General features: G+C 44.7%; 1 protein-coding gene across 6 annotated transcripts; it reads right to left on the bottom strand.

Moving 5' to 3' along the window:
- Positions 1-8433: 8433 nt before the first annotated feature.
- On the bottom strand, positions 8434-27110 carry LOC128699862 (tetraspanin-2A). 6 transcript variants are annotated; one of them, XM_070102337.1, is made up of 5 exons: positions 26997-27110; positions 25604-25761; positions 24110-24307; positions 20134-20313; positions 8434-8604 (listed from the first exon to the last, which is right to left on the bottom strand). In XM_070102337.1, exons 2-5 carry the CDS (start codon positions 25715-25717, stop codon positions 8449-8451), a joined length of 648 nt encoding a protein of 215 aa, XP_069958438.1. In that variant the 5' UTR covers positions 25718-25761; positions 26997-27110; the 3' UTR covers positions 8434-8448. The 6 variants fall into 6 exon arrangements, with proteins under 6 accessions (XP_069958438.1, XP_069958441.1, XP_069958437.1 ...); XM_070102340.1 differs by having other exon boundaries at positions 26967-27095; XM_070102336.1 differs by having other exon boundaries at positions 26934-27094.
- Between the last annotated feature and the right edge of the window lie 35825 nt (positions 27111-62935).

Here is a 62935-nt window from a genome sequence, read left to right as displayed (position 1 = left end):
GCCAGCCACCACAGCAATTCTAGCAATACAAGCTTCGAAGGGGATCAAAGGACGCCTCCTGGCCTGGAAAAAGTCCTACCTTAGGGAGAGGCTACTTTTCCTTTAAAACCCTGGAAAACGGCATGCCAGGAGTTGTGCTCAGTCGTACCCTGTTTAACGTCCTTATGAAGGAACTTGTGAGCCTTCCCTTTCATAGTGGTATGCAGCTCTTCAGCTATGCTAATGATTTTGCACTCATAGTGAATGGGAAAAGCAATTTGGAGCAACAGGCCCAGAGAGCTTTGGACCTAATAACGCAGTCTTGCAAGGAACTAGGCCTCAAGATCTCGGCCGAGAAATCTCTTGCAATGATGTTCAAGGGACCAAATCCTGTGAATAGATTACATATTCAGGATATAGAACTTGAGTGGACAGGCTCCTACCTACACTTGGGAATCTACATTGATAAAAAGCTGACCTTTCAGAAACAGGCCGAGTATGTCAGATCCCGTGCTTTACTCAGACTCAACCCCATGAGAGCCATGACGAGGCACCGTGCAGGGGCGAGCAAAGAAGTACTTCGCTTGTGCCATATACAAGCTGTGCGCTCGCTCACTGACTACGGTGCACCGGCATTGGTTCATCTCTTTTCGCAGAGCAGGCAAAGGGTGGAGGTCGTACAAAATCAGGCGATAAGAGCTATGCTTGGGGCCCCCATCTGGATCAACACAGTATGTCTCAGATCTGAGGCCCGGCTTCCTTCCCTGGCTGACAGAGTAAGATGCATATTATTATTATTATTATTATAATAAAAAAAGAAGCGCTAAGCCACAAGTGCTATACAGCGCTGCAGGGTAGGGAAGGAAGCGAGGGTATCGGGTGGCAGAAGGGGGGAAGGATGATTAGTAGGTTACAGAAAACAGTGGGGCAGGGGATAGTGCAAGAGTAGAGGGTAGCAAGAGATTGAGGAACAAAGGGCTGAAGGTATCAGAGTTTGTGGAGTAAGTCAGTTGTTGTCAAAAAGTCAATGAGAGAGTCCGGATGAAAGGTGGGTTCATCAGCGAGAAGGGAAGTTAAGAAGGTTCAGCTGGCTGTGACAAGTTGCCTTTAGAGAGGTAATGTGTGGTTTCCAGGATAACCTACAGTCAAAAAGAAGGCCTAGAAACCTGATTGTATCACGTTCAGGGATACAGGAGCTATAGAGGTACAAAGGATGATCGGAGATGACAGAGCTTCTAGTGAAAGTAATTTGGCGAGTTTTGGTGAGGCCAAATCATTTATAGCAAGGAGGAAAAGTGTTGTGCTCAGAACACATCCCTGAGGGACACCTTCAGCTTGGACAAAGTCCGGGGAGAGCACATTATTGACTCGAACACGGAAATGTCTGTCAGTTAAAAAGTTCTTAAGGAAAGATGGTAGATTGCCTCGGAGGCCTAAGGAGTGGGCTTGGGCCAAAATATTATACCTCCAAGTTGTGTCATATGCCTTCTCAAGGTCAAAAAATATGGCAATAACTGAGTGGTTATTCGCAAAGGCATTACGAACATACGTATCCAAACGTAGTAAGGGGTCTATGGTAGAACGGCCCTTACGAAAGCCATATTGACGAGTGGAGAGACTGTTGTGTGTCTCTAAATACCACATTAAACGTCTATTTACCAGACGTTCCATCACTTTGCAAACTGCACTGGTAAGAGCGATGGGACGATAGTGGGAGGCTTCATGTCCCGTAGTACCCGGTTTGCGGAAAGGGAGAACAATGGCAGATTTCCACAGCTGTGGAAGAACTCCTTGTGACCAAATAAGATTGAAAAGGCGTAAGAGGACTGCAAGGGCTGACTGATGTAAATGTTGTAACATACGAATATGAATGTCGTCGGGCCCAGCTGTCGATGATCGGCAAGCTGAGAGTGTTGCCTCCAGTTCCTGAAGTGTAAAAGGCACATTATACTGTTCTTCTCTGAGAGAAGAAAAGTCCAAGGGTGCTAACTCTCTGGCAGACTTTGAGGAAAGAAACGAGGGGCAGAGATGGAGCCCCAGAGAAATACGGACCAGATGATTGCCAATTTCAATGGCAACATCTAGAGGGTTTGCTATATCAACACCGGCAACCCGCAGAACAGGAGCCGGGTCAGGAGAATATTTACCATTCAGTTTCCGTACTTTTTTCCAGACTGCACTCATAGAGGAAGCAGAGGTGATGGTGGAGAAAATCTCGCCAGCAAGTGTTTAGCGCCACAGATGACACGGCGAGCGATCGTACGCTTCTGCTTAAAATCAAGAGGTCTCTCAGTGGTTCTATTATACCGGTACCTGCCCCAGCAGCACGTTTGAAACGTACTGCACGAGCACAAGCAGACCACTAAGGCACGCATTTCTGAGAATACCTGACCGAGGTTTGGGGTATAGAATGAGAAGCTGCGGTTAAAACCGAGGACGAGAAGAGGTGTAAAAGCTCATCAATGGAGGATGAAGAAGGAACCTCACTAAAAACAGTTAGTTGTGAGTAAAGGTCCCAATTTGCCTGATCAAATTGCCAGCGTGGGTTACGAAGAGGTGGTGAATATGAAGGGGAAGTAAGAATGATTGGAAAATGATCGCTGTCATGTAAATCCGGGAGAACAGACCAGGTGAAGTCTAGTGCAGCGGAGGAAGAGCAGACTGAGAGATCGATGCAAGAGAGAGTATGAGTACGAGGATCAAAATGGGTGTGAGTACCTGTATTTAAAACATGGAGGGGGTGGGAAGCAAGAAAAGCCTCTAGCTGAATGCCACGGGAATCACAGTGAGACCCCCCAGAGGAAATGATGGGCATTAAAATCGCCAAGTAACAGAAGTGGTGGCGGTAATGACGAAACAAGAAAGGCAATATCCGGAATAGATAATGCTCGAGAAGGAGAGAGATACAAAGAACAGAGTGTATACCACCTATGCAGGTGGATACGGGCTGCTGTGTAATGCAGCGAAGTACGAACAAATAGCTGATGGTACGGAATATCAGTGCGTAGAAGAAGGGCACTTTCGTTAAAGGTCCCATCAGGAAAAGGATCCGAAGAATACAATAAATTATAGCCTGAGATGGGATAGATAACAGCAGAGTGTAATTTTGGTTCTTGTAAGCAAACACCAACAGGGGAAAATTGGGAGAGCAACGTCTGAAGCTCACCCCGATTACCCCTGAGGCCGCGTATATTCCACTGTAAATAGGCCATGATTGGCAACGATAAAGATACTAGAAATCCGCAGGTAAGGGTACTTACGGACTAGAGGGGTTAGAAAAGTCCACATGCGGTGGCAGCGGAAAACGTTCAAGCAGCGAAGGAACGGTGCGCTGTGAAGAAAGGAGTTGCGCAGATGGAGAAGAGGAAAGAGAAGGAACAGAGGGTGGATCAGTGTCCATTGATGGTTTGGTCTCTGCAATATATTCAGAGATTGCTTCAAGTGTTTCGGAGTTCAGAGACGTCGTAAGGGAGACAATATTGGAGATGGAAGGAGGAGGAGTTTGAGTAAAGATCGGAACTGTAATGGACTGTACCAAGGTAGGGAGGGGGGCGAAAGGGTGGAGGGAACTGGAGAAGTGTGGGAGGGGACAGAAGAGGCAGAAACCTGGGAGGTGGCAGAAGAGGAAGAAACTTGGGAGGGGACAGGGGAGGAAGGCACAGTACGAGGAGGAGGATGAACCTCCACACTTGTAACAGAGCCAGTGAAAGGGGAAGACCCAGGTACAGAGACCAGGAAGGTAAAATGTGGAGGTGGATGAAGGGAAGGAGGGGTTAAAGGAGATTTTTTGGACTTCTGAGAAGTAGAGGGACGATTGGGAGGAGGTGTCGTACGAGGTCTTGTCGATACCGGGGTTTGTGAGGGAGAACAAGACGTGAGAACAGACTGAGGTGTTGAAGTAGGGATGTCTGAGCCCAGGACAGCAAAAGAATTAGATACAGGAGTGACTATGGGACTGGCAACTGCAGAGGAGGCTGCAGAAGATGGGACCCCAGAAGTGGGGGGACGTTTTGAAACACGAGAATAAGAAACATGGGGTAGTCTCCCTTGGAGGCGGAGATGAGAAACCACCATAGCATAAGGGAGACCTTCTGCCTCTTTGAGGCAAGGAATTTCCCGCTCATTCAAGTAGACCTGGCAACAGCGAGTACAAAGGGTGAGCCTCATGACAATTAAGGCAAGAGGGAGGTCAACTGCAAGACGCATTAGAATGGTCATTGGCACCACAGACTGGGCATTCGGCTATAGATCTGCAATATTTTGCTGGGTGGCCAAATCGCCAGCAATTTCTACACTGTTGCGGTGTAGGGATCACCTTTCGAACTTGTAACCGATGTCCTGCTACATAAACAGAGGATGGGAGTTCACGGCTGTCAAAAGTTAAACGAGCCACATTGCAAGGGTATCGTCTCCGCCCGCGGGCAGGAAGAACATAAGTGTCTACCTTGAGAATTGGGAGATCTTGGAGTTCCAGCTGTTCGAGAATGTCATTGCCACATGTCTGGAAATTCTGTTGGACTATGGTATGGGGCAGAATGACAGTACCACTACAAGAATTGAGGGAATGATGTTTTTCGATAGTGATAGGAATAGTATCGATATGTGAAAGAAGAGAAAGATCATGAGCTTGGGTAGCATTCTGGACTGTGATGATGCACGTACCACTCTTAAGAGCATGAAAGGAAATATCTTTACCAACATGGCGTAGGAGCGCTTTGCCAATACTATGGTCGGTAAGATAGGCAGTAGAAGAAGTCAGTCTTAAAGTAAAGAATTTAGTCCATTGTGTTGTCCAAAACTGAGTGTGGCAAGGGAGTGCATGACTTGTTGGTCTTTTCCAAGTAGAATGGGAAGGTAACGAAATAACATGATCAGGAGATGTCGTTGGCGTTTAGAAGTGGGACCAGAGTTGGTTCGACGTGGGACGGGCTGGCGATTCGAAAATTGTCGCATGGTAGAGGAAGAGGCCTGAAGTATAGTCAAAGGAGAGCAGAGGTCAGACAAATCAAAGGAGTCAGTTGAAACCCCGGCACCTGAAGCGGGTGACAAAACAGCACTAGGTAGAGGTACAGGCCCCTTAGGAGTGTCAGAAGAATGGACAAAAGACAAGGCGAGGTCAGAACAGGGTGCCGCAACAGTAAGGGGCCTGGGGGTAACGGGGTCATGGATTGGGGACTCCATGGTTAGGTTCTTTCGTTTTGTTTTTAAGAAAAAAAATAAAAAAAATAAAAAAAGGGGGGACCGGGGAGGGATAGTTCCTAGGAGGAATGAAAGGGCCAGAAATCTCCCTCCGCGCCCAAGAGGACCTCAGCACCGCAAGTAGCGCAGATGCAGCATGGAACCCGTGCCATACCCTACCCTTCATGCCAGTAAACCAGCAATCCGGGATAGCAACCTCACATCTGCCGAGCTACCTCGGTGGACAAAAGAGAGGGCGGCCGGATATCTGCCACAAAGCATACCTCCTTCGGCCACCACCCCCGGAATCCGAAAGGTGGCTTCCAGAGATACACCCATCACCAGAAAGACGCCTGAAGCCACCCTCCTGGATACTGGAGAAGGATCGGGACATCCCCAGGCGATCCAGATTCCACGGCAAACTACGCTACTGCCAAGAACCTCAACGCAATGGGATGGACTCCAGTACCCTTTCCCCTACCTAGGAACTAGCGCGCCTGTGGGAAAAATCCCAAAGGCCAAAAAGAGGAAGGGCAAAAGGGAGGGGTGGGGAGGAGGAGGAGGAAAGGAAAAAGGGGAGGATGGGGAGGATGGGATAGGGAAGGGGGGATTGGGGGGTAATTAGGTTCGGTCTGAGGAAGGAGACCGACAGGTCTAATTCCTCAGACCAAGAGCCTCTTCACCACGCCAAGGAGCCCCCCTTGAAGAGGAAGTTGAGCTGGTGGCGATTCAGCAAGCATTGTCACATGCCCTATGACATTGACTCCGACCTGTCATACATGTTGATTCCACCTCTGCAATCAATGCCCTCTCCCATCCTCAACCACAAGAATATGTTCACCTCATCACATCGATCCTGAGCATAATGACAGCCTTAGAAGTTCAGGGTAACATATCGACATTGAACTGGATCCCCAGCCATGACGGCATCCTGGGAAATGAGGCGGCAGATGATGCAGCCAAGGCAGTCACAGATTATCCACATGTTGGGATTACTGTTCCCATCAGCCTACTCCAGACGAAACTGGTGGCCGCCAGAGCAATGAAACTTACGGGGGAGGTCCTAGGTGATACCCCATCTCAGCAGTGGTGCCGAGCAGCGACTCAGGGAGAACCCCCTCCATATGATAGAAGCTGGTCCAGAGCGCAGTGTACCGCCATCCCTCTGCTTCGTTTGAGCTTTCTCACAGCCAAGATGATGGTAGACAAGGCAGAGGAGATGTGCCAACACGTTGTCCAGCGCCCCCTAACACACTATCTCCTGCAGTGCCAAGCTACTGAGACATTCCGCAGGCAACTACCACTGATGTCCCCTCCCGAAGAAGACCCAGAGAGGACTTCGGCTACACTAGTGTACCATGGAGTCAACGAACCAGACAAGCTGTTGCCCGTGATAACGACATATTCTCCTCCTCGCTAGTGTCCAGAGTTAGGAGTACATATGGTGTTGTCGCTTATGAGACGCACCAGATGAACTGACCAGGACAGTGCTTGAGCAGCATACGTTGCAACATTGCAGAAACCTTTCTCCTTCGCGAGCCAGAGACGGGTCATCGCAAGATGACCAGTCTCTAGCTCCTGTACCAGGACTCCAGTCTTAGCGAACATTATACATACATACATACATCCTTTCTGTTAGTGTGACTTTGTAAATGGTACAAGTCTGACCGAAACATCGTCGTAAGCTCCTCTCTTCTATATGCGGGTTATTTGTGTACTGGTGAAATTTGAATCGATGGCAAGTGAGTTGTAAAACTCCAGGCCAGTGCGTAAGCCACTGGGCCAGCTGGCTACAATAAAATACATCTAAGTATATTTATACACCATAGGAAGGTTAGCATGAGCCACCACAGACCATAAAGGCAAATTTGTACAGATGACTCTCCCGTCAGCGTGGCTGTGGTGATCTCTAGCTACCTGGCGTCACAAGAGAAGTTCCTTGACGCTGGTGAGGGGCTCTTGATCTAGGGAATTGGATCTGTGCTCCAATTCCCTGAATTAAGCCAGAATGCCCGGTGGCCTGGTGGCTAAAGCTCCCGCTTTACACACGGAGGGCCCGGGTTCGATTCCCGGCGGGTGGAAACATTTCGACAAGTTTCCTTACACCTGTTGTCCTGTTCACCTAGCAGCAAATAGGTACCTGGGTGTTAGTCGACTGGTGTGGGTCGCATCCTGGGGGACAAGATTAAGGACCCCAATGGAAATAAGTTACACAGTCCTCGATGACGCACTGACTTTCTTGGGTTATCCTGGGTGGCTAACCCTCCGGGGTTAAAAATCCGAACGAAATCTTATCTTATCTTATCATTCCCTCCCTCCCACAGGCGCTGTATAATCCCTATGGGTTTAGCTCTCTTCCACGAAAATAATCTAACCAGCTGGCCCAGTGGCTTATGCACTGGCCTGGAGTTTAACGACTCACTTGCCATGAGTTCAATCCCCACCCGTTCCATGGTTAATTTGCAATCATATTACGATTTTGTGAGACATGATGATCAGCAGTGTCGAGAATTTCACCTAGACACAGTTTAATATCTTATTATGCACCCCATGCCCATCCTGTGAGTGGTGGTCACAAGACTGCAGAGGTACATAATGAGTCCAGGGACTGGACTCCAAAGTTATGATAGATGAACAAGTTACAAAGATAATGAACTCCAGGTAGATCTGGACACAATCATGACCAAGTTACAAAGCAAGATACACACACAGTATTAATACATTTACTGAGCAGATATTTCGGTCACTAGTTGCTTCGTCAATCCAATCCAGCACTGGTTTTTAAAAAGCCTTGATACACAATACATCAGTAACTGAACTAAATGAAGAAGATTGAGACACTTATGCAACATATGGGAATCTTTATTGAAGAAACGTTTCGCCACACAGTGGCTTCATCAGTCTAATACAAAGCAGAAAGGGGTAAGGAGAGGAGGAGTTTGAGGTAATTAGTCCCTCAGACTGGAGTCGATGTGTTTCTTTCAATAAAGATTCCCATATGTTGCATAAGTGTCTCAATCTTCAACTTGTCGGTTTTCAAAACCGTTTATCACAACTGTACTAAATACCGCTCGTGTGTTTCACTTATCAGTCACAGTGGTAAAGTCCCACTGTGACAAACGTTGTGCACGTTTATCCAGGTATAGGTACACACAAATACAGCTACATAGGTTATCATACATAGCAGCATATGTGTAGATTACCTAACATAATCCAAAAAGAAGTCAAAGTGACTTATTTGCACCGAGATCCTTGTGTCTGCATTACCAGTAGTACTCATGACGCATGAAATCATTCCTCATCGGTCTGACTCTCTGATCGCGGGTTCAAGCCCCGCCCGTGGTACACTTTTCTTTCAGTAGTACTCACCTGGTCACGACAGGTATCCGGGATGGGCATGTGTATGTTGATGTAATCGTCAGCAGAATATCCGCCGCAGCATCCGATCTGTGAAGCAAATGTGGCTATCATTGTTACACCCTCCAAGGACCTTGATGCTAAGAGTAGAAGCTACCTTCATCATCATTGAAATTGAAATGCTTATTTCTCTTTGAAGATCACAATAGCTTAGAAAGACACGTAAGCAACGTTTCGGTCCTGGAACCTTGATCAAGTGATCAAGGTCCCAGGACCGAAACGTTTTCTAATAAATATGTTATATTATTATTATAATCAAGGGGGAAGCGCTAAACCCGGAGGATTATACAGCGCCTGGGGGGGGATGTGGAAGGCATTCAGGCTTAATTCGGGGAACTGGAACACAGATCCAATTCCCTAAATCAAGAGCCCCTCACCAACATCAAGGAACCTTCCTTGAGGGGATAAATATGTTATAGTGTTTGCTTACGTGTCTTTCTAAACCAACTTGTCGGTATTTATTACCAAGGTTTATACCAAAGATCACAGTAACTGGTTTATATATAAAACAGTTGCAAAGGTCACTAGCATGCCTAGCAAGCCTAGGCATTTCGGGCAGACTAATAATTCTTATTCTATATTGTAAATTACAAATGATTAAATGGAATTACGTACAATAGTGAGGCAGTTCAGAATATTTAAGAATATAACAATTTGCAAAATTAGTAATGAGAATGGTTTTGTCTCGGCATGATACACAGGTAAACTTATGACCACCTTGAGTTATTAGGCAATTTCATGTTTATAGTCGATAAATTAGACACGTGTGCAACACTTGGGTATCTTTATTGAGGAAACGTTTCGCCACACAGTGGCTTCATCAGTCCATACTAAGGAGAATGGTGAAGAACAGCCTTGAGTCGATTTAATCAGTCCATCAATCTTGAAAAGAATACAGCAGGGGGGTGAAGAAGTAGCTTATGTACTGTAGGCAGGAGAGGTGCAGCAGTCTTAGGTGGTGTCACATTTGACGAATGTGGAAGTAGGTCATGCCCAAGGGTTAGGCAAGTGAAGAATTCCCTGTATTAAGATCCCAATATGTTGCTGTGTCAGGCAGGAATGTAGATGAATGGTTCAGAGAGCCATTTGGGTCAAGAGGAGGATGTATGTATGTATGTATGTGTGTGTGTGTGTGTGTGTGTGTGTGTGTGTGTGTGTGTGTGTGTGTGAATGGGTGGCTTTCATGTAGTCAGTTGATGGTGGGGTGTTAGGGAGATGAAATTTTTTTTGACGGTAGTTTTGAATATGGTGGCTGAGTGCAGTTCTATAGTTTTCAGGTAGGGAGTGCCAGATTTTAGGTCCTTTAATGTACACTGAACGTTTGTATAGATTTAGCCAGACACGGGGAATGTCATAGATTTTTGCCTGGTATTGTGCCTGCGAGTCCTGTCACAACTATCAAGAAAGTTTTAGTTCAGGGTTAATATTGGAATTTATGATTCTGTAAATGTAGGTTGCACAGTAGTAAGTGTGGATGTTCTGTACAGTAAGTTTAGATCTTTCAAGAGTGGAGGGGGGGTGTTGCCTGGGATTGGATTGCATGATTATTCTTCCTGCGACTTTTTGTTGGGTTATTATTGGCTTTAGGTGTGTTGCTGCATTTGATCCCCAGGCACAAATAGCATAGGTTAGGTAGGGATAGATAAGTGAATAAGTAGGGCTGATTGTGGTACGAAGTAACGTATCTTGGAGAGGATCCCAACCGTTTTGGATACTTTTTTGGTTATGTGTTGGATATGGGAACTGAAATTCAGGTTGCTGTCAGGATTTGCCCTCATTATGTTTAGCATTAAGAGTGTTGTCGATCTTAATGTTAAGTTGTGCAATACTTGCTCTGCTACCAAACATAATATAGAAGGTTTTGTCAGTGTTAAGCATGAGTTTATTGGCTGTCATCCATGTTATTTTTTTTAGCTCTTCGTTAACAGTGGTGTTGAGGGAGGAAAAATTTGGGTGGGAGATGACAAGTCGTGTCGTCAGCAAAGCTAGTTTGATATGTTTATTATGCACCCCATAACCATCCTGTGGGTGGTAGTCAAAAGATTACAGAGGTACATAATGGGTCCAGGGACCGACCCAGAGTTTTGATAGAAGAGCAAGTTACGAAGGTAATGAACTCCAGGTAGATCTGATCACAATGACAAGTTACAAAGGTATTTACAGATTATAGAGGCACATAGTGGGTCCAGGGATTGGACCCCAAAGTTTTGATAACTGAAGAAGCTACAAAGGTAATGAATCGTGTAAGTAAATTTACTTACTTACGTTTATACATGGCTACAATCATGAACAAATTATAGAGTAACGAGCAATTCACACGTCCACATCCGGTCACAACTGTGATGAGTTATTGGTGCAAATATTGATTGTTGAGTCACACACACACACACACACACACACACACACACACACACACACACACACACACACACACACACACACACAGATGGTAATGCTTTATTTACAGGGAGGAAAGTCAGGGTATTTCCCCAGAATGGTTTGTAATATACCACTGTGGATAAAATACTCTGGCATATTTTGAACATTTCTGAGTGAGTTGTCTGTAAATTCGTTAATTTTATCGCACTCCGGTACATAACGACGCAGGGTGTGACGCACTCCAGTACATAATGACGCAAGGTATGACAATAGTCCATCTGGTAAAGTTTACATTTCGTTTGGTCTACATCTGGTGGTGGTGATTTAACCTGCCAAAGATACTTGTAACCCAGCCGGAGCCGGGCGGTAGTGACATCCAAGAGTCTGATTATCTTGTTGGATGTACCATAGACATGTGGCTCCTCCTGCATGATGGAATGATGGTAGATGGACTAACTTGTGTCAGTCTCCCTGATTCTTAAGTCAATAAAATTAAGTTGAAGTTCTTTTCGTATTCTCAAACTGCTAACTGACAAGCCAAGATTGTAATCTACCCCCTTTTAGAAAGCACACAGCTGCATCTGAAGACCAATGTGAGATGGAATCCACAGCATGTGCACTCTGACTCCACTGTCCACAATCCTACCATACTTGTGTCTGGTGTCTAACACAAACATGCCACAATTTATACTTAATGAGTTGAGATCATTTATGGATGACAGAGAATCAGTTACAATTAAAGTGTCAACCTTACATACATGGACGCATTTGAGTGCAAGGAGTATGGCAAACAGTTGTGTCTAAAGGGTAGAGGCCCAGTTATTGATGCGTGCTCCAATTTCTGTAAGAGCCATCACTCTGTACGACAACAGCAGCACTACCAGCTGCACCAATGGCTTAGTATACAGAACCATCAACGTAAATAATTTGCGAGTGTGTACTGTGTGACTAAGTTATCAGTACAGCTTAAGGCATCATGTTTGGCTTCAAGGCGAAGCTTTGGTTGTGATTTAAGAAGTAGTTTGGGGGGAAATGGAGGAATAGTAGTTTGGAATGGGGTAATATCCCATGGAGCGGAGAAGTGCCGCTGTTGCCTTACTTGACATAGATCATGTATCTGATTCTTGCGGAGGTCGGTTCCAGTCTTTTCGATCCATCTGGAGGAGTGTTCACCAGTGCTGAGGAAAGTTTGGAGGGCTTCTGTGCAGGGGTTTGAATGGGCTTGCCTGAGCATATTGACCCCAATTAGGATATTTCTTTCAGTAACACGATCTCTGATGCTTGGAATATCAAGTTCTTTTTGCATATTTAAAATTTTGGCAGTACGAGGGCATCCTTCGTTCTGCAGTTTTTCCAGCCCTCCAAGCTTCCAGTCAGACACAAGAGCAAGTAGTGGCGCAGCATAATCAACAAATGATGTAATATAAACAAGATACATAATTTTCACAATTTTAACATTAGCACCATACCTGGGATGAAAACCTGCCACAACTCTAAGTGCTCTCAGCCTTTCTTTGTATTGGCGACAAAGTCTTGTTACAACAGGTCCAAGTAGTGGAACCTCAAAGCCTAGATACCTGTGTCTGCTTACATATTCTAGAAGAGACCCATCATGCAATTGGATCTGACGAACTGTGCCTCTCTGTCGAGGAGGACGCCTGTTGAGTATCTTTGTTTTATCAGTAGAGATTATCAACCCCAGGTCCTGACACGAGGCTAGTACATGATTAAGAATGTTTTGGGTGTTGGAGAATCCAGTGGTGTGAATCATTATATCATCAGCAAAACTAATCATATAATGATGGGGCTGGCTAGGTAGCATTAAGGCATTAATTAAAATACTGAAGAGTAGGACCGAGCACACCTCCCTGTGGGGTTCTTAATTCAAAGTCTTTAGTTACACTTCTATGTCCCTGGAACAACACAGATGATTTTCTGTTGGACAGGTAGCCTTTAATCCAGCGGAGAAGCCATCCTCCAACATCCATTCTGGCAAGTTCACTAATGATTACATGTCGGTTGGCTACATCCACAGCAGATTTTAGGTCAAGGAAAGTGGTGCATGAGCTGTCAGTGTGCAGAGTGAGAAAGGTGGTAATGCAATGATGCACACTCCTTCCATGCATGAAGCCATGCAACCGGGGAGTCAAAAATTTTTTGATTCTGTACATGAGACGATTAAGAATCATCCTCTCGAATGTTTTACACAAACAGCTAGTAACAGATATTGGGCGAAATGCATTTTGTTGATTGGGCTTAGGAACTGGAATAATGAGGCTGTTGGTCCAAGATTGAGGGAGCTCCCTAGTGACATAACTCATGTTATATAATTCAAGTATTGGATTACCTGGTACTCGACACAGCAATCTGAGTATGTTGTAAGTAATACCATCCTCACCAGGCGACGTGGAGTTGCCCTTAGTGCTGCATCAAGTTCATAATTAGTGAAAGGAATGTTAGTCATCTTCCTTGCTGAGCATAAAACAAGTCTTTCGCTTGCATCATATTTGTCATTTAATTTTGCCTGTGTGGTACTGGGAAGATTGTCACATCTAGATGTAGCAGCCCAGATACTAACTCATTCGCCTTATGTAAGGGATGAGGGTGTGCGATCTGCACAGTTCTGTTACCCTTAATTCTATTTATGTCCCTCCATGCCCGGCTAAGTGGGGTGTGAGCATTGAGACCATTGACAATTGTTCCTAGTCAGCTGCAGCTCTGTCATACGCTCTCTGGCAGCAGCAAGGGCAGTTTGGAAGAGGCTCAGCATTCCAGGGGTACGATGTTTTCTATAGGCTAGGCCTAGTCTGCGAGCAGTACGTTTCAATGTTCGAAGTTTAGAATCATTGTAATAGGTATGGTTTTTAAAGGAGGTATGATTATGGAAGTTAGTTGGATTTAGAGTACCATGAGGTTTCAGAGGCGCTCTAAGTAGTTCCGAATACTGCTCACAAGGTCATTGTTGAAGGTCTCAACAGAGGTGCACTCATAGGAATTATACCAGTCAATAACATGTGCAACAAAGTCATCATGCTGATCAGTGGGAACATTAAAACGTTTCCGTTTGAATATCCCACCAAGAAGGATAGTATTACCAATATCTAGTGAGGTTAGCCTTGGGAAATGATCAGACGCTATATCTGTTACAATGGAAGACTCACAGCTGGCAGAAGTAATGTTGAAGCCAAGACACAGATCAAGGACACCTCCATAGATATATGTGGGTTCAAGGTCACCTACAATTTGCACATTATCATGACTGTTTAAGAGTGACAACAGTTGATTATCATTACGATTGCCAAACTGAGAGTTTCCAATGCTTTTGTCTCGCATTATAATCGCCAATAATAAGAGTAGGTTCAGAATGAGCACAAGTTGGGAGCTCCAAGTAATTAAAACTTATCAGCAGGAGCATACAAGTTAAATATGTTGAGAGCAGAGTTCCCAATATAAATCCTAACATCGTGATATTGTAGCTCCTCTGTTTTCTTATGTGCAAGAATTTGATGGGGAAGTGATTTTTTAATATATAAAACACAAGAGTTAGTAGATTTGAGGTTATATACAACAAATGATGATAATTTAGGGGGTTGGGATTTTTCAGGGACTCTGCACTCTTGTAGACACACAACATCAATGGGTTCGGTGGTTACTTTATGATGAAGTTCAGGAAGCCTTTTTCTAATTGATGCAATGTTCCAGCTTAATATAGAAAGTTTATACGAGTTTTGATCCATTATAGAAGTCTTGGGAACTTGTTGAGTTTCTCAGCATAATGAAAAAATTGCTCATATAAATAGCAGACCTTATCAATGTCAGCAGTGTTACCCTGGTCCATGAGTTTGTTAAGTGCACCTCCAGTTGTAAGGCCTCGTGGGAGTCTTTGTTTACACAGAGCACGACGCTGTTCATGTGTGAATGTATGATAGGTGGCACCACCACTCACATTCCCTCCTCCACTAACATTACACGCAACACTACAACTGTCATCACCAACACCACTACCAACATTGTGTTCATTACATTTATCATCAGTGTTATATTCAACATTAATGTTAAAGTGATTAACCTCATCACACTCGGCAGCACCACTTACATTACACTCACCTAGTTGTGATTGCAGGGGTCGAGTCATAGCTCCTGGCTACACTTCTTCACTGGCCTCTATTGGGTCACTCTCCCCGCACCATGAGCTTTATCATACCTCTGCTTAAAGCTATGTATGGATCCTGCCTCCACTACATCGCTTCCCAAACTATTCCACTTCCTGACTACTCTGTGACTGAAGAAATACTTCCTAACATCCCTGCGATTCATCTGTGGCTTCAATTTCCAACTGTGTCCCCTTGTTGCTGTGTCCCATCTCTGGAGCATTCTGTCTCTGTCCACTTTATCAATTCCTCTTAGTATTTTATGTCGTTATCATGTCCCCCCTATCTCTCCTGTCTTCAGTGTCGTCAGGTCGATTTCCCTTAACCTCTCCTCGTAGGACATATCCTTTAGCTCTGGGACTAGTCTTGTTGCAAACCTTTGCACTTTCTCTAGTATCTTCACGTGCTTGGCTAGATGTGGGTTCCAAACTGGTGCCGCACATTCCAATTCCATCACTAGTGAGGAATTATACCAGTCAGTCACATGTGCAACACTCATCATGTGGATCAGAGGGAACATTAAAACGTTTCCGTTTGAATATCCCACCAGGAAGGATAGTATTACCAGTATCTAGTGACGTTAGCCTTGGGAAATAGACACCATTGCCCTCATCGCACTCTGCACCATCACTTTTATTACACTCATGACTTAGAGAATTGATTTCAGGTGTTGTGATACGTTGGGAAGATCATTGATGTATAAGAGGAAGAGCAGGAGACCAAGGACACTTACCTGTGGTACTCCAGTATCAAGTGGTCGTGTAGATGAGGTTGTATCCTTAATGGTGAAGTATTGATAGCTGTTAGTAAGGTAGGATTTGAAACATGTAAGTGCGTGGCGTCTTATACCGTAATGGTCAAGTTTTTGGAGTAGGATGCCGTGGTCAACTGTATCAAAAGCTTTCCTTTGGTCAATAAAGAGTCCTAATGGATATTCCTTAGTTTCCAGTGCTGTGTAAAGCAGGTCAAGCATTTTTACAATTGCATCGTTTGTGCTTTTTTTTTTCTAAAGCCAAATTGGCAGGGGTTGAGTATGCTTTGTGCTGTAATAAACAAATATAATCTCATGTGCACGAGTTTCTCAAAAATTTTGGATAGCAACGGTAAGTTAGAGACTGGCCTATAGTTGTTTACATCTGTGGGGTCACCATCTTTGTGAATTGGTGCAACTTTTGCTGTCATGAGTGGTGTCGGGAATGTGCTAGTTTCTAGTGACTTGTTAAAAAGTAGTGACACGGCAGGCAAAAGGACATGAGCCGCTGGCTTGTACAATAATGGTGGGATTTGAGACAGATTCCCCGATTTATTTTTTAAGTGACTTGATAATCGTAGTGACTTCAGTGGGTTCGGTAGGTGCAAAATATGAGGAGGTTGGGAAATTCCCACCTAGGTAATCACTTGCTCGGGCGTTGGTACCTGGGATTTCACTGGCGGGATTTAATCCAATGGTTGAGAAGTCATTTAACTTGTTAACACTATCAATAGGCTGTAGGTGTGTTTTATTCGGTTTAGTTAGGACAATTACCTGGAGTTTACCTGGAGAGAGTTTCGGGGGTCAACGCCCCCGCGGCCCGGTCTGTGACCAGGCCTCCTGGTGGATCAGCGCCTGATCAACCAGGCTGTTGCTGCTGGCTGCAATATCCATAGTTTTTTTTCAGTTTGTGGGCGCCCAGAATCTGAGTGTATTCCAAGTCTTTTTATATCTCCTCTTGTTTCGGTGAATCTGCTGGAAGATTAGATTTTGCCACCGAAGTAGCTAGTTTATTGTGCACCCCATATCCATCCTGTGGACGGTGGCGTAAGAGCATATGGATACACAAAAGGCCTAGGAACTAGGCCCCAAAGGGTTAACAGGAATACATATGAATTTATATCTACATATCTATAGTCCACTTATCTGTTACAAGCAAATTTAGGAAATTTGCTTAGTATATCTGGTACCTTATTTTCATTAATAAGTTATCTTGACATGTCACATAGGTTATTATACTGTCTGTCTCTGTATTTCTCATTAGGTGGACAATTAAGTACAAAGTGTTCAAGACAGTGACCATATGCCTGATCACATAATTTACATTTAGTTTGATCATCATCTGTGTGTCTCCCAAACTGCCAGAAGTACTTGTAACCAAGCCTAAACTTGGTCACTACAACATCAGTCAGTGCTTGTAACCAAGCCTAAGCCTGGCCACTACAACATCAGTCAGTACTTGTAACCAAGCCTAACCCTGGCCACTGCAACATCAGTCAGTACTTGTAACCAAGCCTAAGCCTGGCCACTACAACATCAGTCAGTGCTTGTAACCAAGCCTAAGCCTGGCCACTACAACATCAGTCAGTACTTGTAACCAAGCCTAAGCCTGGCCACTACAACATCAGTCAGTGCTTGTAACCAAGCCTAAGCCTGGCCACTACAACATCAGTCAGTACTTGTAACCAAGCCTAACCCTGGTCACTGCAACATCAGTCAGTACTTGTAACCAAGCCTAAGCCTGGCCACTACATCAGTCAGTACTTGTAACCAAGCCTAAGCCTGGCCACTACATCAGTCAGTACTTGTAACCAAGCCTAACCCTGGGCACTACATCAGTTAGTACTTGTAACCAAGCCTAACCCTGGCCACTACATCAGTCAGTACTTGTAACCAAGCCTAAGCCTGGCCACTACATCAGTCAGTACTTGTAACCAAGCCTAACCCTGGGCACTACATCAGTCAGTGTGTTCACCTGCTGGAATAATACAATTTCTTGGCCTTTCTTATTAGTGTTTAATCAATATCATCTTTGTGTATTAAGCCCTGTCTATATTGCTGTTCATATTGATGTTTCTGTCAATGGATCTTATTATGCTGTTAATTAGCCATGGACAACCTAGCTGTTTATTCGTAATCTGCTTCAAACTTTAATTCCCATTCCCCAGGCAAAGTATGGACTTGTGTATATCAATATAATTTATGGGTTATTTAAACTACGGTATTTTATTCATGGTAAATCACTACAACTGACAGAATCATACAAAATAAGGTACACTTTGCAGTTTTTGGTAACTTATCGATCTATGAGAATAGACGAAGTCCATAGTGGACAAAAGTTCTCAATAACCCAAGTAGTCAAAAGATTATGTACCTTTGTAATCTTTTGACTACTTGGGTTATTGAGAAGTTTTGTCCACTATGGACTTCATCTATTCTCATAGATCGATAAGTTACCAAAAACTCCAAAGTGTACCTTATTTTGTATGATTCTGTCAGTTGTAGTGATTTACCATGAATAAAATACCGTAGTTTAAACAGACTGTTTAATGTAAAGCGTTTTTTTGGCAAAATGTGATGAAAGGCAGTGAATACCAACTAAGTTCTGACATGTGTATTGCATGTCCAGTTAAGTATACCTGGAGTTTACCTGGAGAGGGTTTTGGGGGTCGACACCCCCGCGCCTCGGTCTGATCAACCAGGCTGTTACTGCTGACCGCACGCAAACTGACGTAGTTACCACAGCTCCGTTGGTCAGGTACTGACTTTAGGTGCCTGTCCAGTGCCTTCTTGAAGACAGTCAGGGGTCTATTGGTAATCCCCCTTATGTATGCTGGGAGGCAGTTGAACAGTCTTGGGCCTCGGACACTAATTGAATATATTAATATATTAATTAATATATTGAATATGTTAACTTAACAGTGAAGATGTTAGGTTCAATTTAACATCTTTATTAAGAACACCATACCCATGGTGTGGGTGGTAGCCACACCATACCCATGGTGTGGGTGGTAGCCACACCATACCCATGGTGTGGGTGGTAGCCACACCATACCCATGGTGTGGGTGGTAGCCACACCATACCCATGGTGTGGGTGGTAGCCACACCATACCCATGGTGTGGGTGGTAGCCACACCATACCCATGGTGTGGGTGGTAGCCACACCATACCCATGGTGTGGGTGGTAGCCACACCATACCCATGGTGTGGGTGGTAGCCACACCATACCCATGGTGTGGGTGGTAGCCACACCATACCCATGGTGTGGGTGGTAGCCACACCATACCCATGGTGTGGGTGGTAGCCACACCATACCCATGGTGTGGGTGGTAGCCACACCATACCCATGGTGTGGGTGGTAGCCACACCATACCCATGGTGTGGGTGGTAGCCACACCATACCCATGGTGTGGGTGGTAGCCACACCATACCCATGGTGTGGGTGGTAGCCACACCATACCCATGGTGTGGGTGGTAGCCACACCATACCCATGGTGTGGGTGGTAGCCACACCATACCCATGGTGTGGGTGGTAGCCACACCATACCCATGGTGTGGGTGGTAGCCACACCATACCCATGGTGTGGGTGGTAGCCACACCATACCCATGGTGTGGGTGGTAGCCACACCATACCCATGGTGTGGGTGGTAGCCACACCATACCCATGGTGTGGGTGGTAGCCACACCATACCCATGGTGTGGGTGGTAGCCACACCATACCCATGGTGTGGGTGGTAGCCACACCATACCCATGGTGTGGGTGGTAGCCACACCATACCCATGGTGTGGGTGGTAGCCACACCATACCCATGGTGTGGGTGGTAGCCACACCATACCCATGGTGTGGGTGGTAGCCACACCATACCCATGGTGTGGGTGGTAGCCACACCATACCCATGGTGTGGGTGGTAGCCACACCATACCCATGGTGTGGGTGGTAGCCACACCATACCCATGGTGTGGGTGGTAGCCACACCATACCCATGGTGTGGGTGGTAGCCACACCATACCCATGGTGTGGGTGTTAGCCACACCATACCCATGGTGTGGGTGTTAGCCACACCATACCCATGGTGTGGGTGTTAGCAACACCATACCCATGGTGTGGGCAGTAGTCAAAATATTCGAATGGTGCATTGTGGCCCAGTCCCTGGACCCATTATGTACCACTCGAATATTTTGACTACCACCCACACCATGGGTACCTGGAGCATACTAAAGACATCCATCCTTACTAGGATCGCCCTTCGACACATATATATCCAGCAATACTCACGTTTTCCTGGATAATGTCAACGGACCTCTTAACCGTCATGTCCCACTGGTATTGGTTAATTAAGCCTTTCATGGTCTCCTGTACGTATGGAAAGAGGTTCGAGTCCTCGAGGCCGTTGGCCAACAAGTAGGCCGATGCTGACAGCATGAAGATAAAGTTAACCACAGTCATCACCTTGTACTGGAGTGCTCATGCAGGTAGAAGGGAGAGAGTATTCATTAGTATACGTAATTGGTACAATCTAGTGTTTACATTGGTAAAGTGTTTGGTATAATTGGTACAACCTAGTGTTTACTTTGGTAAAGTGTTTGGTATAATTGGTACAACCTAGTGTTTGCATTGGTAAAGTGTTTGGTATAATTGGTACAACCTAGTGTTTACATTGGTAAAGTGTTTATTAGTCTAACTGGTTCAACCTAACCTACTCTGAGATAAAAACAATTCACGAAACACTGGCACTTATGAAGCACCATTGTCAAGTCACAACTGAGACGAGAAAAGTAGAAAAGACTGAGAAGATTATGTAAATATGAGGAAGGCCTACAGGCCCTTGGGGATGAGGTTTAATCCAAGGAGAAAGGTAGTGCCATATCCTTGGATCAAGACCTCTGAAAAACAATAAAAAGTAGTATATAATGGGTGACCCACTATTATGTGTACTCACCTAATTGTACTTGCCTAATTGTGGTTGCAGGGGTCGAGACTCGGCTTCTGGCCCCGCCTCTTCACTGACCGCTACTGGGTCCGCCCTCTCCCTGAGCTTTATCATACCTCGTCTTAAAACTATGTATAATTCCTGCCTCCACTACATCGCTTGCCAGACAATTCCACTTCCTAACAACTCTGTGGCTGAAGAAATACTTCCTAACATCCCTTTGATTCGTCTGAGTCTTCAGCTTCCAATTGTGACCCCTTGTTTCTGTGTCCCATCTCTGGAACATCCTGTCCTGTAGCTCACTCAATTCTCACACTAAGGTCCATGGCTCAATCCCCAGTGTGGAAAATTACATTTAGCTGAATGTATCATTATTTACATAACAGTAAATGAACAAAGATAATTATTATTTATCAGTTAGACAAGTAGGAATTTGGGACACCTAGGTCGCAAAAAATGTCCCCCTTCGATACCCACCACTGTCATATCCACAAGTTGCTCTGGACCTATTAATTATAAATGAAAAATACATCACCAGGAATGCTGGTAAATATACAAATTTGTGGACTGTATATTAAAAATAATAAATGGTTATATATATACACAATTACATAACAGAAAGAAAATATATCTTAATATCACTCACCAATTTGACTGGAGATTAATGTGTATCATACTCAGAAAACCTCACTCTTAACTAAATCTATGAAAATAATGCTGGCCAGAATTACACACAAATCTAGAGAGCTTATCTGAGGTTCCTGGAGCTGTCTTGTCCAGTCGTCTGATATCTCAAGATATGCAGGAATGCATATCCACCAATTTTGCCTCCTATTTGAGAGGTGTCAGCACAATTTTAACCTCTAGAGCATGAAAAATTCTTCCCCATTCACCAACGTTTCTAATACAAATTAAAAAACCAAGATGGCGAGTCCTGTCTGCGCAGGCGCAGGTCCAGTTTCCCATTTTCGATAACATACTTCTTTTAAAAATACAATATAGGGTATCTATTTACCTATAAATTACCGTATTTCCGGAAATATGTACAGTATTTTCCACACCCAGTATGGGTGGAAACATTAGGCTGTGTTTCCCTAAGACACCTGCTGTCCTTGTTTACCTAGCAGTAAAATAGGTAATTGGGTGTTAGTCGACTGGTATGGGTTACATCCTGGGGGACAAAATGAACCTAATTTGTCCAAAATGCTCTGCATGACAAAGGACTTTCTATATAGTAGTATGTCACTAATGTCAGTTATGGTCTGTATACCTTGTACATGTACTTGTAGAAATAAAGATTATTAAAGTCTCAGAAATGGTCCAGAACTGACCACCATCTATGACCTATCTTCTTTTGGGGTAATTTGTGTTTTGCTGCTGCCATGATACTATTTAAAAAATGTCCATGCTTCTTTTAAACTGTATTAATATTCTCTAGCATGAAAGCATCCAACATACTTTAACTGTAAAAGAAGGAAAATACTGGGTAAGAACTCTGGATTATGAGGGTCAGTGGGACCCCATCACTCCCTTCAATACCTGATTCTCACTGATCAAACACTGTAGAACTACTGAGAGAATAAAAAAGGCACAATACCATGACTGGAACAATACAAAAATAGGAAATTTGAAACTTATGACGACGTTTTGGTCCTACTTGGTGTGACTAGTTTTTAGTCCAGGTCAGACCGAAGAGTCGTCATAAGTTTCAGTCTCCACTGCACGAGTTATTTATGTACAGTAGACCGTCAATTAAAACCGTTTCCCTTAAAATGTTTTCTCCATTGCACTACTGTCAAATTGTGGCATATTTTCATTTTACACTTTGTAAAATTCAATTTAAACAGTTCTGTTTCTCGGTAAGGAAAAAGTTTCAGTGCCTTAAGCTGGATGAATGACTTACTGACTGACCTGATTTACTGAATGATTTGACTGACTTCAATGAGTGACCTACTGAGTTGGATGACTACTGACTTGACTGACCTACTGACTCGACTGGACTGACTTACTGGACTACCAGCCACCTCAGCCCAGATGGGCCTCAGCATGCCTCTCCACTCCCTCCTTCACAATCATCAACAAATGCCAGCAACCACAATTTAAGATAATTATTTCAGTTGCATTTTTAGCCATAAGCAATAGAAAAAGCATACATTGTAGCAATAATGAACAATTGGATTATTTTTATTTCTGTTAGATTTGGAGACCTAAAAAAACAACAAAAAAAAAAAGTTTGAATTTTTTTTTTTTTGGGGGGGGGGGTCGTAGGAACGTAACCCTATTTTTTCCATAAGTTCTTCAGTTCTTTTAACACAGATTCGTCTAGCACTACATTTTCAGGAGCCTAACTATCGTCTTAATCGACGGTCTACTGTATATGGTCCATGAAGTTTTAGCAATATCCCCTAAACATAATAGTAGCACAGTGAACCCTTATAAATCTATATGTAGTGCAATTTTTTTCTAAATTGAAAAAAATCATTCAAAATTGAACAGCACACATCACGAAGGCCTCTCCACACACTATCCAGCTTTAAATGTACTTTTTTCCAATGACCGACATAAAAATTGCACTAGAAATAAGGCATTTATATAAAATAAGCATATTGTACAATGAATAATAATGTTCTCATCAAATCACAGAACAAGTAAGTGCATGAACACATTGCAAGGGAAACTCACCTGTTTCCTAATTTGCGTTATTCATTTCTCTTGTTTTCACTGTAACTCTTAAATTTTTTTTTTACTTCTACCTATGAGATTGTATATATGAGCACTCACTCAGTCACTTTATTCAAGTATACACAAATACATTTACATATATGTATTATCATACATAACATGTGTGTAGAGAACCTAGGATGTTCATCTCTGTAAAAATACACCTGGAAAATCCTAGAGGGACTAGTACCGAACTTGCACACGAAAATCACTCACTACGAAAGCAAAAGACTTGGCAGACGATGCACCATCCCCCCAATGAAAAGCAGGGGTGTCACTAGCACGTTAAGAGACCATACAATAAGTGTCAGGGGCCCGAGACTGTTCAACTGCCTCCCAGCACACATAAGGGGGATTACCAACAGACCCCTGGCAGTCTTCAAGCTGGCACTGGACAAGCACCTAAAGTCAGTTCCTGATCAGCCGGGCTGTGGCTCGTACGTTGGTTTGCGTGCAGCCAGCAGCAACAGCCTGGTTGATCAGGTGCTGATCCACCAGGAGGCCTGGTCACAGACCGGGCCGCGGGGGCATTGACCCCCGAAACTCTCTCCAGGTAAACTCCAGTCTTGCTATAATGATTTCACGAGTCATAATACTCACAGCAATTAGTAGAGAGATGCTTCTGGTGTAGGCACCACAGCAGGCCAGGAAAGAGGTCAACATGACCAGGGAAGCGCCCACCATCATGGCTACAACGGTGTTCCAGTAGTAATACATGAACAGACCTTCAATGTAGTCAGTCATGCTGCTCTGGAAGCGAACATAGAGCGCCAAAGCAAAGACAGCGGAGCTGGCAAGCTGAAAAATATGACAGGAAAGTTAGTGATATCTTACGCATGGGGAAACACACTGAAGGTACGTTTGACCGCCTAAAAATCCTCAATATTCCGTATTTTCCGGCATATAAGGCGCGTCCCCCACAAAGTCTTGGAAAAATCAGCCTGCGTCTTATATGATCATACTCATGGTCAAGTGTAGGCTTTGTATTACACTTTTAGCAGTTCACTAATGTTACAACCGCTTGTAAACAGTCTTACATAGTTGTATACTTGTGCGCCTTATATGCCAGAAAATATGGTACTAAAACATGTGTATAAAGCACAATTTAAAAATTTAATGCTACGCTTTCGGCGAGATATAACCAAAACAAATGTAACCTAAAATAAAACGAAATCTAACGTTATAAGTACCGACATTAGCTATTAGAAAGAGACCAGGTTATAAACATTTCTACACAGCGTATAATTCCATATAAAATAAAGAGTAGAGAAAACTCAGCCCTAACACACATGGTCTTCACAAGATCAGTAACGTCGGTCTTTTCTTTCTGATTATAATAATCATGGAGGATCGCTAAACCCGTAGGAATATACAACATATGGGGAGGGGGGGATGTGAAAGGTATTCAGGCTTAATTCACGGACCTGGAGCACAGATCCAATTCCCTAGATCAAGAGCCCCTCCCCAGCGTCGAGAGACCTCCCTTGAGGAGTTTCTTTCAGAAATCTTTTTTTTTCAGTATTCTCTCATTCTGCCTCAGCATTATTTCCATCTTTTTCTGACATATTTTAGAAATTAGCTGCAATATGTATATAAATAACAAGATTTAATATAATGTAGGAACAGAAATTTTGAATCGGGTTTTCTAAACTGTATTTTTTGGGAAAAATTAAGTAAAGTCATTATTTATATGTATACATCTGTATAACAATTATATATTTGAATTAAAAAATTGAGTTCCAAATGAGCCTTCGAATCCATCAATATGTATTTAATCTTAATTTTTAAAGGGGTTTAGTGGCAAGCCAGTAGAAGGCCTCCGTCAGATGACCAAAATCTCCAGCTGTAGGTCATCATATGACTAAGACCCACGTCAGGAAACACTTGTCCTGTTTCCTGACAAACCTGGTCCACCCTAACGTAACGTAACCTAAGCTCCTAACCTTACCTAACCTAACCTTACCTAACCTAACCTTACCTAACCTAACCTAACCTTACCTAACCTAACCTAACGTAACGTAACCTAAGTTCCTAACCTTACCTAACCTAACCTAACCCTGCCAGTCTACAAGAAAGGCCATTAATAGTACTTACGAAGAAGATGGTATTGAAGATATACAACAGATACTGCAACAAGTCCAAATATTCCTCCATGGTGCCTTGACCTCTGCCGTAAGACATTCTTCCCTGACCTTTACCGTACGCCATTCTCTCTCAACACTCAGGCTGTTGCTGTCACCTCAAAGTTCCGTCTGTTTGAAACATTACTTGGTCAGTTAGATATAAATTGTATAGACTACACAAAAGGTCATTTAAAAAGAGGTTAGGGGAGGCCTGGTGGCAGACCGGATCGCGGGGGCGTTGACCCCTGAAACCCTCTTTTTTTACAAAATATTTTCTTACAGAACGATAGATAAATATTTTTCACGGATAATGATATAAAGAATTTTATTTTTGTACCAAAACTAGTTTAGAAACCTGACTTAACCTGCATAATGGTGCGTGTAATTTGTACTGTGAGCCGTATATAGCCCAAACACCTTCCTAGTGTACGAACATTGTTGCTCTCAACTGTACACACTAGGAGGGATACACCTGGAATATACCTGGAGGGTTTTTCAGGGGGGTCAATCCCCCCGTGGCCCGGTCTCTGGCCAGGCCTCGCGGTGGGTCAGGGCATGATCAACCAGGCTGTTACTGCCGGATCAGAAAATATATAAAAGTCGCATTTAGAACCTATTAACTGCCCACGTCTCCTAACATCACCAGACAAATATACAACCACCTACATAGGGATTGAACCGTGTATACACTGTATATTTTTTCAACATACCGGCTGTATCCCACCCAGGTAGGGTGACCTGAAAAGAAAAACGAAAGTTTTTCTATTTAAATATAGTAAGTCATATAACATGGGGTTAGTAGCTATTAGCTCCCGGCATTTTAGTCGCCTCTAACGACACTCATGACTTACGGAGGAAGAATTGTGTTCCACTTCCCCATGGAGATATATACCCTTGAGAAAACTCATGACTGGGTAATAGTTTAAATCCTATCTACTACAAGATGGTCATCGTGACTGCCAGTAACCTGTTCACTATAGTTCAGTGTTCAACTCGTCCCAATAATTCTCCAAATAAACTTTCACTGTTCAGATGTTATTCCAACAAACTCAGGAATATTTACTCTCCCAGAGAAACTAATTTAGAAAATTTCCGAATAGGTTAGGTAAATTAAGTCATTTTAAACTGAAATTATTACGAGATCAAAGCTAAATTTATGGGTTAGTTTAAGGGGATAAATTAACAGCTGGAATATTAACAATACTGATTTTTTCTTCTGAATAAGCAAGGTTAATTACACCATTGGAATACGTTAATAATTCGGTGGTTCACACGGGTTCCAGATCACTACTTATGCTCACTTAACGTCGCTTCAGACCACTTGAACCACACACCAAACAAGATTCCACTGTTTTGGCTAATACACTTGGAAGGCTGAAAGTGATGATGTGGTATATACGAGGGATATACCCTGGAGAAAAGTACGTGTATGTGTATATACCAAGGGTCGTAGTGATACTGGTGTAATCGCGGAGCTACAACGCTATTACGATCGGGTGTTGTATCGACTCTTGAAGACTGAGATAAGGTCTACCCTTCTCTAGCTCTGGGACATTATTATTTTTAAAGGGATGGCTAAACCCGTAGGTATTATACAGCTAGTGTGGGAGGGGGGAATGGATGACATTAAGGCTTAATTCTGGGAACTGGAGCACGGATCTAATTCCCTAGATCAAGAGCCCCTCACCAGCGTCAAGGAACCTCCCTTGAGGGCAGTTCTGGGACAACTTGGGTAAATATATGGAATTTCTCACATCTCTAGAACGACTGTGAAATAACTATTTCCCTGATGGTTGAAAAGACTTCAGTGTAATATACCATATACCACATATTAAGCAGTATTGATAACTTTGTCGGTTATATAACCTTTGTGGTTATATAACCAGTTATATACAGAGTTTCACTCGTAGGAGGCGGCGAGTTATAGTATACTAGGCTATTTTATAAGCTTATTTGGGAGGTTCAAATCTATACGAATGGGCGGCTCTTATTTTTATTATCCCAGTTTGAGATTTTAAGGTGAAGTGGAACAGAATTCCTCTAGCAATAGTGAGGATATACTACCAAAAACAACTGGTGGGAGCTCCATTGTTGGTGCTAGGGAGGATAGAAGACAGGGAAACATGCACCAACAGGGAATACAGTCACAGAAACCCAAGGCAAACGGAAACCAAGCCTGTGCACATACTATGCACTTGGTATCTGCTGGCATGGGAAATCTGGAAAAACAGATGGGACGTGCAACTATGACCACCCTAGAAAATGCCATGCCCATATGACAACAGGAAAATGCAAACTCCCTTCCTGTAAGCTTTTTCACCCTGAACTGTGTACCTCTTCAGTACAGGAAAGACTGTGCTATAACTTAAATTGCCAGGCATACCATCTAAAGGGGACAAAAAGATACAAAACATCCAGGCCATGGGAAAACCTGGGTAGCCACAGCCACTCAAGAGGGAGAGGTTTTTTAGTGCCAGGAAGGAAAAAAAACTGGCAGGAAATGGCAGAAATCGTACACCAAATCCAGTCATTCCTGGAGTGGAACCACAGTCGATGGCCTCCACTCCAAACCAACAGATACAGATACTAATGCCGGAAAAAAATCCCCCCCAGTACCAACAATACCACCAGTCCGATAACATTCTTCTTTGCAAATATACAGGGTCTAAAGCCAGCAACAAACAACAAAATACCTTTCATCCGTGGACTGCTTGCAGAGGCAAAGGCAATGTTCGCGGCTTTGACTGAGACCCCACATAAAGGATCACTTGGACAACGAAATATGGATCCCAGGTTACAACCTATACAGATGTGACAGAGTGAACAGGCAAAAGGGAGGGGGGGGGGGTGGCCTGTACATTGCAGAGTCACTTGTTTGCACAGAACTGCTTAATGCCTCAAATGATGTAGTGGAAGTTTTAGCAGTAAAGGTCGAGAACCAAAACCTAGTCATTGTGGTAGTCTACAAGCCTCCGGATGCAACATCCCAGCAATTCCAGGAACAGCTGTTAAAAATTGACCACTGTCTGGAAAATCTTCCAGCTCCTGCACCCAACATCTTGCTCCTGAGGGATTTCAACTTAAGGCACCTAAAATGGAGGAATATAGCAAATAATATTGTTGCAGTAATAACACCAGGAGGCAGCTCTGATGAAAACTCACACTCACACGAGCTTTTAAATCTCTGCACAAAATTCAATTTAAACCAGCAAATAATAGAGCCTACTAGACTGGAGAATACACTAGACCTCATCTTCACTAACAATGATGATCTGATAAGAAATGTCACCATATCAAAAACAATATACTCAGATCACAACATAATTGAGGTTCAGACATGTATGCGTGGAGCCCCAGACCGACATAATAAGACTAGTCACGAGGGAGCATTCACCAAATTCAACTTCAATAACAAAAACATAAAGTGGGACCAAGTAAACCAAGTCCTAACCGATATAAGCTGGGAAGATATACTAAGCAACACAGACCCCAACTTATGCCTAGAACAGATTAACTCGGTGGCACTCGATGTATGCACAAGGCTTATTCCTCTAAGAAAAAGGAGGAGTAGATGTAAAATAGAAAGAGACAGGCGCTCCCTTTACAGGCGACGGAAAAGAATAACAGAGCGGCTAAAAGAGGTCAATATATCTGAAATGCGTAGGGAGACACTGGTCAGAGAAATAGCAAGCATCGAACTTAAGCTAAAAGAATCCTTTAGGAGTCAGGAATCGCGGGAAGAACTAAAAGCCATAAATGAAATCGAAAGAAACCCAAAGTATTTCTTCTCCTATGCCAAATCAAAATCGAGAACAACGTCCAGTATTGGGCCCCTACTTAAACAAGATGGGTCCTACACAGATGACAGCAAGGAAATGAGTGAGCTACTCAAGTCCCAATATGACTCAGTTTTTAGCAAGCCGCTAACCAGACTGAGAGTCGAAGATCAAAATGAATTTTTTATGAGAGAGCCACAAAATTTGATTAACACAAGCCTATCCGATGTTATCCTGACGCCAAATGACTTCGAACAGGCGATAAATGACATGCCCATGCACTCTGCCCCAGGGCCAGACTCATGGAACTCTGTGTTCATCAAGAACTGCAAGAAGCCCCTATCACGAGCCTTTTCCATCCTATGGAGAGGGAGCATGGACACGGGGGTCGTCCCACAGTTACTAAAAACAACAGACATAGCCCCACTCCACAAAGGGGGCAGTAAAGCAACAGCAAAGAACTACAGACCAATAGCACTAACATCCCATATCATAAAAATCTTTGAAAGGGTCCTAAGAAGCAAGATCACCACCCATCTAGAAACCCATCAGTTACACAACCCAGGGCAACATGGGTTTAGAACAGGTCGCTCCTGTCTGTCTCAACTATTGGATCACTACGACAAGGTCCTAAATGCACTAGAAGACAAAAAGAATGCAGATGTAATATATACAGACTTTGCAAAAGCCTTCGACAAGTGTGACCATGGCGTAATAGCGCACAAAATGCGTGCTAAAGGAATAACAGGAAAAGTCGGTCGATGGATCTATAATTTCCTCACTAACAGAACACAGAGAGTAGTCGTCAACAGAGTAAAGTCCGAGGCAGCTACGGTGAAAAGCTCTGTTCCACAAGGCACAGTACTCGCTCCCATCTTGTTCCTCATCCTCATATCCGACATAGACAAGGATGTCAGCCACAGCACCGTGTCTTCCTTTGCAGATGACACCCGAATCTGCATGACAGTGTCTTCCATTGCAGACACTGCAAGGCTCCAGGCGGACATCAACCAAATCTTTCAGTGGGCTGCAGAAAACAATATGAAGTTCAACGATGAGAAATTTCAATTACTCAGATATGGTAAACATGAGGAAATTAAATCTTCATCAGAGTACAAAACAAATTCTGGCCACAAAATAGAGCGAAACACCAACGTCAAAGACCTGGGAGTGATCATGTCGGAGGATCTCACCTTCAAGGACCATAACATTGTATCAATCGCATCTGCTAGAAAAATGACAGGATGGATAATGAGAACCTTCAAAACTAGGGAGGCCAAGCCCATGATGACACTCTTCAGGTCACTTGTTCTATCTAGGCTGGAATATTGCTGCACACTAACAGCACCTTTCAAGGCAGGTGAAATTGCCGACCTAGAAAATGTACAGAGAACTTTCACGGCGCGCATAACGGAGATAAAACACCTCAATTACTGGGAGCGCTTGAGGTTCCTAAACCTGTATTCCCTGGAACGCAGGAGGGAGAGATACATGATTATATACACCTGGAAAATCCTAGAGGGACTAGTACCGAACTTGCACACGAAAATCACTCACTACGAAAGCAAAAGACTTGGCAGACGATGCACCATCCCCCCAATGAAAAGCAGGGGTGTCACTAGCACGTTAAGAGACCATACAAGTGTCAGGGGCCCGAGACTGTTCAACTGCCTCCCAGCATACATAAGGGGGATTACCAACAGACCCCTGGCAGTCTTCAAGCTGGCAATGGACAAACACCTAAAGTCAGTTCCTGATCAGCCGGGTTGTGGCTCGTACGTTGGTTTGCGTGCAGCCAGCAGCAACAGCCTGGTTGATCAGGCTCTGATCCACCAGGAGGCCTGGTCACAGACCGGGCCGCGGGGGCGTTGACCCCCGGAACTCTCTCCAGGTAAACTCCAGGTAAGTCATGCGTGTTGTGAGAGGGAACTAAAATGCCGGGAGCAAGAGGCTAGTAACCCCTTCTCCTGTATATATTACTAAATTTATGAAGAGAAACTTTCGTTTTTCTTTTTGGGTCACCCTGCCTAGGTGGGATATGGCCCGGTGCGTTGAAAGAAGAAATTATTAAGGTATTTAAAGGATCCTAATATAAATAAGGGACTGACCTTTTTTGGATGGTTATTATAGTAAGTTATACACGTTACTGTGTATGATAATTGATGTAACTGTATTTATGTGCACTTGTACCTAAATAAACTTATCCTACAACCTTTTGCCAATTTGACCCATGCGGGTTAAGCGCGTTTTGTGAATTAATTATAAATATGCACTAGAGGTGGGTTCACTACCTTCCAACAGCCTACTTATTCCCAGGCCAAAAACGTGCTTTACTCTACTGAATCCTGTTATATAACTCAAGTTTGTGCCTGTCATCTAGTGATTTTATCGCTGATAACAAGTACCGGGTGAATTCACATTGTAGTTTCCCATCAACTCTTCCAGGTCTGATAACTTGACGTTAGTTTGGTATTACATCAAATGGTCTTCAATAATGTTTAAAGTGGTTGGTGGTAAGCCAGTGGAAGGCCTCGGTCAGATGACCAAAAGCGCCAGCTGTGGGTCATCATCTCTTGATTTAGGGAATTGGATCTGTGCTCCAGTTCCCCGAATTAAGCCTGAATGCCTTCCACATCCCCCCCCCAGGCGCTGTATAATCCTCCGGGTTTAGCGCTTCCCCCTTGATTATAATAATAATGTGGGTCATCATATGACTAAAACTCGTGTCAGGAAACACTTGTCCTGTTTCCCGACCAATGTTGCCTAACTTAGCCTAGTTAGGTCACAGCTATCGGCTGCAAGGAGAGTCATTAAGGCTGCAACTCACCTGGCCAATAAGTCACTATAAGTCACCACAAACTATCATCACAAACTCTCTACTATCGTGAATTTATTCTTAAATAAATAATCACAAAGTAACATTTCACGCCATTTTCACATTTCCTCAAACCAGATGTACAATTATTCCTCTTCATCGGCTGTCATCAAATTTCATCGAAAGGTGAAATATCCCCAAGATTTTCGCCGAGAAAAGGATACAGGATTCCTAGGCAATCATCCTGTGGGTAGAATGGCACTCCTGTCAGAGACGAAGCCATCTCTAGCCCCAGGCACAAGCCTTTCAAACCTCACCATTACATTAAACTGACTCAACATGGTCAATGGAAGGAGAGTGTTATTATAACCAAAAAGAAGCGCTAAACAAAATGGAAGGAGTTGGGGGGGGGTATAAATCCTGCATCTTTTCCTCTGGAATGTTATTTATTACGTAATTAATAACACAATATTTTTCGATGTGGGGTACCGAACTCGGGACATTAAAGGCAGTAAATACCCCTCTCCCCCCAAACAAAAGGACATCACTGGGGACATCTTTAGTTATATGGGGACCTATGAATGGTTGGCAGAAATTTTGGTTTCTTCCTTCATTACGAGTTCCCTAGTAACTTGAGAACCAATCATCCGATCGGATTCAGATTTTGAACTCTTATGTATGATAACGAGGCTCAGATTACAGGAACAATTGACATGTGCAGGTGACCTGCAAAAGCCTCAGTGGTGGAGCGTCAAACCTTCACAAAGGCTGTCATAATTTAACGAGGGTGAAGAAAGTCAATTGTTAAATTTTTATTCCCCTAAAATCATTATCAAAATGTACGTGTCTACGTCTTCTGACCTTTTTATTCCCCTAAAATCATTATCAAAATGTACGTGTCTACATCTTCTGACCTTTTTATTCCCCTAAAATCATCAAAATGTACGTGTCTACGTCTTCTGACCTTTTTATTCCCCTAAAATCAATATCAAAATGTACGTGTCTACGTCTTCTGACCTTTTTATTCCCCTAAAATCATCAAAATGTACGTGTCTACGCCTTCTGAACTTTTTATTCTCCTAAAATCATCATCAAAATGTACGTGTCTACGCCTTCTGACCTTTTTATTCCCTAAAATCATCAAAATGTACGTGTCTACGTCTTCTGACCTTTTTATTCCCCTAAAATCATCAAAATGTACGTGTCTACATCTTCTGACCTTTTTATTCCCCTAAAATCATCAAAATGTACGTGTCTACATCTTCTGACCTTTTTATTCCCCTAAAATCATCAAAATGTACGTGTCTACATCTTCTAACCTTTTTATTCCCCTAAAATCATCAAAATGTACGTGTCTACATCTTCTAACCTTTTTATTCCCCTAAAATCATCAAAATGTACGTGTCTACGTCTTCTGACCTTTTTATTCCCCTAAAATCATCAAAATGTACGTGTCTACATCTTCTGACCTTTTTATTCCCCTAAAATCATCAAAATGTACGTGTCTACATCTTCTAACCTTTTTATTCCCCTAAAATCATCAAAATGTACGTGTCTACATCTTCTGACCTTTTTATTCCCCTAAAATCATCAAAATGTACGTGTCTACATCTTCTGACCTTTTTATTCCCTTAAAATCATCAAAATGTACGTGTCTACATCTTCTAACCTTTTTATTCCCTTAAAATCATCAAAATGTACGTGTCTACATCTTCTGACCTTTTTATTCCCCTAAAATCATCAAAATGTACGTGTCTACGTCTTCTGACCTTTTTATTCCCCTAAAATCATCAAAATGTACGTGTCTACGTCTTCTGACCTTTTTATTCCCCTAAAATCATCAAAATGTACGTGTCTACATCTGACCTTTTTATTCCCCTAAAATCATCAAAATGTACGTGTCTACATCTGACCTTTTTATTCCCCTAAAATCATCAAAATGTACGTGTCTACATCTTCTAACCTTTTCATTCCCCTAAAATCATCAAAATGTACGTGTCTACGTCTTTTGACCTTTTTATTCCCCTAAAATCATCAAAATGTACGTGTCTACATCTTCTAACCTTTTTATTCCCGTAAAATCATCAAAATGTACGTGTCTACATCTTCTAACCTTTTTATTCCCCTAAAATCATCAAAATGTACGTGTCTACGTCTTCTGACTTTTTTATTCCCCTAAAATCATCAAAATGTACGTGTCTACATCTTCTAACCTTTTTATTCCCCTAAAATCATCAAAATGTACGTGTCTACGTCTTCTGACCTTTTTATTCCCCTAAAATCATCAAAATGTACGTGTCTACATCTTCTAACCTTTTTATTCCCCTAAAATCATCAAAATGTACGTGTCTACGTCTTCTGACCTTTTTATTCCCCTAAAATCATCAAAATGTACGTGTCTACATCTTCTGCAAGGCTTCAGTATTTAATATCTGGTGAATCTTAAGACCAGGACAGTACTCAGTGTGTTCAGGTTGTGTGTGGACAAATTTAACAGTACAGTAAACATGGAATTAAAAATGGGAATAGTGGAATTCTCATCAGATTGAATCGTCTTTCGAAATAAATTTTTGTAAGAGAATTTTGAAAGTAATACAAATACAAAAAGAAAATAGGATATATTATAATAACAAAAGCGCTAAACCACAAGGGCTTTACAGCAACAGAATATATTGAAAATCGTGTTTAATGTAGAGGTGAGGCTTATTGAATACAGGGATACCGTAATGAATACAGGGATACCGTAATGAATACTGGGATACCGTAATGAATACTGGGATACCGTAATGAATACTGGGATACCGTAATGAACACTGGGATACCGTAATGAACACTGGGATACCGTAATGAATACAGGGATACCGTAATGAACACTGGGATACCGTAATGAATACAGGGATACCGTAATGAATACAGGGATACCGTAATGAATACTGGGATACCGTAATGAATACTGGGATACCGTAATGAATACTGGGATACCGTAATGAATACTGGGATACCGTAATGAATACTGGGATACCGTAATGAATATTGGGATACCGTAATGAATATTGGGATACCGTAATGGATACTGGGATACCGTAATGAATACAGGGATACCGTAATGAATACAGGGATACCGTAATGAATACAGGGATACCGTAATGAATACAGGGATACCATAATGAATACTGGGATACCGTAATGAATACTGGGATACCGTAATGAATACTGGGATACCGTGCTGAATACTGGAATACCGTAATGAATACTGGGATACCGTAATGAATACTGGGATACCGTAATGAATACAGGGATACCATAATGAATTCAGGGATACCATAATGAATTCAGGGATACCGTAATGAATACAGGGATACCGTAATGAATACTGGGATACCGTAATGAATACAGGGATACCGTAATGAATACTGGGATACTGTAATGAATACTGGGATACCGTAATGAATACAGGGATACCATAATGAATACAGGGATACCGTAATGAATACAGAGATACCGTAATGAATACAGGGATATCGTAATGAATACAGGGATACCGTAATGAATACAGGGATACCGTAATGGACACTGGGATACCGTAATGAATACTGGGATACCGTAATGAATACAGGGATACCGTAATGAATACTGGGATACCATAATGAATACAGGGATACCGTAATGAATACAGGGATACCGTAATGAATACAGGGATACCGTTATGAATGCAGGGATACCGTAATGAATACTGGGATACCGTAATGAATACAGGGATACCGTAATGAATACAGGGATACCGTAATGAATACAGGGATACCGTAATGAATACAGGGATACCGTAATGAATACAGGGATACCGTAATGAATACAGGGATACCGTAATGAATACAGGGATACCGTTATGAATGCAGGGATACCGTAATGAATACAGGGATATCGTAATGAATACAGGGATACGGTAATGAATACTGGGATACCGTAATGAATACTGGGATACCGTAATGAATACAGGGATACCATAATGAATACAGGGATACCGTTATGAATGCAGGGATACCGTAATGAATACAGGGATACCGTTATGAATACAGGGATACCGTAATGAATACTGGGATACCGTAATGAATACAGGGATACCGTTATGAATACAGGGATACCGTAATGAATACTGGGATACCGTAATGAATACAGGGATACCGTTATGAATGCAGGGATACCGTAATGAATACAGGGATATCGTTATGAATGCAGGGATACCATAATGAATACAGGGATATCGTAATGAATACAGGGATACCGTAATGAATACAGGGATACCGTAATGAATACAGGGATACCGTTATGAATGCAGGGATACCGTAATGAATACAGGGATACCGTTATGAATACAGGGATACCGTAATGAATACTGGGATACCGTAATGAATACAGGGATACCGTTATGAATGCAGGGATACCGTAATGAATACAGGGATATCGTAATGAATACAGGGATACCGTAATGAATACAGGGATACCGTAATGAATACAGGGATACCGTAATGAATACAGGGATACCGTTATGAATGCAGGGATACCGTAATGAATACAGGGATACCGTAATGAATACAGGGATACCGTAATGAATACAGGGATACAGTTATGAATGCATGGATACCGTAATGAATACAGGGATATCGTAATGAATACAAGGATACCGTAATGAATACAAGGATACCGTAATGAATACAGGGATACCGTAATGAATACAGGGATACCGTAATGAATACTGGGATACAAAATAACTATAAAAATTGAACACCTTCGATACATTTATCAAAATTAATAAGACTATCACTTTAGTGACCCTCTTGTAGTCGACAAAATTCAACCAATCAACTCCCGTCATCAATCAGCCTTCGATGAAAATAGATTATCAATTTGCTGGATCATACAGTGTCCTGGGCATGGTAGGTGGAATCAATATTTGCAACAAAGGTCGCTTCTCCAGCACCGAGGTTTGTTTGAAGGTAGAGGTCAGTAACACAGAGGCCGTCACTTATCTTAACGGTAGGCCTAGCCTTTCAGAAGTGCCCATTACCCACTCTATCTACTAGTGTAACTAGTATCCCTCATCCTCTATTCTTGCGCAAGAAGTTAGCGTCATGGGTGGAAGGGAAGGTCCTAGCACGACTAGTATCCTTCTCCCCATTCTAGTGCAAGTAGTCAGTGTCATGGGTCCTAGTACGACTAGTATCCCTCTTCTCCCCATTCTATTCAAATTCAAAGTTTATTCTCTATAAGGATTACAATGCTGAGTTTGCAGAAATTTGGTTATTGTTTGGTTTAACATGTAGCAAAATAATGATTACAGAGTGTACCACTAGAACACCTAGCATGGCTAGGCATTTCGGGCAGACTTAGTTTAAATCTTAATTTTAAAATATTACAAATTATGAGGTAAGTTGGTATTATGGCTAAGTGACTAAATACTAGTTTGTGAGTTTAGCAATGTGAATGCTTTTGTTTTGGCACAGTACATAGTTTCAGTATTGGAGTATCACAGGATTCATTATTTTAAGATTGAGATTAATATTTCTGTTTATGGTCAAATGAGTGAGTGAGTGTAAGTGTGAACCACCAGGTGGTATTCGTGTAGTTAGTTGACGGGGTGTATCAGGGAGATAAGATGTTTTCTAATGTTTAGGTCAAGGTTAACATTGAAATTTAAGGTCCTGTAGATGTAGATTGCACAGTAGTAAGTGTGGATGTACTGAACAGGGAGTAAGTTTAGATCTATGACGAGTGAGGGGGTGTGTTGCCAGGGATGGGATTTAGTGATTATTCTTACTGCGGCTTTTTGTTGGGTTATTATTGGCTTTAGGTGTGTTGCTGCAGTTGAACCCCAAGCACAGATAGCATAGGTGAGGTATGGATATATAAGTGAATGGTATAGTGTGAGAAGGGCAGTTTGCGGCACATAGTATCGTATCTTGGAGAGGATCCCAACCGTTTTGGATACTTTTTTGGTTATGTGTTGGATATGGATACTGAAGTTCAGGTTGTTGTCGAGGTATAGGCCTAGGAATTTGCCTTCATTATGCCAGGCAATTAGAGTGTTGTCGATCTTAATGTTAATTTGTGCATCTCCTGCTCTGCTACCAAACATAATGTAGTAGGTTTTGTCAGTGTTAAGCGTAAGTTTATTGGCTGTCATCCAAGTCGATATTTTGATCAGCTCCTCATTAACAATGGTGTTGAGGGTGGCAAGATTAGGGTGAGAGATGACATAAGTCGTGTCGTCAGCAAAGAGAATGGGGTTCAGGTGTTGATATGTTTGGAAGATCATTGATGTATATGAGGAAGAGCAGGGAACCTAGGACACTTCCCTGCAGAACTCCAGTATCAAGTGGCTGTGTTGTTGATGCTGTGTCTTTAATGGTGACATACTGATACCTATTAGTAAGGTAAGATTTGAAATATGCAAGCGCATGTCCTCTTATACCATAATGGTCAAGTTTGTGGAGTAGGATGCCGTGGTCTACTGTGTCAAAAGCTTTTCTTAGGTCAATAAAAATTCCCAGTGGATATTCCTTATTTTCCAATGCTGTGTAAAGCAGATCTAGCATTTTTATGATTGCATCGTTAGTGCTTTTATTTTTCCTGAATCCAAATTGGCAGGGGTTGAGTATGTTTTGTGCCGTTATAAATAAATATAGTCTCCTGTGCACGAGTTTCTCAAAGATTTTGGATAGCAATGGTAAGTTTGATATTGGCCTATAGTTGTTTAAATCTGTAGGGTCACCACCTTTATGTATTGGTGTAACCCTCGCCGTCTTGAGTAGTTTCGGGAAGGTGCTAGTTTCTAGTGACTTGTTAAAAAGTAATGAGAAAGCATGCGAGAGGACATGGGCCGCTCTCTTGTACAATAATGGTGGGACATGAGACAGATTCCCTGAGTTATTTTTAAGTGACTTTATAATCTCGGTGACTTCCATGGACTCAGTTGGAGCAAGATAGAAGGAATTTGGGAAATTCCCATCTAGGTAGTCCCCAGTATGGGCATTGGTGCGTGGGATTTTATTGGCGAGATTAGAACCTATGGTTGAGAAGAAGTCGTTTATCTTGTTAGCTGTGTCAGTGGGATGCAGTGGTGTTTCATTAGGTTTAGTTAGGGCAATATTCTTGGTTTTTTTTCAGTTTGTGGGTCCCTAGAATCTGAGAGTGTTTTCCAGGTCTTTTTTATATCTCCTCTAGTGTCTGTGAATCTACTGGAGTAGTATAGTTGTTTGGCTTTCTTAATTACTTTGGTGAGAACTGATGAATAGTGTTTAAGAATATCTTTGTGTATTAAGCCCTGTCTATATTGCTTTTCATATTGGTGTTTCTTGTCAATGGATTTCAGAATGGTGCTGGTTAGCAATGGGCAACCAAGCCGTTTGTTTGTGATCTGTTTCGTTTTTATAGGACAATGTTTGTTGTATAGTCTAAGTAATTTGTTAAGAAAAATGTCTGTCCAGTCATCAATACCATTGGCCTTGGAGAATTCTGTAGGCCAGTCAACAGTCTCTAGGTCAGCTGTGAACTTCCTTATTGAGGCCTCATCTTGGAGTCTAAATGAAACTTTGTTGTATTCAAGTGGTGGTTTACTAATGTTTGTCAAGAGGAAGGTTGGGTAGTGGTCTGTAGTGCTATCTGTGATTATCCCTGATTTAAGGGGGGCTAGTATATTGGTCCATATGTGGTCTATTATGGTTGCACTTGTTTCAGTGAGCCTGGTTGGTTTAGTTATTGATGGTATGAGAAGTGTGTTGTTCATATTGTTGATGAAATCAGTTACAGGCTGATCATCTAGTAGGCCAAGGTTGATGCTGAAGTCTCCAGCTAAGAGAAGGTGGTGCTTATTCATTTGTCTGTTTGTTATTAGTGACTTTAATTTCTCACTGAAATTTGGGATGTTTGTGTGGGGTATCCGGTAAATGGCACCGATTGTTATAGGCTTCTTAAGGTTTTTTACAGTAAAATTAGCAAAAATGTATTCTCCATATTCATCACTAAAGCAAGTGGTGCTAATACAAGATAATTGGTTAGAGTAATAGATTGCAATACCACCCCCAACTTTGTATGGTCTGCAGTTGTGAATTGCTGTGTATCCTGGTAGAGGGTAGATATCTATTGTGTCCTGCTTAAGCCAGGTCTCAGTAAGAATAATGCAGGAGAAGGGTGTCTTTAGTGATTCAAGGAGTGCCAGGAGGTCATCATAGTGTTTGCTTAAGGACCTGATGTAGTAAAGTACTGATAGACTTTTAGCATTGTTTAGGATAGTGCTGGCTTGTGATGCTGTGTAATAAAGGCAGTTACTTTCCAATAGGCTTTGATTGGGTGTCAGATTATGGCGGTTTAGATCAAGGTCAATGTGATCAATCATCTTCTAGGTTTAAATTATGGTTATTTATATCCTGAGTTGTGGGTTGAGTTTTAGTACTGATATCTGTAGTGGTGGGAAGTTTGGACAAGTATATAGCTAGAGTATTTTGGTCATGTGGAGTATAGTCACTAATACACATAATGAAGTTGATGTTGTCTATGTGTTGTGCTGGAATGAACTAAAGTGCAACTAGGTATAAACTAATAATATAAAAATACAAATTAAAAATAGCACAAGACTCTCACTTGTAATTGCACTCAGGTCCAATATAATGACTTTGGTATAGTCTATGTACATAAGAACATAAGAAAGGAGGAACACTGCAGCAGGCCTGTTGGCCCATACTAGGCAGGTCCTTTACAATTCATCCCACTAACAAACATTTGACCAACCCAACTTTCAATGCCACCCAAGAAACAAGCTCCGATGTGCAAGTCCCACTCAAATCCAACCCCTCCCACTCATGTACTTATCCAACCTAAATTTGAAACTACCCAAAGTCCTAGCCTCAATAACCCAACTAGGTAGACTGTTCCACTCATCAACTACCCTATTTCCAAACCAATACTTTCCTATGTCCTTTCTAAATCTAAACTTATCTAATTTAAATCCATTACTGCGGGTTCTCTCTTGGAGAGATATCCTCAAGACCTTATTAATATCCCCTTTATTAATACCTATCTTCCACTTATACACTTCGATCAGGTCTCCCCTCATTCTTCGTCTAACAAGTGAATGTAACTTAAGAGTCTTCAATCTTTCTTCATAAGGAAGATTTCTAATGCTATGTATTAATTTAGTCATCTTACGCTGAATGTTTTCTAACGAATTTATGTCCATTCTGTAATATGGAGACCAGAATTGAGCTGCATAATCTAGGTGAGGCCTTACTAATGATGTATAAAGCTGCAGTATGACCTCTGGACTTCTGTTGCTTACACTTCTTGATATAAATCCCAGTAATCTATTTGCCTTATTACGAACGCTTAGGCACTGCTGTCTTGGTTTAAGGTTGCTGCTTACCATAACCCCCAAGTTCTTTTCGCAATCTGTATGGCTAAGTTCTACATTATTTAACTTATAAGTACTAGGGTTATGGGCACTCCCAAGCTTCAGAACCTTGCATTTATCTACATTGAACTGCATCTGCCACTTTTCTGACCAAGAGTAGAGTTTGTCTAAATCCTCCTGAAGTTCCCTAACATCTACGTTTGAATCAATTATCCTACCTATCTTCGTGTCATCGGCGAATTTGCTCATATCACTAGTAATTCCTTCATCAAGATCATTGATATATATTATAAACAACAACGGGCCCAAGACTGATCCCTGTGGAACGCCACTTGTTACTGATCCCCACTCGGATTTAACCCCATTTATGGACACTCTCTGCTTCCTGTCTGTGAGCCATGATTCGATCCACGAGAGCACTTTTCCCCCAATGCCATGAGCTGCTACTTTCTTCAACAGTCTTTGGTGCGGAACTCTATCAAATGCCTTACTAAAATCTAAGTAAATAATATCAAATTCTTTATCGTGGTCAACAGCCTCAAAAGCTTTACTGAAGAAAGTTAATAAATTAGTTAGACAAGACCGGCCTCTTGTGAATCCATGCTGAGTATCATTAATCAAGCTATGCTTATCGAGATGGCTTCTTATAATTTGAGCAATAATTGACTCTAGTAATTTGCCTACAATTGAGGTCAGGCTTATTGGGCGGTAATTTGACGGTAACGACTTGTCCCCTGTTTTAAAAATAGGAATTACATTAGCCATCTTCCACATATCAGACACTACACCTGTTTGAAGAGATAAATTAAAAATATTAGTTAATGGTTCACAGACTTCCATTTTGCATTCCTTTGAACCCTTGAAAAAACCTCATCAGGACCCGGTGACTTATTTTGCTTCAGTCGGTCTATCTGCTTCACAACCATTTCACTAGTGACTGTGATGTTACATAATTTATCTTCTTCTGGCCCACTATAAAAATTAATTACCGGAATATTATTAGTGTCTTCCTGTGTAAAAACCGAGAGAAAATAATTATTTAAAATCGAGCACATTTCATTCTCTTTGTCAGTAAGATGCCCATAGTTATTTTTAAGGGGACCTATCTTATCTCTGACTTTTGTTCTATATACCTGGAAAAAACTTTTTGGGTTAGTTTTAGAATCCCTAGCAACTTTAATTTCATAGTCCCTTTTAGCTTTTCTTATCCCCTTTTTAATGTCCCTCTTAATGTCAATATACTGATTCATAAGATGACCCTCGCCTCTTTTGATACGCCTATAAATTCCTTTCTTATGCCCTAGTAGATATTTCAGCCTATTATTCATCCATTTTGGGTCATTTCTATTTGATCTAATTTCTTTATAAGGGATAAATGTTCTTTGAGCAGCATGTATTGTGTTCAGAAAACTGTCATATTGATAGCTCTCTTCGTTACCCCAGTCAACAGATGATAAGTGTTCTCTAAGCCCATCGTAATCTGCTAAGCGAAAATCTGGGACTGTTACTGAGTTATCCCTTCTATCATACTTCCATTCAATTCTAAATGTAATTGATTTGTGGTCGCTAGCACCCAGTTCCTCTGAAACTTCTAAATTATTAACAAGGGATTCATTGTTTGCCAGAACTAAGTCAAGCAGGTTATTACCCCTTGTAGGTTCTGTCACAAACTGCTTCAAAAAACAATCCTGAACTACTTCTAAGAAGTCGTATGATTCTAAATTTCCAGTCAAGAAATTCCAATCAATATGACTAAAGTTAAAGTCTCGTAGAATTACTACATTATCGTGCCTTGTGGCCCTAACAATTTCCTCCCATAGTCTTTTACTTAAATACTGCTAGGAGACCATGGGCAAGAGAGAGACAGAGAGAGAGACAGAGAGAGAGACAGAGAGAGAGAGAGACAGAGACAGAGACAGAGACAGAGACAGAGAGAGAGAGAGAGAGAGAGAGAGAGAGAGAGAGAGAGAGAGACAGACAGAGGGAAAAGGAGAGACAAAAAAAAGAGACGGGAAAAAAGTTTTTATGACCCTGGGGTCGAGTAATGCAAGGTCTGAACCACTTTCTCCCCTGTGGGATACAGTCTAGCCCAACCCAGCCCGTCTGTCACACCCCAGCCCATCCCTGTGATCATCCCAGCCCAGTGGGTGGACGGACGTCAGTGACCAGTGAGCCACACCCTCCACCAAGGTTCGGGAAACTGGAGCACCGAGTGGCATCACACACACCAATAAAAAAGACTCACTCTCTCTCTCTCTCTCTCTCTACGCAGCTTCCAAGGTAGCCGCGAAAGTCATTTAAAAACCCCTTCTGCCCCCACACTTTTAAGGGTATAATCTGTTTTTTTCGGACCCGGTCATTCTTTCTCCCCTTTTACTATGTCTTACGAGTCTAATTATTGTATGGGCTTTCTTCAGGCCTGGAGTTTAGTTGGAGGATGGTCCAGGGATGTCCACGTCCCCATGGCCCGGTCCATGACCAGGCTGTTACTGTTGGTCACACGCAACCCGACGTACGAACCACAACCCGGCTGGTCAGGTACTAAGTGCCTGTCCAGTGCCTTGAAGACAACAAGTCCTAATGTTTTTCAGCCGTACAGGGGATCGAACCACTGACCTCAATGTGTGAGCCGAGTGCGCCAGCGACTGAGCCTAAACCCTAAGCGCTAAAACCACAAGGGCCATACAGTGAGATACGAACAAGTAACATCCACGAAGCGCATTTTACAACAGTCAGGAAATCACTGTGTAGGTCCCTCACAAGTCACACATCCTACAGTCATAGCCACAGTAAAATACTGACTGTTTAAGGGCACAGACTAAAATAGCTTTCCTCACTATCAATGGGGATTTTTGTAGGCTAAGACTAGAGATATCTGTACCAAAAAAAAAAAAAGGTCCAAATGAGAAATAGGCCTCTAGGCCTCTTCAAAACATTTATGTGTACTAGGGATCATCTAAACTGGTACAGGAATGTACATAGGGAAGTGTCAAAACCGTAAGGATCAAAGAGATTAGGTACAAGAGGTAGAGTTTGATACACAGGGCAGTTCACACCTGGCATCAACAGTCCTCCCTGGAATAGAGTAAGATCGGGGAGTCAGTCCCTAAGTATTACCACAGGTCACAAACTTAAGTTCCGGAGAACAAGTTCAGTACTTCGGTGTCAAGTTTAATCTGAAGGTCACAATTAATGAGTGGGTCACACTGCAGCGAGAGTCACCGTAGATATCCCCTGATAAGGTGTACCTGTGATGGTTATCAATAATCATCACTGGTTTTAATGTGATGGCTTGACAATGATGCTTCTGGTAGACTGGTCTATTTCAGGGCTGGTCTTTCAGGGCTGGCCTATTTCAGGGCTGGCCTATTTCAGGGCTGGCCTATTTCAGGGCTGGCCTATTTCAGGGCTGGCCTATTTCAGGGCTGGTCTATTTCAGGGCTGGCCTATTTCAGGGCTGGCCTATTTCAGGGTTGGTCTATTTCAGGGCTGGCCTATTTCAGGGCTGGCCTATTTCAGGGCTGGCCTATTTCAGGGCTGGCCTATTTCAGGGCTGGCCTATTTCAGGGCTGGCCTATTTTATCTAGAAAGTTCGGTTTACTACTGGAAATCGAAAGAGATAATTTGAGTCTTTAAAAGAGTGTACCTGCCTAGTTGTGGTTACAGGGGTCAATTCACAGCTCCTGGCCCCGTCTCTTCGGTGATCGCTAGTAGGTCAACTCTCTGCATGCTGCACGAGATTTATCATACCTGTATGTGTATGTGTATGTATGTATATGTGTATGTATGTGTGTGTGTACTCACCTAGTTGTACTCACCTAGTTGAGGTTGCGGGGGTCGAGTCCGAGCTTCTGGCCCCGCCTCTTCTGGTGTGTGTGTGTGTGTGTGTGTGTGTGTGTGTGTGTGTGTGTGTGTGTGTGTGTGTGTGTGTGTGTTCTTTATTATGTGATAATACCTCTCATAACTTAAAAACTTTCAATGGCACTGGAGAATAAACTTTCCGATAAGCTTCAAACCTTCAGTCCAGGTGTGTGTTGCTAAAAGCAACACTTCCATTATTAGTGTATTATATAAGTGCTCACTGGCTAATAATAATAATAATAATAATAATAATAATAATAATAACAATAATAATATTCTTTATTTCTACCAGTACATGATACAACTTATACAGACCATAGCTCACACCAATGACATACTATTATATAGAAAGTCCCTTGTTATTCTGTCATTTCCCGCAACTTAGGTTAATTTTGTCCCAGGATGCGACCCACACCAGTCCACTAACACCCAGGTACCTACTTACTGCTAGGTGAATAGGGACAGCAGGTATAAGGTGACTAATACCAGGTACCTACCTAGGTGAACAGTGACAGCCCCCTTGGCTTGATGGCTAAAGCTCTAGCTTCATACGGCTAGGGTTCGGGTTCGATTCCCAGCGAGGGTAGAAACATTGGACATGTTTCCTTACACCAGTTGTCTATATTCACCCATCAGTAATAACAGGTACCTGGGTGTTAGTGGACTGGTGTGGGTCGCATCCTGGGACAAAACTGACCTAATTTGAGGGAAATACTCAGCCAAATCAACCAAATCTTTCAGTGGGCTGCAGAAAACAATATGAAGTTCAACGATGAGAAATTTCAATTACTCAGATATGGTAAACATGAGGAAATTAAATCTTCATCAGAGTACAAAACAAATTCTGGCCACAAAATAGGGCGAAACACCAACGTCAAAGACCTGGGAGTGATTATGTCGGAGGATCTCACCTTCAAGGACCATAACATTGTATCAATCGCATCTGCTAGAAAAATGACAGGATGGATAATGAGAACCTTCAAAACTAGGGAGGCCAAGCCCATGATGACACTCTTCAGGTCACTTGTTCTATCTAGGCTGGAATATTGCTGCACTCTAACAGCACCTTTCAAGGCAGGTGAAATTGCCGACCTAGAAAATGTACAGAGAACTTTCACGGCGCGCATAACGGAGATAAAACACCTCAATTACTGGGAGCGCTTGAGGTTTCTAAACCTGTATTCCCTGGAACGCAGGAGGGAGAGATACATGATTATATACACCTGGAAAATCCTAGAGGGACTAGTACCGAACTTACACACGAAAATCACTCACTACGAAAGCAAAAGACTTGGCAGACGATGCACCATCCCCCCAATGAAAAGCAGGGGTGTCACTAGCACGTTAAGAGACCATACAATAAGTGTCAGGGGCCCGAGACTGTTCAACTGCCTCCCAGCATACATAAGGGGGATTACCAACAGACCCCTGGCAGTCTTCAAGCTGGCACTGGACAAGCACCTAAAGTCAGTTCCTGATCAGCCGGGCTGTGGCTCGTACGTTGGTTTGCGTGCAGCCAGCAGCAACAGCCTGGTTGATCAGGCGCTGATCCACCAGGAGGCCTGGTCACAGACCGGGCCGCGGGGGCGTTGACCCCCGAAACTCTCTCCAGGTAAACTCCAGGTAATAACCAGGAACTTTCTATACAGTATGTCATTGGTGTGAGCTATGGTCTGTATAAGTTGTATCATGTACTTGTAGTAAATATATTTTATTATTAAGGAAACACGTCCTAATGTTTCCACCCTTACTGGGGATCGAACCCGGGACCTCAGTGTGTGAGCCGAGTGTGTTACCAACCCAACTACGGGACAATTCATTAAGGAAATCAGGAGACTGCTATCAGTGCGAGAGCTCGAGAATGCCTCTTCATATCGGCTTGAAACGCTATATAGTGACAGAGGAAGACAAACTGGGCTTCGTGAATGCTAAAATTGTGTATTATCAACTTTGTCCTTTTACAGAGTTAAGTCATGCTGGCTACAAGTCTACTCATGCCGGCTACAAGTCTACTCATGCCGGCTACAAGTCTACTCATGCCGGCTACAAGTCATACCAGTTTCGAGTCTCCACCATAACCTGTTCCCTTTATTGCAAGAAATCCTCTCGTGAAGGTGTTAAGCTCCAACCTCTGGACCTTTTTGGGACGGTTAAACTACGGCTTCTGGATTTTTTAAGCCGAGTTTAAGCCGGGGGGGAAGGGGACACGGACCTGCTTCGCATGGGTCAGTAGGCCTGCTGCAGTGTTCCTTCTTTATGTTCTTATGTTAAACTAGAAAGGTTCAACTGTCCCTAGCTTGGGTCTATGTAGAGTGGGCTGGGGTTGTGGGATGGGGGGCTAACACACGCCTCGCGACGCGACAGTAACCCATCCAGTTAGCGACGTTAAACCCGTAGGAGTCAGCGCCTAGAGAGGCAATCAAAATTTGATCCTTGCAAGGGGAGGGAGTTACTCGAATTCCAAGAATCAAGAGCCTGATATCTCTTCCCAAGACAGTTTTACAAAAGTAGCCCTTATGGGCCGAGGTGAGATATATTGAAGAAAATTAATGGGTACACCAGTGAGCGAAACGTTTTGGTTGCCATGTACCTGTACGTGGCTACCACGTAGCTCCGTACCAGTAGCAAGCATTAGAAAAACGTAGGGCACCTCTAACGTATATTATAGACGATGTGTTCTTCTATACGAAGCAAAAACTATAATGAAAGGTGGGTAAGTGGTGTACAATAAGAATTTAGTATGTACTGGGTAAGTGGATTCTTGCTCAATACCCGGGATGACCGCTCCTCAGAGTCGCTCATGTGTAAAGGGTAGAAGGATGTGTTGGGGTGGTTACGTCAGTTCCAGGTTGGTGTCTGTGGTTCCAGGGCGGTGTCTGGGGTTCCAGGGGCGGTGCTTGGGGTTCCAGGGGCGGTGCTTGGGGTTCCAGGGGCGGTGTCTGTGGTTCCAGGGCGGTGTCTGGGGTTCCAGGGCGGTGTCTGGGGTTCCAGGGGCGGGGCGTGGGGTTCCCAGGGCGGTGCTTGGGGTACCAGGGGCGGTGTCTGTGGTTCTAGGGCGGTGTCTGGGGTTCCAGGGGCGGTGCCTGGGGTTCCAGGGGCGGTGTCTGTGGTTCTAGGGCGGTGTCTGTGGTTCTAGGGCGGTGTCTGGGGTTCCAGGGGGCGGTGTCTGGGGTTCCAGGGGGCGGTGTCTGGGGTTCCAGGGGGCGGTGTCTGGGGTTCCAGGGGGCGGTGTCTGGGGTTCCAGGGGGCGGTGTCTGGGGTTCCGGGGGGGGGTGTGTGGGGTTCCAGGGGGCGGTGTCTGGGGTTCCAGGGGGCGGTGTCTGGGGTTCCAGGGGGCGGTGTCTGGGGGTCCAGGGGGCGGTGTCTGGGGTTCCAGGGGGCGGTGTCTGGGGTTCCAGGGGAGCGGTGTCTGGGGTTCCAGGGGGCGGTGTCTGGGGTTCCAGGGGGCGGTGTCTGGGGTTCCAGGGGGCGGTGTCTGGGGTTCCAGGGGGCGGTGTCTGGGGTTCCAGGGGGCGGTGTCTGGGGTTCCAGGGGGCGGTGTCTGGGGTTCCGGGGGGCGGGGTCTGGGGTTCCAGGGGGCGGTGTCTGGGGTCCCTGGGGGCGGGGTCTGGGGTTCCAGGGGGCGGTGTCTGGGGTTCCCGGGGGCGGTGTCTGGGGTTCCAGGGGGCGGTGTCTGGGGTTCCAGGGGGCGGTGTCTGGGGTTCCAGGGGGCGGTGTCTGGGGTTCCAGGGGGCGGTGTCTGGGGTTCCAGGGGGCGGTGTCTGGGGTTCCAGGGGGCGGTGTCTGGGGTTCCAGGGGGCGGTGTCTGGGGTTCCAGGGGGCGGTGTCTGGGGTTCCAGGGGGCGGTGTCTGTGGTTCTAGGGCGGTGTCTGGGGTTCCAGGGCGGTGTCTGGGGTTCCAGGGCGGTGTCTGGGGTTCCAGGGCGGTGTCTGGGGTTCCAGGGCGGTGTCTGGGGTTCCAGGGTCGGTGCCTGGGGTTCCAGGGTCGGTGCCTGGGGTTGCAGAGAGCGGTGCCTGTGGTTCCAGGGGGCGGTGCCTGTGCTTTCAGGGGGCGGTGCCTGTGGTTCCAGGGGGCGGTGCCTGTGGTTCCAGGGGGCGGTGCCTGTGGTTCCAGGGGGCGGTGCCTGTGGTTCCAGGGTCGGTGCCTGGGGTTCCAGGGTCGGTGCCTGGGGTTCCAGGGGGCGGTGCCTGTGGTTCCAGGGGGCGGTGCCTGTGGTTCCAGGGGGTGTTGCCTGTGGTTCCAGAGGCGTTGCCTGTGGGTTCCAGAGTCGACGTCTACAAGATGTAGAATGCATCAGTGACTGCAAATTTTACAAGATGTTGAAGGTATTACTGGTTAAGTTATAAGTGGCGCATTAATACTTGGTATCAGTGATTTACCAACTGCCGAGGTACCGACGCTAGGTATCACATCAGTCGTATACAATACCGACAAGCTGAAGAATTAGACACATATGCAACAGCTGGGTATCACGTGTAGACGTTTCGCTCGCCAATGGCTTTATCAGTGCAATTCAGTGATTAAAAATAGAAGGATGAAATTGAGGTAATCAATCCCTTAGACACTATACTGAGTGTCTAAGGGACTGATTACATCATATTCACCTTTTTCAGTCTTCTGGTTTTTGTCCCTGTATTGTACTAATAAGACACTGGATGGCGAAACGTCTACATTAAGATAACTAATTATAATAATAATTTCTACAATTACATGATACAACTTGTACAGACCATAGCTGATATTAATGACATACTATGTAGAAAGCCTCTTGTTAGGCAGAGTATTTGGGGCAAGTTAGGTTAATTTTTGTCCCCAGGAGGCGACCCACACCAGTCGGCTAACACCCAAATACCTACTGACTGCTAGTTGAACATAGATAACAGGTGTCTTAAGGAAACATGCCCTTACTTCCACCCCCACGTATTACTGCATCTACGTACGTGTTCCTGCAAGAGCAGTGAGGCTGACCTTCCTATCGTGTACCTTTCTGTATTGTTTACTGAGGTATCGGACCGTCTCGACCACAAGAGTCCGTCACTGCCTGAACAAGAACAGTGTAAACTCCAGCGGTGAAAAATGAACTCCTAGGGAAATGGAGGCGATACGTTACCTGGAGTATACCTACCCTGGGTTATCCTGGGTGGCTAACCCTCCCTATCCTGGGTTATTCTGGGTGGGTAACCTTCCCTACCCTGGGTTATTCTGGGTGGCTAACCCTCCCTACCCTGGGTTATCCTTGGTGGCTAACCCTCCCTACCCTGGGTTATCCTTGGTGGCTAACCCTCCCTACCCTGGGTTATCCTGGGTGGCTAACCCTCCCTACCCTGGGTTATCCTGGGTGGCTAACCCTCCCTACCCTGGGTTATCCTGGGTGGCTAACCCTCCCTACCCTGGGTTATCCTGGGTGGCTAACCCTCCCTACCCTGGGTTATCCTGGGTGGCTAACCCTCCCTACCCTGGGTTATCCTGGGTGGCTAACCCTCCCTACCCTGGGTTATCCTGGGTGGCTAACCCTCCCTACCCTGGGTTATCCTGGGTGGCTAACCCTCCCTACCCTGGGTTATCCTGGGTGGCTAACCCTCCCTACCCTGGGTTTTCCTGGGTGGCTAACCCTCCCTACCCTGGGTTATCCTGGGTGGCTAACCCTCCCTACCCAGGGTTATCCTGGGTGGCTAACCCTCCCTACCCTGGGTTATCCTGGGTGGCTAACCCTCCCTACCCTGGGTTATCCTGGGTGGCTAACCCTCCCTACCCTGGGTTATCCTGGGTGGCTAACCCTCCCTACCCTGGGTTATCCTGGGTGGCTAACCCTCCCTACCCTGGGTTATCCTGGGTGGCTAACCCTCCCTACCCTGGGTTATCCTGGGTGGCTAACCCTCCCTACCCTGGGTTATCCTGGGTGGCTAACCCTCCCTACCCTGGGTTATCCTGGGTGGCTAACCCTCCCTACCCTGGGTTATCCTGGGTGGCTAACCCTCCCTACCCTGGGTTATCCTGGGTGGCTAACCCTCCCTACCCTGGGTTATCCTGGGTGGCTAACCCTCCCTACCCTGGGTTATCCTGGGTGGCTAACCCTCCCTACCCTGGGTTATCCTGGGTGGCTAACCCTCCCTACCCTGGGTTATCCTGGGTGGCTAACCCTCCCTACCCTGGGTTATCCTGGGTGGCTAACCCTCCCTACCCTGGGTTATCCTGGGTGGCTAACCCTCCCTACCCTGGGTTATCCTGGGTGGCTAACCCTCCCTACCCTGGGTTATCCTGGGTGGCTAACCCTCCCTACCCTGGGTTATCCTGGGTGGCTAACCCTCCCTACCCTGGGTTATCCTGGGTGGCTAACCCTCCCTACCCTGGGTTATCCTGGGTGGCTAACCCTCCCTACCCTGGGTTATCCTGGGTGGCTAACCCTCCCTACCCTGGGTTATCCTGGGTGGCTAACCCTCCCTACCCTGGGTTATCCTGGGTGGCTAACCCTCCCTACCCTGGGTTATCCTGGGTGGCTAACCCTCCCTACCCTGGGTTATCCTGGGTGGCTAACCCTCCCTACCCTGGGTTATCCTGGGTGGCTAACCCTCCCTACCCTGGGTTATCCTGGGTGGCTAACCCTCCCTACCCTGGGTTATCCTGGGTGGCTAACCCTCCCTACCCTGGGTTATCCTGGGTGGCTAACCCTCCCTACCCTGGGTTATCCTGGGTGGCTACCCCTCCCTACCCTGGGTTATCCTGGGTGGCTAACCCTCCCTACCCTGGGTTATCCTGGGTGGCTAACCCTCCCTACCCTGGGTTATCCTGGGTGGCTAACCCTCCCTACCCTGGGTTATCCTGGGTGGCTAACCCTCCCTACCCTGGGTTATCCTGGGTGGCTAACCCTCCCTACCCTGGGTTATCCTGGGTGGCTAACCCTCCCTACCCTGGGTTATCCTGGGTGGCTAACCCTCCCTACCCTGGGTTATCCTGGGTGGCTAACCCTCCCTACCCTGGGTTATCCTGGGTGGCTAACCCTCCCTACCCTGGGTTATCCTGGGTGGCTAACCCTCCCTACCCTGGGTTATCCTGGGTGGCTAACCCTCCCTACCCTGGGTTATCCTGGGTGGCTAACCCTCCCTACCCTGGGTTATCCTGGGTGGCTAACCCTCCCTACCCTGGGTTATCCTGGGTGGCTAACCCTCCCTACCCTGGGTTATCCTGGGTGGCTAACCCTCCCTACCCTGGGTTATCCTGGGTGGCTAACCCTCCCTACCCTGGGTTATCCTGGGTGGCTAACCCTCCCTACCCTGGGTTATCCTGGGTGGCTAACCCTCCCTACCCTGGGTTATCCTGGGTGGCTAACCCTCCCTACCCTGGGTTATCCTGGGTGGCTAACCCTCCCTACCCTGGGTTATCCTGGGTGGCTAACCCTCCCTACCCTGGGTTATCCTGGGTGGCTAACCCTCCCTACCCTGGGTTATCCTGGGTGGCTAACCCTCCCTACCCTGGGTTATCCTGGGTGGCTAACCCTCCCTACCCTGGGTTATCCTGGGTGGCTAACCCTCCCTACCCTGGGTTATCCTGGGTGGCTAACCCTCCCTACCCTGGGTTATCCTGGGTGGCTAACCCTCCCTACCCTGGGTTATCCTGGGTGGCTAACCCTCCCTACCCTGGGTTATCCTGGGTGGCTAACCCTCCCTACCCTGGGTTATCCTGGGTGGCTAACCCTCCCTACCCTGGGTTATCCTGGGTGGCTAACCCTCCCTACCCTGGGTTATCCTGGGTGGCTAACCCTCCCTACCCTGGGTTATCCTGGGTGGCTAACCCTCCCTACCCTGGGTTATCCTGGGTGGCTAACCCTCCCTACCCTGGGTTATCCAGGGTGGCTAACCCTCCCTACCCTGGGTTATCCTGGGTGGCTAACCCTCCCTACCCTGGGTTATCCTGGGTGGCTAACCCTCCCTACCCGTGGTTATCCTGGGTGGCTAACCCTCCCTACCTTGGGTTAACCTGGGTGGTTAACCCTCCCTACCCTGGGTTATCCTGGGTGGCTAACCCTCCCTACCCTGGGTTATACTGGGAGGCTAACCCTCCCTACCCTGGGTTATACTGGGTGGCTAACCCTCCCTACCCTGGGTTATCCTGGGTGGCTAACCCTCCCTACCCTGGGTTATCCTTGGTGGTTAACCTTTCCTACCCTGGGTTATCCTGGCTGACCAACCCTCCCTACCCTGGGTTATCCTGGCTGACCAACCCTCCCTACCCTGGGTTATCCTGGCTGGCCAACCCTCCCTACCAAACTGCTAACTGTTATTCTCAACCACCTTACCTACCCTACAATGGATGTATGTGCCTAACCCAAGCTAACTTACAGATAATACGTGTTTATATAGATGCAGTAAGGGATACACTCTTTACTATATCTGGATCTGAGTTTTGTCGGGTTATCATAGGTAATTTACACATGTGATACTATGATTCATTAAGATCACAGTAAGTATGTGATGTGATAGATAACCACTGTAAAACTGTGACGTTCCAAGCGCTTTCGTTATTTCTCACATTGTCAAGGATCTGTTCCTTGATGTGAGAAATCACGAAAGCACTGGGAAGTTCAATATTTTTTTCACAGTGGTTTTTCTGTATAGGTTACTATGTACGGTTATTGTGGTCACCAAAAAACTCGGCAGACGATGCAACATCCCCCCAATGAAAAGCAGGGGTGTCACTAGCACGTTAAGAGACAATACAATAAGTGTCAGGGGCCCGAGACTGTTCAACTGCCTCCCAGCATACATAAGGGGGATTACCAATAGACCCCTGGCAGTCTTCAAGCTGGCACTGGACAAGCACCTAAAGTCGGTACCTGACCAGCCGGGCTGTGGTTCGTACGTTGAATTGCGTGCAGCCAGCAGTAACAGCCTGGTTGATCAGGCTCTGATCCACCAGGAGGCCTGGTCACAGACCAGGCCGCGGGGGCGTTGAACCCCGGAACTCTCTCCAGGTAAACTCCAGGTGTGTGTACTTGTACTTTAATAAGCTTTATGCATTTAGAAGGAAGCGCTAAAGTCTAATGCGTCGGACGGGTGGAAACGCTGGGCAAGTCACCTTACACCTGCTGTCACTGTTCACCTAGCAGTAAATAGGTAAATCTGTGTTAGTGTACTGGTGTGGGTGGCATCCTGGAGGACAAAACTGGAGGACTACAATGGAAATAAAAGATAGTATTGGGGTATCCTGGGTGGCTAACCCTCCGAGGTTAAAAATCCCAACAAATCCTATCTTACAACGCTAGTTTTGAAAATTGTCGCCCTGGAGAGGCGAAGATTTCTTTTAGTTCAGTATTATTAATGTATGTGAACGATGCCCAAGGTATGTTTACTTGCTGTTCAACGCCCCCCACGGTCTGGTCCCAGACCAGGACTCTAGGTGAACCAAAGCCCGATCACCCAGCTGTCACTGCTGGCCGCACACTTCAATGTGCGAACCGCTGCCCCCTTGGTATCATTACTGAACCAGATTTTGAACCTCTCCGTTACCTTTACCCCTCTCTCTCAACACCATACCCTCCCCACCATAACCATACCCTTCCCCTCCCCACGCCCTCCTGCTTCCCACCATAACCGACAAAGTGGGCGTCCTTGACTCTCTGGGTGAGCATGTGGGTGTGCAGGCGTGTGGATGCCCTGGTTGCCAGGCTGGGCACGCCTTTAGCTGCTCCACTTTCACTCTCCACATTATATTTTGAGTGACTTATTTCTCCAGTGCCAGAACTCTGACGTCCAATATAACCCCAGCTTATTCTACGCATTAGAAGTTAGAAGCCTAGCTAGGTCTAACTTGCAAATAAGACCTTTACGGTGCAGTTCGTGTATTGTGAGCTATTGTGACTGAACTATTAGGTAGTTTTGTCATATACACATGTTAAACTATGTATAATAATTACCCTTATGTGTACCTATACTTAAATTAACTAGCATAAACATTGATATGGGTAAGTGTAGAGTATGTGGGATCTGAAATGCTCTCTTTAACTGTGATAGACTAGCAGAAGTCGATCTGCTGTAACCACCAGTAGTAGTCGATCTGCTGTAACCACCAGAAGTAGTCGATCTGCCGTAACCACCAGAAGTAGTCGATCTGCCGTAACCACCAGAAGTAGTCGATCTGCCGTAACCACCAGTAGTAGTCGATCTGCCGTAACCACCAGTAGTAGTCGATCTGCCGTAACCACCAGTAGTAGTCGATCTGCCGTAACCACCAGTGGTAGTCGATCTGCCGTAACCACCAGTGGTAGTCGATCTGCCGTCACCACCAGTGGTAGTCGACCTGCCGTCACCACCAGTGGTAGTCGACCTGCCGTCACCACCAGAAGTAGTCAACCTGCCCTCACCACCAGCAGTAGTCAACCTGCCGTCACCACCAGCAGTAGTCAACCTGCCGTCACCACCAGCAGTAGTCAACCTGCCCTCACCACCAGCAGTAGTCAACCTGCCCTCACCACCAGCAGTAGTCAACCTGCCGTCACCACCAGCAGTAGTCAACCTGCCCTCACCACCAGCAGTAGTCAACCTGCCCTCACCACCAGCAGTAGTCAACCTGCCCTCACCACCAGCAGTAGTCAACCTGCCCTCACCACCAGCAGTAGTCAACCTGCCCTCACCACCAGCAGTAGTCAACCTGCCCTCACCACCAGCAGTAGTCAACCTGCCCTCACCACCAGCAGTAGTCAACCTGCCCTCACCACCAGCAGTAGTCAACCTGCCGTCACCACCAGCAGTAGTCAACCTGCCGTCACCACCAGCAGTAGTCAACCTGCCGTCACCACCAGCAGTAGTCAACCTGCCCTCACCACCAGCAGTAGTCAACCTGCCCTCACCACCAGCAGTAGTCAACCTGCCCTCACCACCAGCAGTAGTCAACCTGCCCTCACCACCAGCAGTAGTCAACCTGCCCTCACCACCAGCAGTAGTCAACCTGCCCTCACCACCAGCAGTAGCCAACCTGCCCTCACCACCAGCAGTAGTCAACCTGCCCTCACCACCAGCAGTAGCCAACCTGCCCTCACCACCAGCAGTACCCAACCTGCCCTCACCACCAGCAGTAGTCAACCTGCCCTCACCACCAGCAGTAGTCAACCTGCCGTCACCACCAGCAGTAGTCAACCTGCCGTCACCACCAGCAGTAGCCAACCTGCCGTCACCACCAGCAGTAGTCAACCTGCCCTCACCACCAGCAGTAGTCAACCTGCCCTCACCACCAGCAGTAGTCAACCTGCCCTCACCACCAGCAGTAGTCAACCTGCCCTCACCACCAGCAGTAGTCAACCTGCCCTCACCACCAGCAGTAGTCAACCTGCCCTCACCACCAGCAGTAGTCAACCTGCCCTCACCACCAGCAGTAGCCAACCTGCCCTCACCACCAGCAGTAGTCAACCTGCCCTCACCACCAGCAGTAGCCAACCTGCCCTCACCACCAGCAGTAGTCAACCTGCCCTCACCACCAGCAGTAGTCAACCTGCCCTCACCACCAGCAGTAGTCAACCTGCCCTCACCACCAGCAGTAGCCAACCTGCCCTCACCACCAGCAGTAGTCAACCTGCCCTCACCACCAGCAGTAGCCAACCTGCCCTCACCACCAGCAGTAGTCAACCTGCCCTCACCACCAGCAGTAGCCAACCTGCCCTCACCACCAGCAGTAGTCAACCTGCCCTCACCACCAGCAGTAGTCAACCTGCCCTCACCACCAGCAGTAGCCAACCTGCCCTCACCACCAGCAGTAGCCAACCTGCCCTCACCACCAGCAGTAGTCAACCTGCCGTCACCACCAGCAGTAGTCAACCTGCCCTCACCACCAGCAGTAGCCAACCTGCCCTCACCACCAGCAGTAGTCAACCTGCCGTCACCACCAGCAGTAGTCAACCTGCCCTCACCACCAGCAGTAGCCAACCTGCCCTCACCACCAGCAGTAGCCAACCTGCCCTCACCACCAGCAGTAGTCAACCTGCCGTCACCACCAGCAGTAGTCAACCTGCCCTCACCACCAGCAGTAGTCAACCTGCCCTCACCACCAGCAGTAGTCAACCTGCCCTCACCACCAGCAGTAGTCAACCTGCCCTCACCACCAGCGAGAAAATTGAGCAACCAGAGCGGGACGACTTAATTACTGGTTCACTGCTGACAGTGAACCAACGGTGACCTGAACTACACAAGCACAGAAGGAAAGCACAGGATATACACACACCAAGAGGCATATCTGTCGCAGAATATATATACTAAGATCACAACATATATTCCCTGGGTAAAAGGGGCTACGTACAGCCTAAAAGGACTCAGTGGAGTCACAAGGCTTTGAGCCCAATTAACAAGACTTAATGACAGAAAAATCAGTGTAACAAGATTAAGGCGGAATTTTGAAATAATTTCAATGGCTGGCAGTCAACTTTAAGTTTGGTTAATCAGATAAAAAAAAACAGGATAAGATAAATTCAACTTGTGGCTTAATCAGATTACTAAAAAATAATTTAAGAATGCAAGAATACCACAGTGAAAATAGGGAATAAAATCTGAGTGCTTTTATGTGTTTACATATTATTCCTCTGAAGATGTATGTAAATACATGAAAGCGATCGGGTTTTATTTCCTATTTTCAATGTGGTATTTTTTACATATTTGGAATCACGCTTTTTGTGATTTCTTCGATACCTGGAGACCTGGAGTTTACCTGGAGAGAGTTCCGGGGGTCAACGCCCCCGCGGCCCGGTCTGTGACCAGGCCTCCTGGTGGATCAGAGCCTGATCAACCAGGCTGTTGCTGCTGGCTGCACGCAAACCAACGTACGAGCCACAGCCCGGCTGATCAGGAACTGACTTTAGGTGCTTGTCCAGTGCCAGCTTGAAGACTGCCAGGGGTCTGTTGGTAATCCCCCTTATGTGTGCTGGGAGGCAGTTGAACAGTCTCGGGCCCCTGACACTTATTGTATGGTCTCTTAACGTGCTAGTGACACCCCTGCTTTTCATTGTTTAACGATGTATTTAGATTTTTGATCTAATTAGCAAATATATATTCGGAATCTTAAATTGTTGGGTTTTATGAAAATCAAAGATTATTAGTGAGTCGTGTAAATTTTAATTTGTAAATTGTAAATTTGTAAGTTGAACCACCATTCAACTGGCGGTGTGTCGACTGAGCAGAGTACCAGGAGGACCTGGTACTAGACCTTAACCTGGGAGACCATAATCCCAAGCCCATGGTCTAGGACCCGTGGCCTGGTGGCAAAAGCTCTTGCTTCATACGGCGGATGTCCGGGTTCGATTCCTGGCGAGGGTAGAAACAATGGACGTGTTTCCCTACACTGGTTGTCTATGTTCACCCATCATAGTACCTGGGTGTTAGTGGACTGGTGTGGGTTGCATCCTGGGACAAAACTGACGTAATTTGCGGGAAATGCTCAGCATAACAAGCGACTTTCTATATAGTAGTATGTCACTGATGTCAGCTATGGTCTGTATACCTTATACATGTAGTAAATAAAGTTATTATTATATGGCCACGCTCGGAACCCGTAAGAGCCACACAGAGCTTAGAGAAACTGAGGCCAATCTGATTCGATTCAAGGGGATCTAACTGCGATCCTCAGGATCAAGGTACCTGGCCCCCGGCATCAAGACAGCATCCCTTGAAGAGGATCCAGTCCTTCACCAGACTCCAGTATTCTCTTACAAACTTTTAAAAGCGATTCTTACAAAAACTCGCTCGATCAATTTCAGTGTTACTAGACACTGTTCTCTGTTTTTTTTTTTCCTTTAAAGTCCAATACGTATAATTTAAACATTATAGTAACATGCTTATATAATAGAAAGTAAGAGATTAGAGCAAGAAGTGAGTTTACGTTGTTTTTGAAGTATACTTATGAAAGAGATTCCAAGAAAATATTACAGAAATGGCGCACTTATGGGGGTGTACCTGGAGTCTACCTAGAGGAGGTTCAGGGGGGTCGACGCCCTCGGAGGCCTGGCCCTTCACCAGGCCTTTTAAAAAATTTTTTGGCTGTACATATCCCATTACACTGAGAAAAATTAATCACGTATCGTAATATTTTCTGTTGTTCTTAAGCTCCAGTACATTTAAAAAATCCTCCGCCATTTGCCAAGCCTTGAATCCAGTCAACGATGGGAATGAACATTAAAATGGTATAAAATACCGACAGGTTGTTAGGTATCTTTATTTCGAAACGTTTCGCCTACACAGTAGGCTTCTTCAGTCGAGTACATAAAAGTTGATAGAAGCAGAAGATACTTGAAGACGATGTAATCAGTCCATCACCCTTGAAGTTTTGAGGTGGTCAGTCCCTCAGTCTGGAGAAGAGTATTGTTCCATAGTCTGAAACGATATTGTTTCAGACTATGGCTGGATTTAAGAGGGACCTGACCTTCCAACGACTACATTCTTACCTCTACTAGTGGCCTACATCTCACCTCCTGGTGGTATATAGGCTCCATCTTGTCACTTCATCTCCATATTGTTTCAGACTATGGAACAATACTCTTCTCCAGACTGAGGGACTGACCACCTCAAAACTTTAAGGGTGATGGACTGATTACATCGTCTTCAAGTATCTTCTGCTTCTATCAACTTTTCTGTACTCGACTGAACAAGCCTACTGTGTAGGCGAAACGTTTCGAAATAAAGATACCTAACTGTTGCATGTGTGTCTCACCTAACAACGATGGGAATAAAATGTACATTCAAGACTGACTGGAAAAATTACATCCTCTGGAAGGCTGGAAGGTGGTCAATGCCCCAGTGATATTTAGAATAAAGTCGTAACACTGGTTCAGGACGGCAATGGTTTACTGTGGATCGGTAAGCAGTTCTCACTTTGTGGCTACTAAACTGGTTTACTGTATAGACGGATTGATAAGTTAGACATGTGCAACGTTACATCTACTTCGGGTGAGGGATTGACTACCTCAAAACTACATCTTCAAGGGTGATGGACTGATGATACCGGCCTCACATCTCTGCTGTTTCTGCTCACTCTTATGTTTTTTTTTATATTTTTATTTAAAACACCACAATACATTAAATAGATAAAAGAACACAGTATCAGTTCTTACTCAAAATTATAAATCTCATTGTCTAAATGAAGACAGACGATTAACGTTGTGTTGTCACACCTGTCCATCATCCCATATACATTACATCCAATGTAACTATGTTAAGTAAGATTACACAAGATAACATAACAATATTCATCATTATTATTATAACCAAGGAAAACCCAAACCTGCAATCTGCATTATTTTTTCCACTTTGTTATTTATATATTATTAATCCACATAATCTTCAAACCCTCCTTTACAATACTCATTATTGCCAGTGCCGACACAGCTGACACTTCTACCCCCCCCCCCCGTATGTACAGTCCCCATTCTAAATAACATACATTAATTTCCCTAATGAATGGTCATTGAAAACAATTTCTACTAAAATAACTCAACCCAGCAGACTTCCAAACAAAAACAGTCAGGGTCATTATAAGACATGTAGGAACGAGTCCTGCAATCATATATGTATACATATACGCATGCATATACACATACGTGTATGTGCACTTATTCATAAGAACAAACTAAATCATACATAGAAATAAATCGCTAAATGACTTGTCTGCAAATAAACTAAATATTACAATTTATGATAGAACTATACCAAAGACATTGGTTCCCCCAAACACCCTACACATACACAAAGTTAATGTTACTGATTAACACTCAATATATAATAGGACCTTCCATACAAAATAAGGGTATGTATAAACCCCATCAAATACTTATATATTTTCGTACATAGTGCATAATGTACATATTCAATACAATAAAAAAAAAAAAAAGAGGTGTATGACAAGGCTGAATCTATCTTCAGATTAAAAATATACAAGACATAACCTCACATTATACATATAAATATAAACCTCCTATATAATGATTCTTATAACAAGGGAAAAAACCGAAAATCACATACAACTTTTGACTCTATGATTTTACAAAAATTCATAAGGTCTACATACCCAGGAGCCCTCAACGGCCCCCTACAATAAACTTTACCCACATCAACCACCGTGCAAACCAATCAACCATACCTCACCAAGCTTCCAATCACACCAAGAGGGCGCACCTCTGAAGAGACCAACCCCTTGCCTCTCACCCCATACTCAAACGGAGTAAACGTTCAACAGTAAGTCCACGATATCCCTCCGGAAAACTAATTACCCACCTTCCCCCGTATAATTGTTTGTTCCTACATGCTGTCCTATAAAAACTCGCCGCCAACGCTTTTATCCTAATGTTCCCCTCCACCTCCCTCATCCCCCAAGAAACATACAAGTAATCAACTATTACATATCTGATAGCCCTTCCCACCTCTTTGGGTACCCCTCCCATATCTAACATTAAAGCCCTAAGGGGTGATATCTTTCCCCCCCCAATAAAAAGAAAACCCTCTTCAACCACAATCTTACCACCTCCAATGCAGAACAAAAATATACTACATGAAAAGCCGTTTCAACTTCCCCACAAAAAGCGCATGACGCCTCTCTCACAAAACCCATTCGTCTTAGCACCTCTTTCGATGCTAACGTCCCCATAAGAAATCTATATACTAATTCCCTCGCTCTTGCCGGTATTCTTAATTTACTAAATTCCACCCATATCACTCTCCAATCATATGTGGGATACACTGCCATCCCTTGCATTAATTCCCGACGACGGCCCACACCCACTAACCGTTTTACCTTGAGTTTTTTAACATTGCATACCTTTAACATAAACCGCAACATGTCTTCACACTCCACTAAGTCCCTGCCACCCCACCATTTGCGGATATCCCCCATCACCTCCCCCACCCGAAGACCCCTTTCCCCCGCTGCCCGAATATACCTCTGCTTCACATATAGCGCCTTCACCCTAGACCCTAATGCAATCAATCCCAGTCCTCCCTGCCTTACTGCAGTCATTACTACATCTTTGCCCAACCACGCCCTCCCATAGCCCCACACATACCTTAAGACCCTTCTTTGCATTTCCATAATACCGGTTACTGCGGTACTGCCAGCGTGTCAGCGTGCCTCGTTGTGCTCCGGGTTTTTCGTGTTTTCACGGTCGCTCTTACGTGCTAGAACTTTAATTTGTGTCATCAATCCTATACGATACATCCCTCTAGCGCCTGGAACAAATCTTGGGCGGAAAACATTATATACTGAGTCAAAAAAGGAGAATTAGTGTGCACTAGCAGAGTTTACTGCCAGAGGGGAATCATAGGCCTGTCCCGTGTGGAAAAAAAATAATAATTGAACTTTTCATGTCAGAGGAAAGAAAGTCTCCCTGATAACATTGAGTATACATAGTGTATAGTGTATACTACAGTGGCTCCCTAGTATATTGATGATAAAGGCTAAAGTGTCATTTGAAAACAGGTGAATTTG

The sequence above is a fragment of the Cherax quadricarinatus genome, chromosome 81 (assembly GCF_038502225.1).
Source record: "Cherax quadricarinatus isolate ZL_2023a chromosome 81, ASM3850222v1, whole genome shotgun sequence".
NCBI classification, from domain to species: domain Eukaryota; kingdom Metazoa; phylum Arthropoda; class Malacostraca; order Decapoda; family Parastacidae; genus Cherax; species Cherax quadricarinatus.
The sequence above is the reverse complement of the archived record's forward strand: the minus strand, read 5'-3'. Positions and strand labels throughout refer to the sequence as shown.

What these genes read in the sequence shown, in the direction of transcription:
- LOC128699862 (XM_070102337.1), bottom strand. Translation starts at nt 25,717, where the DNA reads ATGGCGTACGGTAAAGGTCAGGGAAGAATGTCTTACGGCAGAGGTCAA. An exon ending in TCTTCAATACCATCTTCTTC is followed by an intron (nt 24,308 to 25,603) that starts GTAAGTACTATT and finishes CATATTTTTCAG; the next exon opens with CTTGCCAGCTCCGCTGTCTT. An exon ending in TTGACATTATCCAGGAAAAC is followed by an intron (nt 8,605 to 20,133) that starts GTGAGTATTGCT and finishes TTTGCTTCACAG; the next exon opens with ATCGGATGCTGCGGCGGATA.